This window comes from Dermacentor variabilis, chromosome 1, assembly GCF_050947875.1.
Source record: "Dermacentor variabilis isolate Ectoservices chromosome 1, ASM5094787v1, whole genome shotgun sequence".
Classification (NCBI taxonomy): Eukaryota; Metazoa; Arthropoda; class Arachnida; order Ixodida; family Ixodidae; genus Dermacentor; species Dermacentor variabilis.
This window is the reverse complement of record NC_134568.1, coordinates 36270907-36342995: the sequence shown is the minus strand read 5'-3', so window position 1 is coordinate 36342995 and position 72089 is coordinate 36270907. Positions and strand designations below refer to the sequence as shown.

Below are 72089 nucleotides of genomic sequence, written 5' to 3'. Positions count from 1 at the left end.
GGACGTCCCGCTGAAATAACAAAACTGCTAAAAAACCCTAGAGCGTTATTACCACAGTGATCAAATTTTCCGGAGATGTACCTTAACAGGTGTTTTCTTTAAATACCAATCAAATTTCAATTGATAAGCGTGGTTTTTTTCGAGATTATCTGTTTTTTTTTTTTTAACGGCGGTACCCGTTCAGCTATAGGCAGCGCCTAACAGACGCCCTCCTTCAGAGGGCGCTAAGTGTCCCGCGCACCTGTCTCGCATTTGGGGGCACGAGTTTCCAAAACCCGTTTCGAACTCCGAGCATGGTCCGCGGATATTATCAATGCACTGAAGTAATTCGCTTACGCACCGCCACGGATCGACAATATGAAACAGCGTCGACGCGTCGCCGCCTACTGGAAAAGTTACGGAAAATGATAGGAGAGTGCCCCCCCCCCCCCCAAAAAAAAAAGCCACTGGTTGGGAGTTTCATTTATTCGGTTTTGCTTAAACTGCGTTTACGGCTTTATACTGCTCAGAAACGTGGCGTTTTCCAAAGATGACGCGACAGTCGGGAGACTCCCACGCTGTTCACCACCACTGTTCACCAGCCAGCTGATTTGTGGCATAAATAACAGATGGCGCGGAAACTTGTTACCGGCTCTCATTACAAGCGCCCAGAGCTGCGTCGCCTGCAGCGGCCCAAGCGAGGCGTGGCCTGTGGTGAGACATCGTGTAGTTTTTGTTTGTTCACTAACTCGTTTGGTGTAGTGATATGCGCGCGCTTCCGCTGTTCGGAGCATGGCACTGTCTGTGTGTGTGCGCGCGCTAGCGAGTACCGCTTTCTCCCTTGCTGAAGTTCGCGGGATATCTCGTTGCTTGTCAGCCCATGAAAAATTACTGCTCGAGTGCCAGTGTCGTAGTAGCAGCTGTTAAGCATGTCGCTTTTTTTTTTTTACATTGACATGCTTTCACTGAAGTTACAGTCGCAATAAAAAAAATCAAAAGAGAAACAAGGTAAAACAAATGAAAAGCTGTAAACTGTTTCACATCTGTGTGCGTTCAGGATATCACTGAAACGGAATATAATGTACAGCTATGCTTACTTGAGCATATTTTAGTATCTTGTCCGTGTTCATGAACTTCAATTCCCGGCATTATTTCGGCCCGTGTCGTGACATGTTGCGGCGCTTCAGCCCGCAGGCTACACGCCATACTAGTTCTGCCACCAGGCTCACATCGCCAGATCCAATTAAAGGTTTCAGGCGTGTTTACTACACATTGCGCCACTTAATTTGGTGAGTGGTGGCAGCGCCGCCCGAAATTGATAAGGGCACTACTTTTAATGCCTTCTGGAACCTAAGCACACTTTTGTTTTATGCTGTAACTCTGCTTAAATGAAACGAAATGTTATTCACGTGACCGTCAACAATGTAATAAGGAGACTGGCGCACACGTGCACAAGGCATTTCATATTGTTTTCTTCTTAGATTAGCTTAGTGACCCCAAACACCATCACGAACCGATATCGCACAACTGCTGTAAGCTCAAACAGCGCGCTATTATTGCTTTATCACCGCTGTAGTACAACAGCGATGGGTAACTACAGCGACAAAATAATTTTTCGTTCTTGGAAACCAGCCGATCGTGTCTCTTTATTCGTAGCAGTCGCAATGAAAAAACGCGCCTTAAAGAGACACTGCTTAAAGCTGCGACCACAGTGAAAGCGTGCCATCCGGCTATTTAATATTTTGATAGCTGAAACAGTTCTCGACACGTTCGTTTCACCGCTTCAGCGCGCAACGGCGCGAATATTTGGTGATGCCTATAGGGTGCCTCGATGTCAGCGCCACCTCTAGCGCCAACAGCTACGGAGGGAAGAAAAGGGGGAGAGTGCCCTGCAAAGCCATGAAGAAGAGAGGAGGTGAGCGAAGGATGCAGAGAGCACAGTGACACAGTGGGCGCATGTTATCGCTGGTACATTAGTTGGCTACGCCAAATGCATTGCCAGATAGGCGAGTCGGCGCTCCTATATATTTTACTCTGTGGGCCAAACACTGTACAATCCACTGGTCTCAAAAGGTTAACAAAAAAGTTAAACGAAAAGAATAAAAAGAAAGCGGCGTCTTTGTTCCCTTCATTTCTTTCCTTCCTTTATCCGCTCAATAATAATAGTCTTCCGCACCAACAGGTATAACCACCAACCAAATAGCTACTTTCCATTCGAAAACATCGCAATCAGTAGTTTTCGGCTCGTTAAATATTTCTAGGTTATTTCTTTCCCCTGCTCAAAGTTGCAGCTCAAAATAAGAAAAAAGAAAATGCAATGCGTTTGAAAGTCCGCCGCGACAGCAGGAAAAAAAAAAGGAACAAAGTAACGAATGGGTGACTTCAATTTTCAAGGCATTATAGTGTCGCTGCTGATAAGAGCAATGACACATATTTTCGCAGTTCTAATCGAGCGGGCGCTGCAGTAGCTTACGGCGTCACGCGGCTGCTACCTCTAACGTCAGCCAATACTGATTAGGCTGCCAAGTCAGCCATATGTAGTAAATTGTTTGCAGGTAAATTGTTTGAATCCCTTTTGGAGAGCGCAGCTTTAGCACCCATGCTGGTGCGCGCGCTCATTGCACATTTATCTTTTCTTTTTCGTATTTCACACCCCAACTTTGAAACGCGTGAAAAATAAAAAAAATTCCTGGCTCGAAACTATTGAATATGATGTTTTCGAGTGGGAAGCACAATTTGGCATACAAATTTACTCTCCATTTGATCAGTGAGGCTGCCGTGATTCAGTCCTGGGATAAATTTTGACCACCTCGATTTCGTTATGTGCACATAATGCACGGTACACGGGCGTTTTTGCATTTCGCCCCCATCGAAATTCGGCGACCGCAGCCGGGCTTTGATACCGTGCCATCACGCTTAACCCCGCAACGTCCAAGACACTACACCACTACGGCGTGTGTTACACTAAAAGACAAATATAAAAAAATCACAGTTTAAAGTCGAAGCATCGATTGCGATTGCAATCAGCAGACAGCTATACGAAGTAAGGATAGTACTTCTATCGACCGTATATCAACTTGTAAACATTCGCTTGCTAACTAAATTATTAAGCATGGTGTCAGCGCGCATAGCAAACATGAACACATCACACACGATGACTGCGGACACTCGCTGTCAAAACGCTCGCGTGAGGAAACGCGGCAGCAGCAGCGAGTGAAGTGGCATTTATGCGGGCTATCGCTTCAACGCAAAGCGAGCGCCGAGGACACACAGGACGCAAAAAGCCACCACGAGAGGGAGAAGTGGTTCTTGAAAGGGTAAGGAAAGGTTAACGCTGTTTTCTGCAGCCCTTGCGGGAGCACGGCTCAGCGTCAACGGGGGTGGGGGGGTGGGGGGTAGTGGGAGCAACGGAGATAGGAGAGTAGAGGGTTAAAGTGTCGCCATGGCAGCGGCTGAGCAGTCCGGCAGGAAGGGCCCAGTGGGTCCGGTAGGAGTGGTGGTCTGGTGAAAGGCCAGGGGGCGGTGATCCAGCAGGAGCCAGATGATTGGGGCAGTTTGAGTAGCCTAGAGCGGTTTGGATAGCCGTGAGGCTATCCGTCTTCACGGCTATCCGTCTTTGCAGAAAATCCTAGAGTCTCGCCGAGAGCCCCGACAAGTCGAGGTACTCGACGACACTCAGGAGGGCTGGTAGGTCGCTACGACCAGGGAAGAGGATGTCTTCCTGTCGTGTAGAAGGAAGCCCCAGGCGTCGGAACTCCTGCAGGAGACGGTCACGCTGCTGCAGGTAGCTAGGCGCCACTACGAGCCGCCGACGTACCTAGACTGCTCCCAAGCAGACCGCTCTCAAGATACGGCCGCGCGACCGCGCGCAGCCGCCAGATGTGGATTTGTAGCCGGAGAGAACGCCGCGGCCCCCTCCCTCCCGTTCCCCGGCTCCTCGCAACGTTGGGTGCCTCGCACGCGAGAGAAGACGGCGCTTCCTCTTCGTATTCGTTCGCTTCGCGCGGGCGACATTGAGCCGCGAACGTCGGCTCCCTCGCACGCTTTCACTCGCACATACAGCGCACGGCGAAGGTGTTATCGCCCTTGTACTTTATATGGAGCCTCACGGCGACACCCACGCCGACGGTAGAAATGTGTCTGGAGTGTCCATATAATTTTTATCGCAATAAAAGCGTATTCGAAAAACAAGCAGCGGTTACTCTGGAACATTCGACGACTGATCTATAAATGCCGACGCGCTTGACCCGCTGATCAGATTTTGACGATCGCCGACTGTGTTCGCCGTTGTGGCCGTGTTTAAGTGCAGCCTGTTCATGTGGACACAGGTTCGCCCAATAAAAGTTAGTTTCGTCTTTCACAGTATTGCTATACTGTGTTCTTCGTACGTCACTCCACGTGACAATATGCCGACAACAGTTTGGCTGCATGGCTACCCACTGTAATCTAGACTTACCGAGGCGTCATTGAAAGAAGTCGAGCTGTCGGTCTTACGCGGCTAACATTAGTGCACGTTTACGTAGACTGCGTAGGGTTTCGTACGGCACTTTTGCACGATGCAGGGCAAGAAGTGCATGGGGCATAGAGCCGACTGTAGCAATAACGGCACGACTGCGTAAATTAAAAAAAAAAGCACTAGAAGGGCCCTCAATGGCAATGCTTCATTTCAGCAATGATTCTTAGTAAACATATCATTAGTGTCACGTGGCGAGAATGCTTCACAACTTTTCATGACTGCCTGTACTTGTGGGAGTAGATACGTTATTGCTCCGCGGTTTCGTCACTACACGAACGTTACTCGAATTTGTGTTTTATACGGTGCCTCGTGGTTTAGGGCACCGTATCTCCCCCTTCCACTCTGTTTCTCTTTTTATCCCTCTTAACCCTTCCCCCTGCGCAGGGTAGCCAACCGGAACTACCTCTGGTTAACCTCCCTGCCTTTCTCTGCATTATTTTCTCTTCTCTTTAGGGCGCATGGGCGTTTTCGCGACTTAAAATCATGCAGAACCCACGCACTGCTGGAATCGTTTTAAACGAAGCATTGGCGAATGCGCCGGCAAGACAAATGGCGCGTTTCTATAACAGCAGGCCCGCAGGAGACTCGACGAATGCGCCGCGAAACCGTCAGCCAAGGCTGCGGAAAAACGCGGCACGTCGCCACCATCGATCACGGAGAGAGAGAGAGAGAGCGGTGCTCTTCACTTATTTCTGAAGAATATGAACAATTAAATTCCTAATAATATGCGCTGTTTTTCGTTCCCATAAGCCTTGTATAACCCATAAAACCACGTTTGTCAGTTAACACTGAATATCCGATGATGTGCTGTAATGAATATTCATGCGGGAGCGCAGATCTATTTGTAAGAATAACAGTCTTTTTTTTTAATCTTGATTGCACGTATGTGCCAGTGAAATTTCTACATCCAGTCAGAGCTGTTTGGGAACCTCTAACAATTTAGTTGAGTCTATGAAAGTGTCTAAGTGTATACGTACGGTGTAAAACGGAAATTATACAGATTCAACGCACATCATGGAATCTATTTGAAGCGGTTGATCAGATGCCTTTAAATTTGCCCATTTGATTCCGGCTTGCTTGACCTAAAGGAAGCTGGCGCACGCGCATGCGCTCTCCGGCACCGGCGCTACGCAGTATGTGGCACTCGGGACGATCACTTCCAAGAACTAGTCAGCGCTGTCACGATATAAGTAAACATGTGATTGTGCCCTAATAGAGCACCATGCAGGCTGCTTGTACTGGGGGGCCGTTGTTCGGTGCTTCCTTTGGTGCATTTCCTTGTTGTTTTTTTTAAGTGGGCCCTATTTGAGAAAACAGCAGTAGCACCCAGCAGCGGCCACGGTCAAGAAAGTTCAGGAGGGTTCCTATATTACATATATATATATATATATATATATATATATATATATATATATATATATATACTACCACCTATGTCTCAAGCGCAGCCTCTAAATGTGGAATAAATGTGGATACGGAACACACTGGGCAACCTGCGCCACACGGCCTACTGGAAACAACACTAACGGAGGACAGAAACAAAAAAGAGACGCGAAACCAAGCACCCTCCATTCATCATGTTTCCAGCAACCTGCGTATAGCGCAGCTTACTCGGATATGCATCGAAGGCTGTAACTATAGCCCCCTGCGCATGCCTTGTACGAAACACTCGTTCCCGCAGGCAGGACGTGGCAGCCTCGTTCTGGTACTTCAACGGCACCGGCTGCACCAAGTGGACTTTCCCTCACGGGAGGTGCCCCGCCAGTCAGCCCGGCGTCTACAGGACCCTCGGCGAGTGCTCCCTCCAGTGCGTGGAGAACGGCGGGCCGTCGGAGGCCGACTCGCCCCGCTGCGGAGTTCCGGCGCCCGGAGAGTGCGGCCTGGAGCATCTGCGGTACCCGTACTTCGCGGACATGCAAGCCGAAGGCAGCGCCCGGTGCGTCAACGCGTCGCACGCGACGCTGCTCGACCGGCGTTGCCTCGTCGGAAACAACCAGTTCGAATCGGTGAAGGCCTGCCAGCGGGCGTGCCAGGGCTGAACGGCGTCCGTCGCAGCACCGCGCTGAACATTTCTCTTCCTTTTTTTTTTTTTCGGGAGGGGGTGGGGGAGGGGGCGCCGCTCAGTCTGCGCTGCAATTAAAAGGTGCTTGACAAACTGTGACCGGAGCCATGGAGTTGCCTTCAAATGGAGCAAAATTTAGCCGGACGAGGGGCCCGAATTCGCAACAATTGTTACTACGGAGCGCGAAAATGTTTTTATATTAGTAGCACGCAAAATTGACGGTCTCGGTCTACGTTAATTCCCGCCTCCGTGTTCATCTACGCGTGAGGTGCGAGACTGGCTAGACTGACTTTTCAGTTTTTACTTGATGCACCGCGTCTGAAGCCTGTGTCGCAACATGATTACTCGTCGTTGTCGCATTACGCGCAAAAATAGCGACACTGTCGAAGTGTTCGCGTTTAATTCTGACCACATATGGGATGCAAGCTGCAGTGCCAACACGTGCATCACGTCTAGCCTTTTTCTCCAGCCCGAAAAACGTGGTAAGAGGGCGGCGATTGCGACGGCGGCCAGGTTGTTGGCAGCAGTCACTATAGTTAACAGCTTCGCTGTGTGGTTGTGTTGGTAATGACAGACATCAAATTCCAAAGCCAAAGTCGACAACCCAACAAAATGAAAGCGGGTGCTTCAAATCCTAGCACTCGATAGATCCACTGAAACTACACTCTTGCAACGCAAGTTTTTTTTTTTTTTTTAATCCAGATCCGCTTGGTATTAAGTACGGAGCAGCTCATTCCATGTTGTCAGCATGCATACCTGAAAGCAACGAGAAAAGGCATAATAAACATTTTGTACAGGCACATTCTCTTGAACTGCCTAAGTATTTGTTTGAGCGTGTTCTTACAAGTCCGTCGCGAACAGCCCGCAGTTCCGTCGCTGAAAGTTTGGCGTAGGTCTTCTGAAGACATGAATAATAAACAACATATCGTCAATACCTATGTATAGGTATTGCCCTATACTTTGTCCCATCATCCCCATGTTTTTGTTGATTTGCGCTAACTGGCCATAGCTCCTATGGTCCGTAGTACACTATGTATACACTTGCTTGACGCAAGTGCCTGCTTAATTTAATGCAACCATGTTTATATTAAAAAATAAGAACTTATTATATAGGAACTCCGGAGAAACGGGTACGAAAAATGCATTCCTTACAGTAAAACCATTATCTATGTATGACATCTTCTATGGATGGCTGTAATTTCCTCTAGACACTGCGATATTGAAAGTGGTGATTCATGAAAGCGTTCACGGATGTCTATGAACGGACGTTACGCAGAAATCGGATACTTACCAGCATCTCCCTCTGTGTTTTCATCACGCAGTCGATGTACTGCGTTGAGAGAGAGAGAAAGTACAATCCCGTTCGCAGACGTAACTAACATGCACGACATGACAAGGCACAAATGTGTGACAGTCCATGTGCGCTTTAACTATAGTGACCTAATAATGTATTTGTCATAAAGGATAGCGTCTCTGTTCTTTTCCACGTTTTCCTTTCTCACTGTAAGGCCGAGAACACGGAGGTGACCGCCTATGACGTGAGGTATATTGCTAAGGGATGGATTGTACAACTTTCTTCAAATGTTGAGTGCGCATCAATAAAATGTTGCAAATTTGGCAGACTTAGAGACCGCTTCGACTTTGAACTAAAGTGTAGGCCTTTCGAAAGCAAGACAGTAGATATGTTGAACATGGTCGACACACAAAATCATGAGGCTGTAGAAATGTACAACGCGGAAGCACGCAGCCGAAAGTGAGCGGTTAGTTTGCGAGTGCCTCGCATTAATACGGAAATGCCAACATGCTAGAAAGTCGCTCTTGACACAACCTTAATTTTGGCGGATTTATGGCGTATGGCCCACGTGTAAAATCTGAAAATTGAAATTATTGGAGGCTGTACGAAGGACGTATAATTCGAGCAATTATGTGCTTTATAAAAGAGAGGGATTGTAGCAACACTTTCATTTTGGTAGCACCGATGACTGCATTAGAACACTTTTTCTACTTTCGTTTCATGTCAATCATGCAGAATCACGAATTACATTATGACTAACCGCCACGTAAGCGTGCACAATAAATTTGGCAAATGCACCCGGATGACTAGCTATTTCTAAAGCACACCCGCCGTCACCGTTCAGACTGCATGGCGACCCTGAAGTAAGATTGCGAACAGACACAGCAAAGCCTCTGCGCATCAAGCGAAATGAGCTGCTCTTGGTGACACTTGTCTTCCTGCTGTTTGCCATCACACGTTCATCGCGAAATGGGCTCTGCCAGAATTTGTTTCATAATCAGTGATTACTGAGATAACTTCGTGTTGGTAACACTGCGCCAACGCAAATATGTTGCCACGAAATACATTCTGTTTTATTCACTCATTCAGTGCACATTGCGACAGAATTTTTAAAAAGTACATTTTCTTCATGCCGGAAAGGTGCAATTTCTAATTACACATTTCAGGATGTGGTACGTGTAAACCAATGTTTATCACTGTCGATATAACGAATTCAATGCGGGCGCTTATTTTCTGTTTCAATTTTCAGGCCAGAACAGTTTTTTTTTTGATGGGCTGTAAGGGTGCTAGTTATACACGCACGTATTAACACCTTCACATGTGTGATTTGATTTGCGTTTCACCTCGAGGAGCGGACACGAGCGCCCTGCCCACAAGAATGCAGCATCCGGGCAACGCAGAGGTTCACAAGATCATGGAGACTCGAAGTTATATCAACAGTTAAAAGCGATGGCGAGCCGGGCAAGTTGGGTTATGTTCATAATAGACAGATCTCATATCAGTAAACGCGCAAAAAAACGAGAACGAGAAAGAGCAGAGAGCGTTCCTCCGTTTTCTTTATGTTTGTGTGTGTTGGTGCGCTTCAAACTCTGTTTATTATGATCAACAGCACGCAGTTAAGCAAGGGACGCCTGAACGCGCAGCCAAAGTTGCGACCTTCGTCCTGACGAAGAGAATTATGTGCTGTTGTCGAAACATTGGCTACAGCTTCAGACATCCCTTGTTCGACCAGTTGATCAGAACTGGGCGCGCGCGCGCGTGTCATTAGTGCATTCGAGTTTGAAATGAGTACGCACTGGTTGGAAGAGTCCCCGCTGCGCACAGAAGACGTCCCGGGGTCGTTGTTCGTTGGCCTCGGGCCCGGCAACTTGCTTCAGGCACTCGTTATTCCTGTGGTCGCTCAGGCTGGCAACCTCGTTTGCAGAAAAATAGAAGCGCGCATATACTGTAAACGCGATGACCTTGCTCTGCGCCGACCATCGGTAAATTGTCGGCATTGGTAGAGTGTGACAGAGGCGCCGACACGAAAAAAAAAAAAACGCTGTCACCGACAGTCGGCCGACCGAAATCGGTGTCGTGTTGACCTAGTGTGGGTGAGCCTTTAGGCCACCGCTTGGCATGCTCCGTTTATCGTCACGGGCACCTGTACCAGGATTATTTATTGCTTATATTTAGTGTAGCGATTTCGGCTTGTTGGTCTGACGTGTTCAGATTTGCACAGCGCAACTTAAGGCAAAGACGAGACACCGCACATTGACCTGTTTCGATATGCAATGTTAAACGTGTCTTTAGTTTTCCCCTTGCCAACTTCGGAATATCGCAGATGTTTTATGTTCGTATTGTTTAATCATATATTACACAGTGATCGAGTTCATGCGTACTGGCTACAGCTTTGCACTTTCTACGCACTGTCGTGCCATCTATATTGCCATAGCTACCAGGAAGCTGCTTGCGAGATGTATTCTCATGAACTTGTGCTTCGAGAACAAGTTCTATGATACTTGGCTTTCTGGTCCATTGCAGCACACGGCGTTAGCGTTGTACAAGCTCACACCAGATATGTTAACCAGGGGGCCTGAGTGGCGTTCCGTGTGGCTGCAACAGAAAGCCATAAATATGTCACACGTGGTTTCACTAGTCTCTCTCGATCATTAGTAGAAACGTATTTCGGCATGTACCGAAGAAGGCATATACAAAGAATATAGATGTATACAGAAGAAGTAAATTCATTACTAAATTTGGATTGTCAGAGTATAGGCTCGTAAAAGAAAGAAGAGCTCGCTGTTTCTTCTGAGAACAGAGACTCTGCATGCCGAAAACCAGACCTTAGGGAACAGAACTGCAGGCGGAGACGCCCGTCGCATTTCGCCATTAGTTGCGTCTGGCACACCGTATTTACTCGAATATAGGCCGGCTTCAATTCTTTGCCTCCCCCCCTCCCCCGCACCCCGGTTTTCAAAAGGTCTGAAAATTTAAGAAAATGAGTACGTATACCTCGAATTCTAGGTAACCTACATAAAGGTAAGCGACAACAACCACAAAAAGCAAATTACATTTATTACGAATATCCAGCGCTTGCCCCGCACTTGTCCCGGCACACTGTAGACAACGCTCCGCTGAACTTGGGTCCATATGCCAGTGCCTCACCAAGAGCTTATTTAAAAAAAAATGACTGTGCCCCCGACCAGGTTAATTATGCCATTTATTTCTTGACATACACGCTATGACATGCATGTGAGGGCCTTGATAGCATGGCATGGCATGGCATGTCATTCACATTATCTATGCATCTATGTCACGCCCCTCCCCCCCGCCCATGCCTATTTTGATTTATATGCACATGAACAAACGACCACGATAAAATACCATACCGGTAAAGGGACTTGTAACAGCTGAAATGTTCTGTGGCTGCCGATAGCAATGAATGTACAGTGATATTTTTCAGTGCTCGCGGTAAGGCCGTGTCATTTTTCAAGCTGCGACGGCTTTTAACGAAATCCTCGAATCTAAGCTCACCTAGGAGTTTTGTAAGTAAGTTTTAAAAAAAAAACTATTGGCCTAGATTCGGATAAAAGCTTTAATCTGTATGCGGCAAAGATTAACCGACTGTAGTTAGTCGTAGTTAAAAAGAAGAGTTACAATATACAAGAAAGTCGGTAACAACTCAACGTTGTAACACTTCTAAGGCTTTGTCGCAGCGCTATAAAGAAATGTCAATATATCTTGAAGCAGCCAGCAAATGCAGGTTGTCGCATTTTCTTCGTGTGCACTGCCACCTCAGTTTGCACTCGAAGAAGACTGAGAAACTCAAAATACTGTGGTAGAACTGCGATTGTCTCCACCAGTTACCTCGTCATTTGCTACCAAGCGGATGCTCAGAGAGTTCACCAAGGGCGATATACCATACTCTGTTAGCATAATTAGTTCTGTTAGATCTGTTAGCGTGATATTATACTCACTAGCCTCACTTCGCGTTAAACTACAGTACAAAAGAAGGCTAACCAACGATAGTGTTGCGTTACGTTTTTAGGGTTCCAAACATATGGTCTCGACTCGGCGCTCATAACTGACTCGGCCAAATGGTGCGTAGGCCATTTTTTAAAAATAATTTGCAAGTGTGCTTCTCTGCGGCCCACATTTGCCCAACTAATGATGGCGGGAACGGTCATTGTTCGAATAGAGACGAAGTCAAAAGACAAATCCCAGCCCATGCTGGGGTTTGTCTCCGACGCATGCTCTCATCAAGGGAGTCACATGTACATTTTCAATGAAAAAATACAAGCAATCTGTTCTTCTTGCACACGTTGTTTGCAAAAATGACAACGCAGCCAGTAGTTGAACAAAATGCCTCGCGGGTGAGCTGGTCGCTATATAACGCTTCTCAGCTATCTGACGAGTCTGTTTAGAAACACCCCGTAATTATACTATCACTGAATCCACACTCAACCCTTTACTGCACAATTTTTTGTTTCCTCAAAATATTATTCATGGAGTTGTAGGGAAGCATAATAGTATCTGTACTCCCATGGAAACTTACTTTAGCGAATGTCTGTGGTTTCAATTTGCAGAAAAAGGGTATGTTGCATATTTACAACAATGTGCAAATAAAGAAGTTGAAAGTAAAAGATTCATACTCAGATGCTTATTTGCACGAGACAATCATTGGTGCACCTATGATTTAGTGTGGAACAAAAAGAAGCACTTGTACATGCTTGTGCAGCACAGGTGGTTCCCACACTTCGTGCAGTGCGTCATGCAGATTCCCGTCCAGCCAGGAAACAATGCAGTGTTTTCGGGTTATTGTCAAAATGTAGAACATCGAAGCACAGACGTAAAGCTGTGCCCGTGACGACGTGACACGGCAACGTGCGGAGGCACAGCGTACTTTTGAAAAGAAAAAAGGAAATTCGACCAGAGAACATCTTGTCCACATATTGAATCGAAACGGACTTACACTCGTGGCTGTCGTGACTAATTGAATAGTCACTGCCTTCACTATCAGGAGGAATTGCTGGGCCATACCAGCGTTTCGGAGCCATTTCACTATTCCGAAGAAAATAAACCATGTACACGTTGTTGCATTTGTGCAACATAGCAACGTTCTGTCGCCAGGAAAAAACTATTCCGAAATTACAATGTTTTTTTGAGCCTACAGAGTCAGCAGGATGTGGGGCATAGCGTAACAATTTTTTTTTGCGCTTTGTCTTATGGAGAAATACATTTACAATTTGTAAAACTTACCTATATCACTGCTCGTGGGCGCGCGCAGCCTCCGCCACGTTTGTTTTGGTGGAAGATGCAAAGAATTAGCACAGATTGCAACACAAAGTGCCGCGTTTTACAGACCAATGTTGCGGATATGCAACAACGTGTACAGGAAGCTCCAAACTGACCTTGCTCCGGTTTTTAACGCCGTTCATTAGAATGTTGCGTAAATGCAACAAGGTGCAGTAAAGGGTTAAGGTGCCCGATTACTAAATTGTAGGTTGTATTGAGCGACTATTTCAGTCAACCGGCAGGTATGTGCTCTGCCTGATGGACTTGAGTAAGAACGCCGGGTTCACATACGTCTCAGGCTATTAGTACGCCAGGTAATGACCTTATAAAAAAAACATACAAAAAATTCACCGTCAACGCAAATTTCTTGAAATTCAACTACTAGCTCCCAGCCATGTCACAGCGACGGAGCCTGGCGATGTTGTGTATAGAATAATAAATAAGAATTACTTTTCATTCTAAAGCGAGTTTAAACATCAGCAGCTGTTGAAACAAATTTTTCTCAAGAAACAAGAGAAATTTACAAAATATCAGACAGTTTTAGAATAGCGTTTGTCGCCTTACGTACGTTAAACGTGAGCACCTTTGCGGAACGTTACGGTGCGTGTCCTTTCAAGTCTTTTAGTTTACCTTACGGAAACATAAACGTAAAGAAAACGTTATAAAATAGGGTGCCGTCTGGTGCCTCGTGCCAGACGCATCGAAGCCAAGACGATCCATTAGCTATCATTCTGCTGTTGCTATGTGGGCGCGACTCGTTAGGCGTACGGGCGCCAGAATCGCGAAACCAACTCATAAAATGGACGCACTATACACTCATAACTAACCTTTCGGGTGAGTTTAGAGGAAGTGAAAGCTCATTACAATAGTTACTGGCGACCAACGCGAGTGAGAGCGTAGCCATCACGAGAATTCACGCTGAAGCGGGAGCCATGTGTGCCGCCATGTTCGACAACGTTATTTCTTAGCGTCCCTAAACGTTACGGACGTTAAACTCGCCAAATAACGTACATTATCATAGCACATGTAAACCGCAGAAACCCAATAACGTTCCCAGCATGCGCAGTGAGGACGACGGTTTTTCGTCACGTACGTAATGCTTTTACGTTCGGTTGCAGACGCTAAGCTCAAACTGTCTGTTATGTCACGGAACACAGGACAAACTGCAGACGTAATTGTCACAGCGGTAAGAAATTTGGATGGAAAAGGGTTGTTGGCCTCGCTATATTTTCTCTGCTTTATTGAGTCATCTTTCACACATGCGCAGATATTAAATAACAAGACGGTCGTCCACATGAAAGTGGTTCGAAGTTGGAAAGTGAAGGGCATGGGTTTAGCAGAAAGAAAACTTTTCAGATAAAAAATTGACTGCGAAAGTGGATAGCCAGCGAAGCTGTTAGAAAACCACACAAATGCCGTCGATAGGGATATGAAATGTTTTCTTCTGCCTAGTCTTAGCACGACACCGTTGCTGAGCACTACGATTTTGCACTCTTCGACGCTCATCGCATTGACGCTGCTCTTCGGGAGTCTTTGTGTGGTCGACCTATAGCGGTCTTGCAATGAAATGAATGAGTTGCTAGGCAGGTCTCCCTTTAATATATGACGTTTCGTGACGTCACTCACCGACTCTTATGCTGCTGTTACCCCGACCCGCCGTGGTTGCTCAGTGACTATGGTGTTGGGCTGCTGAGCACGAGGTCGCGGGATCGAATCCCGGCCACGGCGGCTGCATTTCGATGGGGGCGAAATGCGAAAACACCCGTGTGCTTAGATTTAGGTGCACGTTAAAGAACCCCAGGTGGTCAAAATTTCCGGGGTCCTCCAGTACGGCGTGCCTCATAATCAGAAAGTGGTTTTGGCACGTAAAACCCCTAATATTAATTAACTGTTACCCCTTTCCCACCGAAGCAGCATATGCAGCCGTAATCTTTACCGGAAAACACACGTGGATAGACGGAAAGTGCCTCGCATTGTTCACAGGCACCTTATCACCTTATCATCCATCATGCGGTTTGGTCGCTTGCTTTGTGCTTTTCTTTATTGAAATGAATACTGAGCTGTGTGTTGTATCGCTGATTCCAAAGGAGATGCGCACTTTTCTTCATTCCTTTTTTTTTTTTTTTTTTTTTTGCTGACGGACACGGAAAACTCCGACCAACCAGTGGCTAAGTGCTTCGCTGTAAAAAAATGTTCCAAATACTGCACCATTGCCAGCACCATCCAACCCAGCACTATCGCCATGTCGTGGCAGTCGCTCTATGAAATGGACTAACCAGTACGCTTTGCACAAAATAAGGCGATAACTTATTTAGTGATAAGTATACAGGAGCGGGGACATTGAATAAGTAAACAAACTGTATGGAAATCCGCAAGGTCCACCTCGTCTGGGATTTCAGGAGAATTTATTTGCTCATTCAGATATGGAAATGGCTCAAAAAGCACATTTTCTACCAGTCTCTATATGTAGATTATATAGAGCATTTCCTTTTTCGTTTTTTTTTTCGTCTTTTTTTTTTTTTTTTTGAAGCACGTATAAAACAGGCCGTTCTGCGCCGTCACTCACCGATTGCGGAAACATTTCTTCGCATTTCTTAGTAGTGTTCCTCAGCTGATCGTTCACATCTGGGGGGAGGTCTGAAAAGAGAAACGCCTTCCTAGTGGTTGCTCATAATAGGCGTTCTTTGCACACACGACACATAGTACCACTTCAAAATAGTTCGTAAAAGTAATGTACAGTAAAGCTGTGCATCATTCCTTTAGGCGAGACTATAATAAAGGGAAAGAGAGGACTGAAGAAAAAAGTTACTTTGATTGTGCAGGAAAGTTGTTTATAGACAAACGTGTTGCCTCTGAGGGCGCAGTCGTCCTTCATTGCACGGGAGCAGCTAACAAGTCTGACTTCGAGAATACAAAGCGCTCCACATATCTACTGAATGGAGAGAGTAGACTCAGAATACTTGAATATGATGTGTCATTTCTATCTTCGTGACACGACTCGCCATTCTTGATCACACCTATTTCAAATCTGATCGCGGTACACACGTACGAGCAGAACACGTACAAAATTAGGAATTTGAGTTCTTTCCACGTGATACATCGGTTTCTCGAACATAGTACACATTTAATCTATAAAACTTAGAAGCTCTACATGGCCGGTCGTTCTCCAACCGTAACTCAAGTGGCCGGCTTTGCGCTTCACGAGCACTCTCGACGTACTAGCCCGAACAACAGAAGGAGCTATGCTACACTTGGAAGATGGGAGTGCTGATTAACCGTATCGAGGCCAAGGCTAAAAAAGGGCTCGAAAGACAGATCCTGTGTAGCGCCGTATCTTCTTGTCTCTCGCTGAGATTTATATACGGCTAAACGACACTAATTGGAGCGCTTCAAACTGACCGCAGATGACATCCAACGCAGTGCGCCCTGGCGCCACACTCGCACCGAGAGCGAGTTTTTTCGCCCGCGGGTCGAGGGACAGCAGCACGACGACGACCATCGCAGCACCGGACGGCAGCCACCGAGAAGACGACATGTCTGCGTCTCCCTCTTCGTTCCAGATGTACTGCGCTCCTGGAACGCTCTCGATCGCCGCAGCCCGACTCACACCGCTGCACGTGCAAGAAGTCGGGAGACGAGGAAAGCGCGCCCGCGGTGCGGTGCCGAAATTTTATACGAGCGGCCGCCTCGAAAGGAAGGACAAAGATCATTAGGCGTCTGTGTGAACAGCTGCAGCCGCGCTCGCGGGGGTTGAGCGATCCGTATATGGCACAACGCTGAGCGCACCAATGCGCCGAGCACCGCGGCAACTCACACACCGCATTCACATACAGATGCTCGATCCGCGTCGCGCGCGCGGACGCGGGAGAAAGTGGGACGATGCCGCGTCCGCAAACACTTCCTTTCTCCGCAGCCCGTTGATCGACTAGCTGTCTGCAGGAGCTGCTGGACAAAGTTTTCGTGCTCGATTCTATTTTTTTTTAAGTCGGAACAAAAACGAAACGCACAACAGGGTTCCGTCAGAAAGGGCAGTGATCTCGAGAACAGAGTTGCAAGCGGTCCGTGAAACGTAGGCCGACGGGTCGGCGCAGTGTTTCCCGCAGAACTGCTTACGATTGTACAGCAGCGCTGCTTTAGGAAGTGTTCTGCGCGCCGAGATCTTGGTCAACAGTTCCTGCTCTATATCTGCGCGCTACCAAAACGCCTTCGGAGGAAGCTCGCCCTAGTTTTCGCACAATCTTACATAGCCATTTTCACCTGGGCGCTTCGAGTCCGTCTGGCAACGCGGCAAGTTTTCGGATCATGAAGAAGTTCATGTACCGTTGTGCTTTTGCTAAATTTGGTATAGTTAGAAGTCCTGATACATCTATGACATCACGCTGGAACGCCTCGGCGACGTAAAAAAAAAAAGCAAGAACAGAATTCTCGTCGTCAGTGTAGTTCGAACCAACGACACCCGACTGTGGTATACATGACATTGAAGCAGCGCACTTCCATCTGTCACGTACACGCGCACAAGGAAAGGACATACATAGGCGCTGGACTGCAACTACTGCTTTATCGCTCAAAGTCCCGCCTTTTATAGTGTGCCTTGAGAAGCGCACGTGTTCTGACGGCAGTGGCGTGCACAAGACCCAGAGTAACACACACAAAAGAAATAAAGAATAAAAAACACAGGCCCTCTACAATTGCTCCACAGGCGGTTTCCTATTCATTGATACATCCGAAACATAAAACAGAGGATATCATAATCTGGAGAACAAAAATCTCGCTGCATACTCACTCAGACGTCAGGCAAACACGCCTGCGCGCACACATGAGTCCAACAATTGCATCCGGTATGGCGGCAGTTTAAAAAGCTCGAGCTTTAACAAAGGAGCTCGAGTCTTTGCAGAAACGTCTGGTATATATACTATGTTTGTTCGAAAATTTCCTTGCAGGCCTCGTATGAGGCATTGGGTGAGAGGGGCGTCTTTGCAAAAAATAAATGGGGACCGACCACTCCATAAAATACGTACATAACAAACATTCATATTAAATATACATGACAATAACGTACACGCATCATATTTTAGAAGCGTTAGAGCACATTGCAGAAGAAAAAGTAAAAAATGTTTGTATACTTATTAGACAAACGAATATAAAATGATACAGTTGATAACGCAAACAAAAATACAGCGCCAAAGTAGGCACTCTAGGGTCGGTGAAGAAAGGATGATAAAGATATAAGAATAAAGTCACCATTAGAATGAACTCGAAAATACAACAAAACAGCGTACTAAATGCCCAAAACTGAAAAAAGAAGTATCATCATGTTGTTTGTCGTCGTTAGGTAGGGATATGTGAACTTCTGAGCTGGTGGAATAGATCACTATTTGTTTCGGAGACCATGAAATCAAGAAGAGCGTTCCGTAATCGAATGGCATGTGAAAGCGCCGAGCAAATGGTTTCGACTCCACTTATGATCCTGTTTAACATATAGACCCTTGAGCTGTTGGGACTATTGCTCAACGCTTGCGTTGTTGCAAATTAGCACTGTTTCGCTGTGTTCTATGGGTGGTCTCCTATATTTTCCTGAAAAATAAAAGTTCCAGTGTTCGTTGCAGGTTTATTTTCAGGATATGATTGTTTTGGCTACGCGTAATTGTCTATTAAATGGTTCAAGATCTACAAGATTTTTGTGATTCTCTTTCTTGACATGTTGTACAAGTCCTCCAATGTAACTGATTTTAATTTCAACAGGTAAGTTCGCGTTCTTCAGCGCTAAAGTCCATAGAAATTTTCAGATTTATTATTAATTATAATTTGGAATATTCCTGACATTTCTTGGCCAATCCCCCACAGCCGGTCGGAACCACATGCTCGATAAGAAACAAAAACTAGAATCTTTATTCGATGTTGCTCACTCGGACATCGTTGCAGAGCGCGTGCTGCGAAAGACGCTCGCTGAGCGAGATGCGATAGAGGTGGAGATGCTGCAACTACGCGGCAAACACGCGGTCTGGCAACAATGAACAGTGGCGCACACAATCAGATCTGTTGCGTGAGCGAGTAGCCAAAGTCGAGAGAAGATGCGGTGAAAGGCGAGAAGAAGATTCCGCAGCAGTAGATGTCTTTGTAGACACCTGCTGCTGCTGTCATGCTGTGTTAGTTGATCTGCACGCAGCCGGCAGCAAATTCTGAAAGCAAAAGATAGATGTTTATTTTCGTTTTTTTTTTTCTTGCACATAGTGTTCTTAGGGTGGCACGTGCTCTCAACGCGCTGTATCCCAATTGCCCCCTTCAAGAATCCGACAAGCATGCGCCGCTGCAATGCGTCGTTGCTAGGGTGTTTCGGAGGGCCGTGTATGCTGGTTTCCTGGCCTTGGAGGTAACAGCTTTATTACATCCGGTCACTGCTCACGTGGTCGCTTCGCGCGACATTTAATTGCTGCGGGGGCCTTTTGTCTATGGCGTAACTAGTGAGAGGAAGTCGCCGCGGGACGTCGTCACCGCGCTGCTTCTAGTTCTGGAGAGGCTCTACTCCTAGCTACTGTCATTTCTGTCAGAGGAGTTTTCTTCCTTGGGGAAGAGGAGTTCCTTCGACAGTGGTCATGCCGTTTCCTGTAGGTGGCAGATGGACGAGTGGGGGTTAATTTTCAATAAACCTGGTTCTTGTAGCGAGGCCACCAAAAGTATGCATGGAATGTACATAGAATGTAGGTGCCCCTGGTTTCTGTGTGTGCGTGCTGTCGTATACATGATCACTTTTCAGTATACACATCTCATAGCATCACTACAAAATTATGTAAAGTGTCTCTGTCACATCTTCACTGTGCCTAACCATTGTGTACACTGTACCATCGTTTTATATAATGTGACAATTCGTTTATGTGTAACTGTGTGTTTCCATGGGTCTATATGGTTAGTGTTAGTGAGTGAGGACTCGGACACTTCGAAAACGTGCCGTGTATACAATGCTTCGTATTTTGTATATGTTATCACCCTGGTGGAATTGTGCCGTGATTGTGACTCAGCGTTCCTATCGTCTCTTGATGAAACAAACTTTTTCTGAACACCTCTTGCAGAACGCATGGGTCATACGGAGAGTAGTGTAGTCGCACGCCATCGTCCTCGTTCCATTGCCACTCCCGCTGGTTTCTGGCTGCAGTCTCGCACGATTTCCGCTACCAGATGACATAGATATTGCAAAAATCATCGGATAAAGTGAGAATCAAGGTGGGTGATTCACATAAGAAAGACTCCAGCACGCTGTAGTTGTCACCATGCCGTCGTCGTCATTTCATCGCCTTCATAACACTGTGATCATTCCTTCGTCTTCATGTCATCGTATACTTTCGCCGTCTTTACTCTGTCGCTGTCACCGCGTTGTGATGATGTCGTCACCACGGCGCCATTTTCAAGCCGTCGTCTTCCTACCACCATAGTCATTACGTCGTCATACACCCATCGTCATGCTGTCACCAGTCCACGGTCGTCACAGAGTCACCGTGATGCCGTCGTGGTCATCGTTCCATAGTCGTCATCTTTGCGTAGTGATCCATTGTCGTCATGCCTTTGTCATCATACAATCGTCGTCATTCCACTGTCGACCTGCTGTCTTCAGCACACCATAGTCTTCATAAAGTTGTTGTCACTGCCGATCCCCCATTCATCTCGTCACAATATCACAGTTACACCATCAGCATCATTCTAGCATGGTCATGACGTTGTCGTCCTCCCGTCTTCGCCATGCCACTGTCGTCACTCCCACATCGTCATCTCTTGGTAGTCATACCGTTGTCGCCACGCCATTGTCGTCATTGCATCGGATCACCGCGCAGTCATCGCCCTACTTTCATGGTCGTTGCAATGTCGTCATTCTGTCGTAGTGATTCGAGTGTCGTTATACTATTGTCATGCCGTCGTAGTCGAAAATACCCTGGGCGGGTTGCATCGACCAGAGTCGGCATCTCGTTGTTGTCATGACGTCGCTGTCACGCCGTCGTCGACATACATTTGTCTTCACTCTAGCGAAGTCACACCGTTCTCGTCACGGTGTCGTCGTCGTGCCGTCGTCGTGCCGTCGTCATGGTACCATTGACATCTTTGCTGACTGCCGGCTACAATCCTGCAGAACCGCCCAGTAGCCAAATTATGGCAATCAAACACTGGATATACGGCGAATCAACACGGCCTGCGGTGGCAGGTGATCCAGTTAAGGCTCACTCACACTAGGATCTCGGCGACAGCGTCTTTTAGCTTCGTGTCGGCGCCTCTGTCACACTGTACCGACGCCGAGCTTTCCGCCAACCGTCGGCAGATTGTCGGCGTCGGTACAGTGTGACAGAGGCGCCCACACGGAGGAAAAAACGCTGTTGCCGACAGTCGGCATACCGAAATCAGTATCGGGTCGGCCTAGTGTAAGTGACCCTTTAACCGCGGACGTAAGCTTCAACACCAACACGCCTTCGTTGTAATGCCCCCAGTTGTCATTATATCGCCTTCATACCCATCTTGATCATTCCTTCGTTCTCATGCCTTCTTGATCCTTCCACCGTCTTCCTTCTGTCCCTGCAGCGCGTCGTCATATCGTTGTCCTCACGCCACCATCGTCAAGCCGTCGTCGTCTACCGTCATTGTCATTTCATCGTCATTACACTGTCGAAGTCATGTCATTCTGATTTCGTTGTCGTCACAGACTGGCCATCATGGCATCGTCGTCATGTCATCGTCGTCATCACATGATATGATTCACCGTCGAAATTCCAATGGCGTTATGCCTTCGTTCTCATGCCGTCATCGTCATACAGCGTCGTCAGTCTAGAACTATCATCCCATTATCACACTGTCGTTTTCATGCTTTCGTCGTCATACCACCGGTTTCATTCTAGCATTGGCATCACGCTGACCTCACGCCGTTGTCGCCACGCTGTCGTTGTCACGCTGTCGTCATCACATCATCGTCTTCACTCCAGCGTACTCATCTCATGGTAGTTACATTGTCGTCGTCATGGCATTTTCGTCACTGTAACGTTGTCAAACAGTCGATGTCAGGCCGTCGTGGTCCTTCGATTGCCGTCATTCCTTCGTCGCCACACAGTTGTCGTGAAACGGTCATTTTCATGTCGTTGTGGTTGTTCCATCCTGGTCATGCGTGGCATGCATAGGCGTATCTGGCAAGCGGGGCACATGCCCCCTTCCCCGTCCCCGTACTATCGGAAGGGTGTGGGGCAAAGTAGGCCATCTGCCCAGCGCCCTCGTTTGAGAGCGCATGCTGTCGGCTGCGCACTGGCAAATCCAATAAAACAGCTGAAGCCAACGTTTTTATATTATTGCGAAAGCATTATATGCCCCGTTACGCGAAAATCCGGCGCTGTAGTCCGCGGCGTGAGCGAATGAGAGTACCAAAAATGGCCGAAGGCAAAAAGAAAGAGTAAATTAAACCACATGAAAAAATGCTTTTATTTTTTTTATAGTATAGCGCCCACGGGTGTGTGTGTGCGTGTGTGTGCGTGTGTGCGTGTGTGTGTGTGCGTGCGTGCGTACGTGCGTGCGTGCGTGTGCGTGCGTGTGCGTGCGTGCGTGCGTGCGTGCGCGCGGGTGCGGGTATTTTTTTTTTAGATATCACCCTCCCCCCCTTATTTGACAGCTAGGATTGCCTTTCGGGCCTCCGCACCAGGCGCTTTAGCAGATGACGTTCGGCTGGCCACCGTAAGCAACAAAGGTAAAAGGGCGAGACACGTGGTGCGGTTTTGCGTGCGATCCGTCGTACGACCACTCGCATCAACAGCCGCACTCAAGAGATTCTGAACACGTTGCGCCGAATTGGGCGTCGGATCGCATGCCGCGCGTGCGACCAACTTGCTGGATTTGGTCACTCGCCTGCCGCGTCGGTCGGGCGGCCACAGCCAATGATAGCACCGCTAGCGTCCAAGTCATGGCCACGTGGCAGACCCGGCGGGGTGCGGCCGGCGAACGAGTCAGCAAGCTTCTCGCTACTCCAATCGCCCCAGTGCATTTTTTTTCATGCTTGAAACGCTGGCTTCTTTCGGCCCTGGCGGCGGTAGAAGATATCGGCTATAATTTGTTTAATTCTGACACGAAATTACTTATCGAATAAAGTGACCTCGCACGTGTTCGACTCGGAAGGGCTCAGCGCCATATGCGTATTTACCGGGGGGCAGGGCTGCACGATGGAAACTACAAACCACAGCCGAAGCTAAGTTTTCTTTCTTAATAGAGCAGCCACGTAAAATGTGCTTTTATTTATTACGTGTCTCCTGCTTGAGCACCTTTATTCGTCTTGGGTGTTTCCTCTAGAGCCACAGTAGCGCACGACGCGCGGGATTTGGTACATAAACGGTCGCATTGCGAAGAAGGCGTGATGCTGGGCAGATCCCGCCCTAACAAATATCAGCTCGCGCTATTTGCATCATGCCCACTGTCGGAGCGCAGCTCTAAGGCGCCCGTTCCAGCGGCGAGTGTCTGCGTCGGTGGCGTAACAGAGCGAGCAAGCACAGGGAAAGATGAAAGATCGAACGCGGAGCAGGAGATGGAAAGACACGAGCCGCGAACGGTGGAGACCAATGAGAGCGGCCTCTTCTGTGACGTGCGCGCGGCAAACTGGTGTCATACGGGCCTGCCCGAGCACTCGATGCGTACTCCTCAGCCGGACTGCTCGTTTCGTACAATCGTCTGCTCGCGTCAGCTCTTACTCGCGCTTGTTTGGTTACCTTGGTTTGGTCTCGTTCGCGCTTGTTTCCATTGTCTTGTTTTCGATTGCCTCGTAATCTGACTGTATGCACGACGCGAATTGTGTAGTTCTTTCTGGAATCCACGCGGCATGAGCGATTACACTGGAATCTTCCACGAGTCATGTATGAAAGCCGACACGCTTCGCCTCCAAATCACATTTACGACGATCACCAACTCTGCTAAATGTCTCTCTCAAATTCTTTGCCTCAATATACCGCCGAATGAAAACACGTATAGAGCTGCGCTCAAATTTCGCATTAGGAAGTATCGAAATCGTCTTTGATTTTTTTCTTTTGAATTATTAAGAATCCGTCTACTTTGATCGTTTACCCGCGACTCAGTCAAGTTAGGCTTCAATTTTGTATGCACGACATCATAATGCGAACAGGTAAAGTTCTTAAGTGTTCATCTGTTCACTGATTATTCGGGACCGCTATATCCGCATTTGAAAACACCATCAGTTTGCTATATTTAACCTGCGGGCGAAGGCGAGGTCCATATAAAGGGATCAGCCGTGCCTAACAATTGGTGTGTTACGGCATGAGGTCGTTGGATCATCAAGTGCTGAAACTATTGAATCTTCGTCCAGAGATAGATTACAGAGCATTGCAGTCTCAGTATCTGCTCGCAACTTTTTTAATTTAAAAAAATTTAATCAAAGCTCTGACTGGTGTAACTGTAGAATTTCATTATGTAATGACGAGTTATCGTAGCTATGTTCGAGAAAATGACATTGGTCGAACTTGCAGAGCCATTTTAACACTGATAGAACATTGACTTGAATTCCGAATGATTCGGCATTTTTATGCCTACCCATCGATTAGCCCGTCCGTCCCTCCATCCATCCGTCCGTCCCGTTAGACGATCGCTTTCAAGACAGGCCCCACAGCAGAGAGCGAATTCACGTTAGCGCTGCCTCTCGTTTCAATGCGAACTAAGCGGCAAGAACGCAGCGTACACGAAGCTGTCAGCCCTTGGCGCACTCTGCCCTCTTTGCAGATCGCTTTCTTGATAGGGCCCGTGCGGCCACGCCATACGCAGCAGCCGCCGGAATAGGTTGATCACGGTTGATAATGGTTCGCATCGAGAGAAGGCAGCGTCATCGGCCATGTCTATGTACGAGGTCTACCAAAGGTGACACTGTTCAATTATATAACGTACTCGCTTATTGGCCGGTGCTCCTCTTCCACAAAACAGTGGCATCATCCAAACGCACCATCATCCAATTTGAAGATAAAGAAGAAACGCAACAAGATGAACCATACGATGTATATGTTTGCTTCTTTTGCAAAATAATTCTCGCCTTTTCATCCTGCGTTCATATCCTCTGGCAGTTATCTATGACATGAGTGAATATTGCTACTACTCACCTCTTCGTCATCGTAGCATTTCAGTGCAGCAAGCGCGCCTCTCCGTTTCAGGGCTCTTTCGCGGTGTTTAAAGCAATTATACGAGAGCTGAGCACGAGGTCGCGGGTCGAATCCCGGCCACGGCGGCCGCATTTCGATGGGGGCGAAATGCGAAAACACCCGTGTACTTAGATATAGGTGCACGTTAAAGAACCCCAGGTTGTCGAAATTTCCGGAGTCCTCCACTACGGCGTGCCTCATAATCAGAAAGTAGTTTTGGCACGCAAAACCCATTAATTAATTAATTATTAATTAATTAGACTTCTCGAAGGCTTTTGATAAGGTTACTCATGTGCTACTTATGCAGAAACTTTCCCCTTTAAACCTTGGCCATAATGTATTCACCTGGCTTGAATACTTCCTAATCAAACCCCGACAATATGTTTCTGTCAACGGTCATGATTCACCCTTAATTAACGTAGCATCACCAGTTCTGCAGAGCTCTGTTTTAGGTCCATCACTTTTTCTAATATACAATAACGACTTGCCCGATTGTGTGTCATCTTCAGTTCACCTATACGCCGATGACTGTGTACTGTATCGTGAGATCCGTTATGATAAGGACAAGGAAATTCTAAAGACTGATCTAAATAACATCGCCTCAGGGTGTAAAAACTGGCTCATGGAACTAATGCCCAAGAAATGCAAGCTGATGACTATTACGAGACGCGACGTGTGTAAGCCTGCATATATGCTTAACCACGTCCCGCTAGAACAAGTTTCATCCTATTCTTATGTAGGTGTAACCATATGATCTGACTTATCCTGGAAATGTCACATCGACTCCATAATCAATAACGCAAATCGTATGTAAGGCGACTTCCGGCGAAACTTTAGCAAATCCCCTTCATCAATGTAACTACTATTGTATAAAACACTAGTTCCATCTAAGTTGGAATACGCTGCTGCTATTTAGGACCCATACAATGCTACTCTTCTTAATTCGCTTGAAATGGTTCAGAATAATTCCACTCGTTTCATTCATTCAAACTACGATCGTACTTCTAGCGTAACTTTTGTGAAAAGCAATTTGTGTCTACCATCTTTGTCACTGCGCAGAAAGGCTTTTCTCTTATGCCTATTTCATAATGTATTTCATCATCATATCCTTAGCAGTAAGCTCATTCTAGCACCTACTTATCTGTCATCTCGAGTTGATCGCCGTCATAAAGTAAAAATCACTTTTCGTCACACAAACAGGTTTTCATACTTGTTTATTCCACATACAACGAACGACTGGAACCACCTTCCTGGTGATATCGTGTCAATCGAAGACAGCGCACTTTTCCGCCGAACCTTGTTTGCTTTTTTTCAACTGCGACCATGCTCGTGGCCACATGCGCTGTATTTGTGCACACGCTATCGCGCCGTATTTTCCTTTTCTCCACTTCAGATGTCGCTAGGTTTATATAATTTGAATGTCGTACTATTCTTGTTATTTGATTTCCTAATGATTACGTCCACAGCACATGTCGCTTGCATTATATAAACTCGTAATAATCGTTGTTATTGTTTTTCGCATGTACCCACTCCCCTATAATGCCTTGGCGCTTGAGGTTATGTGAAATAAATAAATAAATAAATAAATAAATAAATGTGTAAGCAAGATTGAAATACAGGGGTCTAGTTATGACATTTTCATTAAGTTACGTATGCAAACTATCCGAAGCTTTATGAGGGTGTTTTACGAACAAAACAGAATTTATGCCGCTGCCTGGGAGAACTGTAAACTCAACCGATATCAAATTTAGCGAAAATTATGCGTGCGTGTATGCGTGGGGAGGGGGGGGGGGCGGGGAGGGGGTCGAGGGAGGACACCATGATAAATGTTATGGCAAAGTAACATGTGTGCTGATCCTTTGCCGGCTTTTTCAACTTTCCCAACAGTGCTTTCAGGATTACATGCGGACAAGGTTTCAAACAAAATTATACGGCCTACTTTATAAAGTATGTTATGTAATAACGGGAAATTGAAACTTTTATTGGAACTGTTCGAAACAGACAGCTTCGCTGGAAATTGGGTTGTAATTCTCCATTGTCGCACATATTTGATGTCTCTTTTCCTTGTGAATGTTGCAAGTGATTTATGTTGATTTTATTTCGTTGTGCATCACCGCGACTATCCTATTGCCTAACCTAGCAATACATTTATGTTGTAGACTTAAGCACAACATACAACTCTTTCTTTAATTATTAAAATTGTTTGTACCAAATGTGCATTCTTTATGTGCGCGGTAGTGCTGCTACTGGGTGGGATCAGAAACCTTTGTCAGTAACTGATCGCTTTTTGTCCTTGGATCATCTTGAAATAATATACAGTTGCAATAAATAATCAGCCAAATAATCGTTTGGGCTGCAGGTTCCCAATCTGTGATTAATAAGTTATTCTATGTCAGTGAAATGTAAGAATAACTGACAGACGCATTTCCATGCAGGCGCTTTCCCTAATTCGAATAATAATTCGCATTTTATATATATATATATATATATATATATATATATATATATATATATATATATATATGTATATATATATATATATATATGTAGGAAGACAGAGAGAAATGCCAGATCGTTGATAGTTTGCTCCTTGAACCCCCCCCCCTCGCCTCCTTGCACCTCTCGAGCAACTGTTGGTACGCCACTGGTCAGCGCAGCAGCCGCAGCCATGGTCCATGCGAAGCGACTCGCCTGGCTAGCAAGTTTTCTCGTCGCCACCAATGGCATCGAGAAAACTAATTGTATTTTTAATTAAGAGCAACATAAATCGGCGGACGCTTAATGTGTTGACGAATATAAGCCTTTATTACTAGCTGGGGACCGATCGCAAGGGCGGTCGGTCCCGGATCCGACTCCAGCGAGCTAATCCCAGCGGTCACCAGCTCGTCTGGCTTGCTCGCTCGCTACCGTTGGCATCGATAAAATCAAACCTATGGCAATTAAAGCGTGATATAAGTGTGTACACGTTGTATTGCCAACACAGGCAGCTTATTGCGAGCTGCCTGTGGTCGTGTCGGAAGCGCCCAACGGCGGCCCAACGGCCTGCCAGCTCCTATATAGCAATCGGCGGCTGTCAACAGAGCCAACGCTGCGGACGCGGCCTGACTGAAACGCGTCCGTGCTGTCCGTGCGTCCGTCTAACATTCAGCTCGCTGATATGCAATGACGCAAAAGAAACACTTCGTCGTCAATACTGCGCCTACGTGTAGTCATGCAGTAAGACGAGAAATGAGGCTGTACAGCATTCTTAAGGCTAGTATGCGTTGCAAACAATCCCTATTTTTTAGCACTGACTAGCTATGCAAACTTTACCCGCAACTTCCCTCAGCTGCAAGGATGACAGGTCGTACCTGCTGTTCAACGGACGCCACAGACGCTGCTGTTGGTCCCAGCGTGTGCTCAACGTTGACTCATCCCTGAAGATGACCTCCCGCCACTCCTCTGCAGTCCATTGCTCGAACGCTCGGGCAAAATTCAGTCGCTCTTCCCTCTGCTTCGTCGTCAGGTGCGGCTTCTGAGCGGCAACGCAGTTCATGAGACCTGCCTCTCGCAGTCTGCTCCTGATAGTCTCGCTGCAGCAACTGAGGTCCAGTGCGTCGCGAATTTCCCTGGCGTTCAAAAAGGGGTCAACAACAGCGGCAGCAACTATCTGTTGGTCCTCTCCCAACGTTGTAAGCCTTGGCCGCCCACTGCGCTGAGCATCAGCAATTCTGCCGTATTCATCCCTATAGGCTTGAATAATGCGGTTCACCGATGTTCTGCTCCTCCTAGTGCGGCGGCAGATTTCACGCTGAGGGACACGTTCTATGCTAAGCCGCACGATGCGCCTTCTCTCCTCGATCGGCACCCGGGATGGCATTTTTGCGACGAAACGAATGCGACCGTTCTCGTTTTTAAACATTTCCTAGTCTTCCAGTGTCCAATGGCTGGACACAACCATATCTGGATAGCAGCGTGCACTACAAAGCGCGTCGCCGACACCGTTCCAGAGAATAAAAAGGAAATATTGAACGCCGGTGTCCTATTGGCCCCTTTGCTGTGGCACCGCGGATCAGCTGCATCATACCGCGAAAGAAGGGTGGGAAGCACTACGCGGACGTCCGGAGCTAGTGGCCGCGCTCTATGACTCGATGCCAAGGCGAGTAGGCCAAGTAATCGCGGACGACGGCGAATTTTCATCCCATTGAGGACCTCTTCAACGCATGGAACCCCAATTTTTATTTTCTTCCGTGAATAAACTTCCACGAGCGACTTGTCTTTCCGATTAGTCTTTCCAATCATCTCTTTCTGACGGTACTTTTGTAAAGAAAGTTTCATAACGGACTGTGTATTGTAGTAGCGAACTAAAGCAGTGTGAAGAGGCGCACTGCTATAGTTAATAAACCCACTGCTGGAGACAATGCCGGGAAAGTAATATCGACAGAGAACCCGCGCCGGCAGTAAAGCTTGGCAGCTGCAAGCGCGCGTCACCGTAGCCGCCGCTGCGGCTGCTTTCGTTGTGTTGTCTAAAATCGAGCAGCGGTGGACGCCAGCGAAATGCACTCATATGAGAGGTATGGTGACTATAAGCAAAACAACATTAAGAACGAGTCTTCGTTCCTTCTCAGTGGCGCGGTTTGACGCCCCGCGGCCGTCCACTACTGTTCGACAGCGCCATGTGCTAAACTACCGGCGTTGCACAGTCCCCTTCGTCGCGACCGTCAGCAGCAGAGCAACCGAACGGCGCACTAGAAATTTATCAAGCGTGACAAGGATCCGTAAGAGAGAGAGGGCGAAGTCTGGCGTCACTCGGGGCACTCTCGCCGTCAGCGCGCGGAGCTAGTGTTCCTATATACAGCATATACAGGAACACTACGCGGAGCGAGATAGCAGCGCCCCGGTGCGGCCCCGCAGCCGCTCCGGCCAGCGGTGCCGTGGTCCGTTTACTTTTTGGCCGATAGTACGTGTTTTGTAATGGCGTCCTTTGTGTAAGGCGAGACAGTTGCGCAAGGAAGTTTGTTTTCACTTTCTTCGCGAAGTTACACAGCATTCCGAGCGATCACGCAGGGTCGCAGGTTCTGGGCGAAGCTACGCGCCGCTCGTTCGTTCGCACCACGCGTTCCGAATCGTCGTACTTAAAGGCCGCCCCACATTCAACGTTTTTGCCGGCGTTTTCTTTCGCGTTGCGTCTCCCAGCGTGGTCGCATGAACGGCGCCAGAGAGAGCGTTTTCCCGGCGTCGGAATATGCGACGCGTCGCACGGCAGCTCACGCGCGCGAATTCGCCACCGTGTGTCTGCCGCTTCGCCGCGGTGCGAGTCGCCTGATGGACGCGCCTTCAGGCCTGCATTGCAGAGGAAGCCGTCGCCTGACAGTTCAAATTACGTTCAACTTTCCGGCGCTTACATCAACCGGTGGTTTTTGGGACCGTTTAACCTAATCAGCTTTTGAAAGCACAAAACCTGCTTTTACTTTTTTTTATTTGCTGCTCTGTAATCATCGTTGTTATTTTAGCTATCTTTTCACTAGATTTAGCGACTTTCTTGTTTATTTAGCGACAATATTTTCCATTTAGGCATCGGCGACTTTTTTTTAGTGACTTCAGTGAACAATTTACAAAATTTTAGTGCCTTCGAAGCTATGAAGATTGTTTCAAGAATGGCCTATTGAACGCACTTTGTTATTCAAATGCTACAAGTAAGCGGCTGAAACTTGCTGTACAATGAAGAGGCTCCGTGAACATGATAAAACAACGGTTCCCTTCACGTTGGTAGTCTTTACATTGTTATTGTGCTTCACAGAAGAGTGGTTCTCCCAGGCTTCACATTGTACCTGCAAACTTTGTTGTTGTTTTTTTTTTCAGTCTTAAAGAAACGACTTAATGAGTTTAAACGCTGTGCATTCTCCAGTTTCAACAAATGCATTCGATTGACGGACGTTCGTAAGCGTTGCAGCGAATTAAATTACCATAACCATCTGGAATAAATTTTATGGTCCGATTTAGAACACAATAGGTGAATAACGCAGGTCGACTGTACAAAGAGGCGTACCACTCACAAACCTGACATCCGCCGTTTAGGTTTGTGAACGGTGGCACTGGCTAACACTCCCGCGTTTAGTTCTACTAGGAAAGCACAAATGCCCAAGAAAGTTGGTGGGAAAACGGCGCCGCGGTAGCTCGATTGGTTAGAGCATCGCACGCGTAATGCGAAGAAGTGGGATCGTGTCCCACATGCCGCAAGTAGTTTTCTCATCCTCTTTCATTGCCATCAATTTATCATTTCTTTAATTCAATTAGTAAGCATAAGTAATTTTCCCTATGCTATCCTTGGTGCCTTTTGTTGGTTCTCATGACACGACGAATAGGTAACACAAAATTTTGAACAAAGGTACGAACACATTTATTGTCTCGATCGATGGTCATGGTGCTGAAAGGTGGGCACACACAGTTACTTTTACACATATCCGCGTTCATTCGTGTTCTACACTCGTAATAAACATTCGTGTTTTCATTTCGCGATCTGCTGAGGCAAAGAATTTCAGACTGAAATCAGCGCACCGACTGGCAGTGAACCAGTGCCGTCAGCGCCTTCGCAGAATGAGGGGCGGTCTGGGAACGCTGGCACGATGAGCGCCAACGAGCCAGCTGTGGTGGAAGACGGCGATGAACGCGCAAGCAGGGGTACGAGCCATTGCTGATGATGATAGGTTTTGCTCACACAGATTTGTTGGCGGACACGAAGAATGCACGGAACCCTAGCCATAAACGGGGTCGCTGTAAAATAAAAGGAAGGTCTCGCCGGAGACACGCCGTCAGTGGAGACGACCACGGGTATGCTACGGTTTCTTCCACTAGGATGCCTCCCAATCCTTGGCGAACCGCTCGTAGTGGGTTGTGCCACTTCACTTTCTGCCAGCCAACCCACCGCCGCTCGAGACTCCGCGTGAAATCAGCTCGCGTCTCGTAGCGTCCCCCTTCTAACGTTCCGTCGCGCACCCAAGCCTAAATGCGAGCTTCTTCGGACAGCAGCCTCTCGGACGAAGGTCCTTCGCGTTCGACGCGCGCTGCAGCGCAGGTCAGTGGCCGGCGCCCAAGGGGACCCGCGCCCTTTGACGAGCCTGCCTCGCGGGGCTCGCGTAGCGCTTCGCCTCCGACAGCGCCGCCGAACAGACCCCGCTTTCTCGGTGCGCACACCACGACGAGAGGTGGTCGAAACCGATTGTCCCCTCAAGAAGTCGCGTCGCAGGAGGAAGAACCGACGCACGGCAGGCGACTCCCTCCGGACGAGCCGGAGCCTCGGAGCAGACGTACCTTCGCGGACACCGTCGGCTTCCACGGTCAGCGATCGCTACTGCGCCGGAACGCCTCGCTCGAGAGCGTCAGGTGGCTGGACCTGCCGACATCCGACATCAGGGGACGATTCCAGGACAGACGCACCTGCCCGTGCGGTACGGGACGGCACCCCCAGCGCGTGAGGCGTCACTCGCTGTCGGGCCGGGAACGCCGGCAGGACTGCGGGCGCGTCCGGAACCGCGAACTCCGCCGCTTGTCGCCTAGACACGCGTCGCAGTCCAGCCGCAGACGCGTAAGTTTCCACGGCACGCGAAATAGATGAGCTCTAAAACGGTTAAGACTGACAAAGTGTTCTTTTGAAACTCTAATTTATTTAATTTCGCCATATGAGGTTGATTAACTAGTAAAAAAAATTAAGGCCGAACTTCCTTTCTTTTTAATTTCGTGCAGAAATTTCGGCGCCGGTACACGTCAGTGTGATGTCGGGGACATCAGAGCATTATATCTTATTTCAGTCGTTGCGGTGGCAGTGTATCAGTTCCCAAAAGCGCCAGTTCGGTCTTATAATAGGCGCCTTCAGGCTATAATCAAGTCCACGTATTGCCGAAAAAAGACGTGAACTAGGCCCGAACAGTTAAAGCCCAGGAACGTAATGGCGAGCTGATGCGGGAGTCTTCACCCGATTTTAGTTTTTGCGTCTTTTCTGGCTTGTCACGCCTACTCTCGCAGTACAGAGTAGCTTTATTGGTATGATATATTTTAGGCGCGTCATCTTTTAGTGTCCCTCTAAACCATGACGTAGCGCTGCTCAGCTCGAGGTCGCGGGTTCGACTCCGATCGACCCCGGCGGCCGCATGCTGAATAGGGGCGAAATGCAAAAAAAAGAAAGAAAACACTCGTCTACAGCATTGGGTGCACGTTATATAGCGACAGACTGTCAAACTTGAATCCGGAGCCCGTTGTACTACGGTGTGCCTCATCATCAGGTCGTGGTTTTGGGCCATAAAACTGCAGAATTTTGTACTCTAGCTGTTACGGACCAGATGGTTCATAGTGAACAAGTAACGTACTCCAGAAAATACAAGAAGGACGGAAGGAAAGATATAACCAGAACGCGGTGTGTTCTGTGCTCTATCCCATCTTTATCTGTCTCTGTCCTTTCAGGATAGCTTACATGATCAGAGAGGCGGATTTGTTTACATGGGCGAGTAGGGCCACTGATCGGCGTCCGCTTGAAGTACAGTGGAAACCGCGCAGCGCTTACATCAAATAATGGCGAAACGTTGCAGGACACACAATTTTGCGTAGATTAGCAACATCGCATCGTTCGCGCCGGTATATGAGGGTCCAGCTCCTTCGCTATACCAGTGTTATAGCATAGCGCATAAATCAGCTGGTTCTCAGTACATACTCTGCGTCATGAATGCGGTTTACGTCTTCGTACTACATGTATAGTGTTGTATGAACACTATATGTCCTCATTGTCGTTCATTTATGGAGCCTGTGGTTTTCTCGCGAAAATACTGATGCCAGTAAAAACTGAAACGGCGCGCTCTGGAAGCTGAGTATATAAGGTGGTCGTTTTCCCTGCTGCATCGAAAGGGCAATCCCTTTATTATTGGCTGTTCGGCATAAGAGGCAAACAGTGCATGAAAAAAACTAAATATTGTGTCAGCATATCAATACGTACAGACCGACCCCGGTATGTATTTACATCAAATTCATTTAAAGAAGCGCCGGTGAGTGCGAGGGGAAGCTAGCTTATGCGGAAATGGGATGTTGGCACCGTGCTGTGTCGTTGATTTCCGATTCTTTTGTGTGCACCATGCGAATTTGGGAAGAGTGTTTGTTTTCAAACCAATATGGTCTACAGGCTAATCGACTATAAGAACAGCTTTCCACCATCCTATACTTACTCAACCTTCAGTTCAGGAACGGAATCGACACCAGCTCGAAGTTTATGCGGGTGACTGGCGAGTGCTCGAGTTCGTGCCTTTCAACTTTCAAAGCGCGCTTCGATTCTAATTGAGCCCGACAAGGTATAAGTACAAGCCCAGGCATGGCGCCCATCGCATTTCGATGCGATGTTCTCGGCGGTCTATCGCACGGCTATTCGTTTTGCCACCGCAGCCGGCCCGAAAGCCTGCGACGACTCGCGGTTGTCAGTCGCGCCAGTGTTGTCGTCGGTGTGTCCTGCCCAGGAAGCGTCCATTGACGCAAAACAAAATTACCAAAACGGCTGACAAACACATAAACATTTCAGCTCGCACTTCATGCAACGTGCTTTCCGCATCGCGAATCCTCGATGCCGTAGATTTTGTTTCTTGCGGCGTACGCTAAGGTGTCTACACAGCGCGGTGCTAAAGACGGTAGACGAAGTTTAGGCAAATCCACGGGTACAGCCCATCGTTCCCATGTTTTCTTGACTGCCACACCTTCGGCGCGCGGAGACATTAATTCGGAGACATTATTCGTTGCACGAATACGATCACGGTGCTTACTCTGATACTAGTTGACGACTGTCCCTTGTCCTCTCGAAGAGTTGCACCACCGCCTCGGCGATATATGTAGGCCCCCAGAGAGTAGGCATGCCGCTTCCGCCAGTTCTTCCTGGAAACAAAGTGGTGACGTAGGTCGGGAAAACACTGTATGCAATGTCTCCTAATAGCAGGAGGACCTGAAAGCTACGAGTTGCGACGTCAAGCTAATTGAACAAAGCGACCAAAAGAAGTATTTTTGAAGCATGCATAGCAACGCCGTTACGACGTACGAGGCTGCACTCATCTGTAGTGTCAGCTTCTGCGCCTATATGAGCTTCCAAATAGCCTCGTTGCGAACTATATTGGCATTTTTCTGCTGCATTTGCTCTGGCTTTTCTTTTTTATTTGTTAGTGCGACAGTATGGTGTTGACTTCAATCCTCTTCGATGTCGAGCAGTTGTCCTCCCCGAGCATCCGTTCGTGGGTGCCGACGGTGATCCGCGTTGAGAAGCGCTCCGTGTCCAAGCTGACGCTGTACTCGGCCGTGTTCCTGTGCCTGGTCGTGTTCGCAGCCTTCGTGCTGGTGCTGGCGCGCAAGGTGCCCGCATACGCTGCTCGCAAGGAGCACGTCTGCTCGACGGGAGGCTGCCTCGAGCACGCGCGCCGTCTGCTGAGCACGCTGAACGCGTCTGTCGATCCGTGCCAGGATTTCTACACGTACGTGTGCGGCGGGGACGACCCTGCTTCCAGCCCCAACGATGCGCTGGACCGCTTCTACGGATCCAAGGTCAAAGCTCAGGCGACGACCCTTTACAATCTGCCTTCGGCGTCGCGGTATATACGTTGCACTTAAAGGTGTCACGGTATATCACACTCCATCCTTTTCTCTCACCGCGTTTTTCCATGCATAAAGTAGCCATTGTGACAAATACCAGCGAATTTCACGGTCTTGACATTCGTGGGGGATTCTTCTTTGTTTTTTTTTTTTTTTTTTTTCTTATTCGTGCAGGCCTTGCTAGTCTGAAAGCCATCGCGCATTAGCAGCTGCTGGCAAAGTATAGTTCAACTGTGACCCCACTGTTCGCGTCGTCTGCTGTTTGTTGTGGAGCTCAAGTTTATTTACCTACAGCCGCACTGAAGAGGCGACCACTACGTTCTTTTCTTCTTTTTTCTTTTTGCTTAAACTGAAACGCGAAGAACGCTTCGCTAAAAGTAAATAACGAGTTAACGCGTCACTACCACAAATCCAGTCGCCTGTTTAGACCGACCTAACTCGGCAACGGTGGCTGCTGACACCAGCCGACACAGCTGGCGCTGTGTGCGCTCCTAACGTAATGTGTGGGCTGTCCCAACTATCATGCACTAAGATATCAAAATATGCAAAAGCCACGTAGCTGGACAGAACCAAGGTAATGTTGTTTGCCATCGATCAGAGATAGACATTTTTTTGCATTCCGCTTAATTACATAATTAGTCTGAATTAATTTGTCAACTTCTCAAATGTTATAATTAGATTAAAAGTGTGAAGGAGAAAGTTGTAGAGCAACATGAAAAACTCCTGCTACCGCTTTTTGCTGCTCAATACGAGCTACGTAAAACATTTTTCCGAGAAAGAAAGAACCCCACGAATACACGCAAAGTGCCTCGATGGGCCAGTCACGCGGCAATTCTGCCTGTATTCGCAGCCTTCTTTCACACTCGGAAAAACAATTTTATGTAGCACGTATTGAGTAACAGGAAGCTCTGTCGAGAGTTTTCATGTTGATCCAGAATGTTGTCATTGACACTTTTTCATCTAATTATAATATTTGAGAAGTTCAATAATAAATTAAGACTAATGTAACTAGGCGGAACGCAAAAAAATAATAATCTGGGTTATCTACAAGCCACGGCAAACAACATCACCGTGGTTCTGTTCAGCTACGCGGTATTTATATATTTTTAAATCTCGGTGCATAATAGTTGGGACACCCCGCATAGTTTGAATTCAAACCGACATGGCCTCTGCTAAATAAAGTAAGAAGAACTTGAAGCTTTAGAGCGAAGCTCTTATGGCACGTTCACACTGAGGAATCCGGCGTCTAAAGCGAATGGAATTCTCCTGCCGCCGCAAATCGCGTCGCACCGTTCCTGCGGCGACAGTGGGCCTTCGGCGTAACCGAGCGAACGAGCACAGCGAAAGATAAGAGCGAACGCGGAGCGCAGCGGGGAGACGAAAGACGCCAAGAGGAGAGCGGAGGAGGGTATGGAGAAAAGGGTGAGGAGGAAAGCAGAGTACCGGCACGACCAGGCATGCGGCCAGCGCGGAAACAAAACGCTGGCGTGGGCTTCGGACCCAGTGCGCATGCGCTACTTCGCCTGCGGCGCCGCCGCCGCTAGCGAATGCGTTCCGCACGAGCCACGCGTTCCCGGGTTCACACTTTCTTTCTGGACATTGAGACACGCAATTTGTGGAAATGCATCGTCTGCAGCTGCTGCTAAACGAGCTGCCCAAACAGAGGCTCAGCGCCGCCGCCGAGAGCACCTTGTCCTTCAGGATCAAGTTCTTTCCCATAGTGTATCGCGAATTCAAAACAACTGCTGCCCTCGAAATTCGCACTAGCGTGTATTGTAATCGTCGGTGAGTATTTTTTAACTGCCTAATATTATCGCCGAAATTATATATTCTCGTACCGTGTGTGGGCGTGTAGTGTCCCCTTCGGAGAGATCTGTAAAGATGTGCGCGTTTGCGGCAGCCCGGCATGAGGTGCAGACTCATCTTTTGTTTTTAAATGCACAAGCATTTCTATGCTCACCCAACGAGTAAAGCCGTCCGTCCGTCACATAAGACGATCGCTTTCAAGATAGGGCCCGCAGCTGCGGGCAAGTCCACCTTCGGGCTGCCTCTCGCTTCAACGGGAACTAAGCGGCTAGGACAAAGCGAACACCAAGCTGACAGCACACGGCGCACTCTGCTCCCCTCGCAAATCGCTTACAAGATATGGCCTACGCAGCCGCGCCACACTCACCTACAGTGACTCAGCCACCACCAGAGCACCGTTGATCACGATTGATAATTTTAGTTTAGCGTTCGCAACCGAACGTAAAAGCATTACGTACGTAAAGAAATAGCGTCGTCCTCACTGCGCATGCTCGGAATGTTATTGGGTTTCTGCGGTTTACGCGCGCTATGATAACGTACGTTATTTTGCGAGTTTAACGTTCGTAATGTTTACAGACGCTAAGAAATAGCGTTGTCGAACATGGCGGCACCCATGGCTCCCGCTTCAACGTGCGTTCTCGGGATTGCTAAGCTCCTACTCGGATTGATCGCTAGTAACCATTGTAATAAGCTTTCGCTTTCTCTAAACTCGCCTGAAAGGTTAGCTATGAGCGCATAGCACGTCCATTGTCTGGGATCGTTCGGCGATTTTGGCGCATCCACATAGCAACAGCAGGGTGGTGGCTAATGGACCGTCTTGGCTTGGATACGTTTGGCGCGAGGCACCAGATGGCGCCCTGTTTTATAACGTTTTCCTTACGTTTGTGTTTCTGTAAGGTAAACTAAGACTTGAAAGGACACGCACCGTAGCGCCCCCCAAAGGTGCTTACTTTTAACGTACGTAAGGCGACAAACGCTATTCTAAAGCTGGCTAATGGCTCGACGCGGATGGGTAAGGCGCTCAAGAACGACAACGGCGTAATGATCGGAACGTCATCAGCGCGCCTTGCGCCGTCGCCTGCAATAATTTGCTTGCGTCATCAATTCACTTTGCACCGCCGTCCGCAGCAGTTCGTGTCGCCGCAGCGCTGTCGTTTATACTGATCTGATCAAGTTTCATAACATTGATAATGACACCGGGCCGCGTGGAGATGAGCAAGTGGCACAATGCGTACGCAAACTTAGACAACGCCCAGAGGAATTTCTGCCTGAATTTTGTTTCGAGTGCCAATAAATAGGGATATAACAGCTGGGTCTTGTTTATTGAGAAGTGTTCGGTCAATGACCAATATCCCCGGCCCTGATACGGGCACAACGGCAGAGTGGTCGGACAACGATAGCTACAGATTGTGTTTCTCGGTGTTGTCGGCAAGTTTGGAGATAAAAGCGGGCGTGGCAGCCCTCTGTGCCAAGCAAATGTAAAAACGCTGCTTAGATACGACTGGACTGGGTGCACCCAAGCGATGAAAGGATTGGAGTTAACTCGGTACAACTTCGCTGGGTATTTAGCTCAGCTCACAGTTCAGACATTGCACATGAACCAATCTGTGTAATGTTATGCTGAACTGCGTTTTACATCGAATCTGTTAGTATGACGAGAAGCGCTCGAAAACAATATGTTCTGTATTTGTTCCGTTTGAATAACTCTTTCTATCACCTGTGACAGACACCATCGTTCCACTTTTTTTAGGTATATTCACTTAAACATTCACCTATGTGCGCAACAAGTCGCATTGCCGACCTAGGTAATAGAAAAGATTAATGTTTTAATTATTTCCTTTAGGGCGAATATTGCAATTGCGTAATCAAAGCAGAGCCTCGTGGAAGTCACGTTTGTTTAGCAGAAATCGTGACTAGCACCGCTTTCAAGATATCCGGTGTTGAAGTGTGCTAGAAAATACAACAGCGTTCCAGCTGGCAGCTACCCAAAAGTGTGCGTCAAGGACTTCCGGTTAATTAAATTCCGGTTAACTAACTGTTGTTGTTGTTTCAATCGCAATCGCAGATACTAACCGCACAACCTGGCCGACCCCAATGCATAGCTGTGGGCCCGAACTTTCGTTATTTTGATCCTAAAATTGGCCTCCGCCAGATAATTGGAAATTGACCAGTCACCACGCACGTGCCTGACCCCCATGGTGACCCCAATAGCGACCCCTTAGCGGAGCTTATGGGGCAGCGAATGCGTTCAACGCACGCGATCTCCCGCCGAAAGAGCCGACTTCAGGCCTGCCCTAGAAATATTTTCCAGCAACAACCGTAGCTCACAATGTCTCATAACGGTATTTACCCGATTCTATCGCGCGTATGTTGTTGTTGCTTTCAAGAAAAATGGGCCGAAAAGTACCTACGTAGTGTAATCGAATACGACACCAAAATGACCTTCGTGGCGTTTGTATACTTTATTGCTTACACAGTTATACTGCTACGAAGATGACGTTCAAAAATTGTGCGGCGAAGCCGACTTGAAAAAAAAAAAAAATCTGGCCGCCATTGTGCAGCGCTTATTAGATCCTTGCCCATATCTTCGTCCTAAAAATTCGGGTGCACGTCAGATTCCTATTTTGTTTAAGAGCCTACTGTCATTTCTACGTTAGTTTTCTGGTTTGGACGTATAGAAAGTGGGCGCGCGTTTGATTCCGGAGTGTGTTAGAATAGGACAAATACTGCCAAATGAACCAGCCTTGTGTTCTGGCTTTTTTTTTTCTTCATCTGGTTTAATTCGACCCGCGGGATAATTTAATCAATTTTCTATGTCCCAACAGGGTCGAATTAGCGAAAGTCGGCTGTGTATAAGAGTAAATTCAATGCACTCTTTTAGCATATTTTGGGGACGGAGATCTCGAAATTGACGCTTATTATGTTTCTTTAGCAGACATCACTTCACTACTGGTCGGCTTCAATTTCACAATTGCAACTTATGCCCTAAAATGAATAATTAAAATGTTCATTTGCGATTTTTTTTTCATTTAGCTACGTGGACATTGTGATATGTCCCGCAAATAACGCTTGCCTTAACCCCCTGAACAGGCCGAAATGCGCCATATGCTCCATGCTATATATGAAAAATTTGTTCGAACTAATAATGATACATACTCGCTTTCGCGGTGTCCTAAAAGAACTAGATCATTGTGCAAGTTAATATTTAGAGGGAATTGGGGAAGCGCAATGGGTAATGTGCGGGCAAATGTTGAAGTGTTAATTAAGGTCCAAAATAAACTTCCAAAACTTTCGCTTTTTCTTAAACGCTTACAAGCTCTCCCCGTCGTCATGGACGATAAAATTCTGCCAGCAATTTAATATTTAAAGCTAATGGGAGTCATGCTATCTGGGTTACGTGCACCGAAAGTTTCTACGGTGCAGCTTAAAGGGACACTAAAGGCAAATATTAATCAAGCTAGAGAGATTCATATTATCGCGAACAGAGCCTTAATAATTGAGAAATTGAGGTAAATGCAGGACTTGATTAGTACTTGCCCGATGACAAAAGCACTCCTCAGTTAAATTCTGTCACTAGCACTCAAACACTCGTTGCAAAAAGAATCATTGTATTGTATTATACGACGAAATAAAATACTACTTGTCTAGTTCTATTTCACTTAAAAAAAAAGAACTAATTGAAATTACCCTTGACAACGACGCGGGCGGTCGAAAGGCTTCGTTTTTGCTCGACTCTGCGCAACCCACGCTTTCACGTTTCGGAAGTTTCGTTATCGCGTAGTGCTGCGCTGGTTTTGCTGGCTGGCGAAACTCGCACAAAATGCAAGTAGCAGATAATTCAACTTCCATGCGATGTCGCGGGATGCCCGAGCGGTCGACGCCACGTGACCAAAAAGCAGCTGCAGCGGCGAATCCTCCTCTCTGTTAGCTCCGTCTTACCGCCGTCTGTCGGACGCCGTTTTTCTCACTGACGGCAGCAAAGGGCGGTGATGGCGTATGCAACGTCACCACTCCCCCGGCTGGGTGGCGGGAGATTTGAATTTCAAAAAAGGTATTCGGACCTTTCAGACGCAATTTACTCGTAAAAGTAAGTCTTTTTCTTGGCGCGAAACAAGCCTTGTGAGGTTTCCAGAATGGTATTTAAACAGTCAACCTCGACTTAGTATTTGCCTTTAGTGTCCCTTTAAGCAATGAACTGAACGCGCTACAGAGTGACGGTTTCGAGAAAATAAGGGGCATTTTATTGCTGACGTGCGGATTCTACTCGATTCGATTTGTTACTGGCACTATTCATATTCGATTGCGTCTCAAAAAAAGTTACTGCTCACACAGCCCTAGCTAAAGCCGAGAGGCGTCAGTTAATTACGAGTTCTTGGGAAAAGAAAAGTATTGGGCAAGTACGGCCGTCATCGCAGATGTTTCCCTGTGTCCAGCTGGGAGAAGTATACATCACACCAAGCTCACACTCTGTTAAATAGAGGTACATGTCAAAGGTAATGTGGCGAAAGTTTAACATTTCTCGCAGAATTAGGAATTTTTGAAATAATTACTCAATACTCGTTGTGTTTCCTGTTTTAATGCGTAATACGAGGATCGTATAGTTTTCCCCTGTGTCCTCTGAGAAATGAAAGTACAGCACCGACTTCACGTTCGGTCTTAATAGGGGGCACGTTATGTCCTATGCGTGGGCAAAGTCTAATGTATGCGAAATAATTATTATTAATAAATATTAATTATAATTAATAATAAAATTAAGCGTTAATAAGCATGTCTTCCCGCTGTCCTAGTAAATCTGAACTCGGTATCAGATTTCCATATCGCAGCTGAGAGAATAAATGTGACACCAAATGTAAACTTAGACGAAATGATGGGTCCACATTGTGACTGATCAGTCGGTAAAGCAGGGGCGTGCGAATATTCGAAAGTTTTGAATCTTATCGAATATTGCAGTTTTAATATAGCCGTATTCGATTCGAAAACTATGTATTCGAAAATTCTGGAATATTCGGTTGGATGCGAGTATCCGAAACAAATCGAATACATTGGGGCCTATGCCAAATCAAACAAGGTTCTTAGTGTTTGTTTCTATCTAATCTAAGAATACGTGTCTGACTTTGTGCTGAATTTTGTGATAATTTCGTGCTCCTGGACGAAATTTTGCCTGTAAAGCGCGCTTAGTTGTTGAACAGTAAAGCATCGCAAAAAAGCCAGCCTTTCTAGTAGCAAGGGGCACGGGTTTCTGGACACGCAAGGCGCACTCTTTTGCAGCACCACCCCGAATCCCGAGCTTATTGCTTGACAACAAATGGGATAAGTGACGGCTGGCACAGGGTCAAATGCCTCTGCTTTATGGACATTTGAAATCGTATAATAAAGCACATGTTGGCGAGAAGAGGCAGCCAGTGGAATTATTCAATTTTCCAAGTTAACATGAGCCAAGTACACAATCATTTAGTCGAACGGCTTAATAGTCTAATTTTGTTTTACCATTGACAATGTAATTGCGATGTTCCAACATGTTAAAATAACCAAATTTGCTATCAAATGTGCTCACCATTATTCGATATTGAATTTGATATTCGAAGCTAAGTATTCGAAAATTTTGATATTCGCACACCCCAACGGTAAAGAGTTGTAAGCGTGGTTTAACTATGGGCGATTGGTTGTGGTGCTCCAAGGTCACCCGTCCTCCGTGTTTTTCTATAAGCGCTTATCGCATTGATGCGAGAGGCGTGCCATCGGCGTTGATGCGAAAGGAGAGACCCAACCGGCCGTTTCAACCGGATAATCTCACAATTATCTAACAATGGTGATCATATGAGCCGATTCGATGCAATAAGTTTGCATTTACCGGAATATGAGCTTGCGCCAATTTTCTTTTGTCCCCTTCACGCTACCTTAATTCATCTGTGCACCAATTAGCCGAATCACGTGTTTTATCCAGTATATCTCGTGACTCTCTCACTGCATGCATCTTCATGCTTGTTACAGTATGAAATAATCGTAACACCAGGTCATACAACTATATCAGCTCGTATGCTGATGCAGAGCATGCACATGATGCATAAATTACCGTTCTTGCAAAACAGGCATTAATGTAAGCGTGATGATTTACCGCGCGCGCAGTGGACTAAGCAGTGAGCAAATTCATGCACAGTTTGAAGCACAATGCGTAGGTAAAAGACGTGTGACGTCACTGAACCCACCACGGAGCCACATTGTGCCCGCTAGTTTTGCATATATCCGCATGCAGTAAAATGCAATGCTCTGAATTATAATAGCATGGTTTGACTTAGGGCCGCGGCTGCGCGAGTGAGGCCGAATCGAATACTGCCAGAAACATACCGAATCGAATGTCGAATATTTTTGTAATACCTCTCGAATAATGAGCAACCTTTACACCATTAAGCTAAAAGAAGGTTCACATCGTAGTATCTATCGCTACAATGCAGGTTACGAAGGACATTCTATCGAAAGCAAAAGTAAGAGTTCGTTTCTAAAAGAGGAGCAAATAAGGAGTCTGTTCGCTTTCTCACGAGGGTGCTCGAAGCGTATGTGGCCGTGCAATACCGTAGTAAAGTTTTGTCTTGTGAGCCCGTTAGGGGGGCACCTGCGTATATCTTCGAGACTAAAGACCAAACTACACGTGCGCTTTCCCGCGCGCGATAGCTCGCGCCCGTGTGCCTCGCGTTTGCCGCGCCTCGCGAGGAATAGAGATTTGAATCTACAAGACACGCGCCACCGCGCGCCCACTTGGCTCACTATTCTCGCCTTGGTAGACATCGTTCCGTATTTTTTTTTTGTGTGTGTGAGGCCGTGGCAGAGCACCGATATTTGTGCGGAGAAGGTATCTGCGCTCGCGCCGCGCTTCGACGCGCACCGTCTGTCCCGCACCATTGCGGGCGCGAGCTTTGGAGCGCCGGCAAGCGTACGCGTCGTATGGCCTTAAATCGTAAACATACGTTGGCTGTGGTCACTGACGAACCGCTAAAAAAAAAATACATTTCCTCCTCCTCCTCTCCTAGCAGCCTAAGCTTTTTCCTTTGATTGCGCGACGCCGTCTGCACTATGTATATATAGTGCAGATGGCGTCGCGCAATCATAGGAAAAAGCTTATATATATATATATATATATATATATATATATATATATATATATATATATATATATATATATATATATATATATATATATATATATTGTCACGTGGAGTGGCGTGTGAAGAACACAGTAGCAATACTGTCAAAGACGGAACTAACTTTTATTGGGCGAACCTGTGCCCACAAAAACAGGCTACACTTAAAAAACGGCGACAACGGCGAACACAGTCGGCGATCGTCAAAATCTGATCTGCGGGTGAAGCGCGTCGGCTTTTATACAGCAGTCGTCGAATGTTGCAGACTAATCGTCGGGACCCGCGTGCCTTCTACAAATTTCTACACTATACGCGTCAGGCGATGAAATCAGATAACACAACGTTCGGCGACAACAGACAGCGGATAGAAGCATCGATAACTTTCCAGAAACTTCGGATACATGCAGGCGCGTCCCGCGCTATGCGATAACATTTGTTGGGCGGCGAACGAAACGTGTCCCCCGATAAAGACAAGTACACGTGTAAATAATATATATATATATATATATATATATATATATATATATATATATATATATATATATATATATATATATATATGCGTGTGTGTGTGTGTGTGTGTGTGTGTGTGTGTGTGTGTGTCAGCGGAGGGTCCATGCGCGCTCCTCCCCTATCTCTTTGATCATACAATGGTTCGATCGAGTGAATCGGGGTGAGTGCGCAGGAGCGTACTGCTGCGAAGCACCGTGCCGGATAACGCTTTGAAACTCGACCATAGTTCCACGTCGGTGCAATGCTAACAATGTGCGCAGCGCGTGCGGTTGAAACTCCGCGCTTAAAATAGGAAGCGGTGCGTTCTTCGTTCAAGGTATGCAACGTGAACCACATAGTAGCCGCCTTTGTTCGATTGAAAGAATTTAAATATCGATCGAAAAACCAATAATAAACAGCATATCGCTGACAAAGCCTTCTCGAGACGTCCGCCCTCTTTTACTGGCGTTGGCAGCTTGTGCCTGACCTCACGTGTACTCGTTTAAGCCTCGGTAACGCTACATAGGCCGATATACGACACCGACAAGACGCAAACGATCGGTCGACTAGTCAACAGACCCTGTACCTGAGAGACAATTTTATCATGCTCTGCCGACAACAACGTATCCGACGACCGCAAGTAGTCGCAGTGTGACAGGCTTTGGTGCCACTAGCGCCGACGGAAAAAAGCAGTATTCTGACCGTCGTTTGGTGGGACCCCACGCGATTGGCCGCTGAGCGAACCGACAACGCGATAGCCGCAGTTCCTTCGCTTGTAGTCACACGCACAATGAGTCGTAACATGTTTTAGAAGTTGAAATGCACAAACATCGGCCCTCCCAAGCTGCCCGCATGAATTTTAAGCATACATACGTTCGTTGTAAGTGTTGGACTCGGGCATGAAATAAGTGGTAGCTGGCCCAAGCCGTCGTCCGATTCATCCACGCTGAGGACATTGTTGAAGTGAGGGACTTGTTGTCATCGAAAACGAGGAATAGAGGATTTATTTACAATATCTACATGAAGGGTGGAAAACGTTACATTTCATCAGTCTAACATGACTGAAAAAGAATGCACACCACACAGCCGACAACGGCTGCTTAAGAACACTCTGTCCTCCCTAGATCCCTAGGTGAGGGAAAACTGCAGTTCAACCTTCGACCAATGGGAGCCTCCAAATTCACCGTAGTCGACGCGTCATTGAGGAGGAGGGTTCACACACTCACTTCCGCACTTTGCTTTCATAGAACACACTGAGGTGAGTTGTGGCCTTGGAATTTGAAATCACCCCCTCTTCACTTCGTACTGTGCGCACGCAATCATCATCATCATCACCCTGTTTTATGTCCACTGCAGGACGAAGGCCTCTCCCTGCGATCTCCACTTACCCCTGTCCTGCGCCAACCGATTCCAACTAGCACCCGTGAATTTCCTAATTTCATCGCTCCTTCTAGTCTTCTGCCGTGCTCGACTGTGTTTCCCTTCTCTTGGTAACCATTCTGTAACCCTAATGGTCCTATAGTAAGCGGGAAATAAATTAAATTATGGGGTTTTACATGCCAAAACCACTTTCTGATTATGAGGCACGCCGTAGTGGTGGTTTGTGGAAATTGGGACCACCTGGGGTTCTTAACGTGCACCTAAGTCTAAGCACACGGGTGTTTTCGCATTTCGCCTCCACCAAAATGTGGCCGCCGTGGCCGGGATTTCATCTCGCGACCTCGTGCTTATTAGCGCAACACCATAGCCAGCCACTAAGCAACCACGGTGGGTGATAAGCGGGAAGCAGTGACACTGCGTGGTGCCAACATCGCTACGTCACTGTTCCCGAAGGCTGCCAGTGGCACTTATCGGTGCGTCCCCTAAATTAAGTTCCACTGCGTAGATGGGCTGCTGTGTAGGTGTTGTTATGCTTAGATTTCTTTTTAATTCGCGAGATGGAGACACCTTACATTAAAGTAGAAACAAGTGATTCTGCCTTCGGAGAGCAGCGTAAGGAACCGCCTCTCTCTGGCATCCACGTTTTTGCGCGAAAAGTCACGCTCTTTAAATAATCGGCGATTGTGCAAGCAATTTTCCTCACAATAATTTATAGGATGCGATAAATTTAACGAAAAGCGAGAACCAGCTATACCAAAATCGAGCAATAACAACCTGTGTCGATCATATACGATTCTCCAGGTCGCCGTTGTTAGATAGGGGCCCAGCAGTTCATATACCGACTCGTCTGAGATTGAAACGTCGCAAGTCACATGCGCGAATGTGCATGTTTTGCAATGTTGGGACATTATTTATGTCAGCGCTGCACTGTTACCACTGTATTTCTAGCAAGCGACTGCGGTGGCCATTCTGGCCGATGTAAACAAGTGCATCGCGCTACGGTAAATCGGTAATCAGACTCGGGAAGCTGCGCTCTAATATGCGAAATGTGGGGAGGATAAGTAAAATGATGTGTGTGGAGGATAAGTAAAATGATGTGTGTGGAGGATAAGTAAAAGGATGTGTGTGGAGGATAAGTAAAAGGACCTGCACGTGCAGAAATCAGCTACCACAAATTTACTAGCCGCGGTTGCGTAGTAGCCATAGTGTTGGGCTGCTAAGCACGCGGTCGAGGGATCGGATCCCGGCCACGGTGGCCGCACCTCGATGGGGGCGAAATGCGAAAACACCCGTGTATTTAAATTTAGGTGCATGTAAAAGAACCGCAGGTGGGTCCAAATTTCCCCAGTTCACCACTACGGCGTGCCTCATTATCATATCGTGGTTTTGGCACATAAAACTCGGTAATTTTCTTACCACAAATTTCACGACAGCCGCGTCGGCAGAAAGAAATCAGTGGGTTGGCAGCCAGTCGGCTAGCCCAAGAGCGTGCTTCTAAGAACAAAAAAGTCGCAGTTTCACCCGTAAGGCGAAGCACCCATTGTGATAGCAAATTAGCAGACAGCCATACGAAGTAAGGATAGTACTGTTATCGGCCGTATTAATCTAAACATTCGCTTGCTAACTAAATTCACAAGCATGGTGTCAGCGCGCACAGCAAACATGAACACATCGCACTCGATGAGCGCGTACACTCCTGTCAACTTGCTTGAAGAAGCGCGGCAGCAGCAGGGAGCGAAGTGACCTTCGTCCTGCCTATCACTCCAACATAAACTGAGCGCCGAGAACACACAACACGCGCAAAGTTACGAGCCGTTGACGCATCTAGACTCTGCCCACAATACAGGTGGCTCTTATGATACGGCTGCGCGACGGCGCGCAGCACCACATACGCAGTTGCAGCTAAGTTGCAGCCGGAGTAGAACGCCCGTCCCCTTCCCTCCCTCCGGTGCCTCGCAATGTTATAGGTCTGAGCGCGCGGCGAAGACGGCGCGCTTCCTTCCCGCTTTCCTCCGTTTCGCGAGGGCGTGTCGGCTCCTCTCGCACGCTTTCGCTCGCACATACAGCGTAGGGCGCGCGGCGATGGTGTTATCGCCCTTGGACTTTATACGGAACCTCACGGTGACGGCGTGCGCAGAAATGCGCCTGGAGTGTCCATATAATTGATATCGTAAAAATATGTTGCCCTGGGGAGGCCAATAATAATTAATCTTGATCCAGGAAACACTCAACCGGCACACACTCGACATTGGCGCACGCGCACAAATCACCAGGCGAAAGCCACCCCCCCCCCCCGGCACCCTTCCAACACGTTTCCAGCGGCGTGCGGCCGAGGGCAGCACCGGAAAACGAAAAAGGCGGGGTACAGCGAGTTCAGCAGTAACGTCTTGATTCTTTTTCTTCTCCTTCTCTTTTTTTTTCACTTTGCTATTATTACATATCATATTACATTTCGTTGCAATGCGAAAATCGGATATGTTGGTTAACCACGTCGTGTCACCTTTAAATAGCCACCAAAAGCAGTGTCTCCTGCTGGCAGAATGTCGAGCGGATTTGTGTATTCATCCAGATCAGCACTTATAATATGAGCACGCGCCAAGAAAAAAATTGGAGGACGCTTAAGCTTCGCCTTCAAGAGTGGAACGCGACAGCGTTCCCGTCGACCCGCCAAGGGGTGTAAGACAATGGGCTACGGCGCAGCGACTACGCGCCCCGCATCGGACGCGGTGAGCGTCGAGCAACGCAGCGTTCGGCGCGACAACGAAATGTGCGCCTGAGCAAGCGACGCACGCCTGAGCCTTAGAAACAGCTCGTTTCTAAGGCAACACCGCGTTCACTAGAGGCGCTTTTGTACCGCTTTGAAGCATTGAACTCGTGGCTCAGTGGTAACGTCTCCGTCTCACACTCCGGAGACCCTGGTTCGATTCCCACCGAGCCCATCTTGCAAGTTGTTTTTTATTCGGGAAGTGCATGCTGGGATTTATCGCTCACGGCCAACGCCGCGGACGCCGACACCGACACCGACGCCGACGACACCGGCTTTTCTGCGACACGAGCTCCTTAACGCTATCGCGTTAATATGTCGGAGTCGTCCATATATACCGTTGACAGCCGTGACTCTCTTATGCGCCCGCCGCGGAGCGACAATAATTATTTCGGTCGCATTACCAACCAGTTCCGGTAATTGACGCCAGAAATAGGTGTCGTTGGTTCTACCCCCACGGCATGCATGACGACAAAGACCAAATTAAGTTTGATTTTCCGGTTCACTTTTGATCGGTATACACTGCGTCTCTCTTTTTTTTTTTAGCTGCAAAAGAAATTTAAAAGTGCCCGTGGCAGATAGCACAATCTTAACTCTTGAGCTAAATTACTCGATAAGGCGGCCATTATTTCTACGAGAAATCAAAATGCTCTATTCGATAATTAACATAATTGCACTAAATAACCACTAAATAACTCTTTAAGTAATTACGTTACGGCACATATTTATTAATAATAATATTTGGGGTTTTACGTGCCAAAACCACTTTCTGATTATGAGGCACGCCGTAGTGGAGGACTCCGGAAATTTCGACCACCTGGGGTTCTTTAACGTGCACCTAAATCTAAGCACACGGGTGTTTTCGCATTTCGCCCCCATCGAAATGCGGCCGCCGTGGCCGGGATTCGATCCCGCGACCTCGTGCTCAGCAGCCCAACACCATAGCCACTGAGCAACCACGGCGGGTTACGGCACATATTTCACTCTACGAATTGTATCTAGTGAGTTTGCAAAGCATATCGACTTGAAACATATTCCTAGGATGGCACCGGTTACGGGATATGGGCCGTTAAACTTGCGATAAAAGTGCATTGTTGTTACACTATACTCTCTTATGAAAACGTTATTACTATGCATTCAAGCACAAAAATAACTGGGACGCCGATGTATTTCGTCGGGTACCTTACAAACCATGTCGAAACTGGTGTAGATCCTGAGATTCGTTCCAAGTGGATACGCCTTGCGAACTCATCGGCCATAATCCGTATATTTACATATGCACCATAAAGTAATTAGTTAAAAAGTCGTTTAGCGTAATTATGTTAATCGTTCAATTAAGCATGCTGATTTCTTGTAAAAGTAATGGCTGCCTCATCGTGTAATTTCGCTCAAAGGTTAAAATTGAGCTATGTGCCACAGGCAGTTTTTAAAAATTTGGTGCAGCTAAAAACAAAATTATGCAGGTCCCACTCTCGGTGGTAATTAAACTTATGGGAAGCATTTTGCAGGTAGCTTACTATGGCGCAGACCCTGCATTGGCACCTCTCGACCAGCTTCGTAGACTCTCTCGATGACTTCGAGCAGGCGCTCATCGCCGACCTCGGACATTCTGCGGGTCAGAAAAAACGTGGGCTTGCCTAGCTGTTCGACCATTGCGTGCGAACACGTTCCCCTTCCTCTGCGCCAAATAGTACCCCAGTAGGACGCCATCCTTGAGGTGCTCAAGTAAACCTCTGAGGAACTCTATGTCCGAGTAGGCACATTTCTCGACGAAGGTGCGCGGCCTTCCAAGAGCTTTTTTGTGAGCGTCAGGAGCCGATTGGCGTGCACGGGGTGGTAGACTTGCTTTTGAAGCGCTGTTCGTACCGAGGAAATCATCACCCGGTGATCCGCAGCCGACATGCTCGGAATTTCTTATGCGCGCCATCTGGCTCGGCGCGCGCAAGAATCAGAGGCGAGGGTAAGACGATGGAGCTCGAATGATGACGCCGCCGCGACCATGCCGGCAAAGCGAACATGAGCATATATAGCCAGCAGCTCAAGTTGGTAGGCACTGCCAGGCACACCGGCGTAGGAGGCTAGACAGACAGATACACACACTCGATACGCCCGAAGATTGCACAGAATGCTTCGCATTGAAACCCACGTGGTATAGTATATGTACTGAAGTTCAGGCTAGCAGATACGCCACGATGGCTCAGCGGCCATGTTGCTGCAGAGCGCCAAGTCGCGAGGTCATTCACCGACAGTGGCAGGTTCACTCCTGTCAGGGAATTCAAGACACGTGTATACTAAGATATCAGCGCACCTTGTATTAGATAGCCCCGGGAGGTCAGTTCTCCATTACTACGTCTCCCATAAGCCGGACTCTGATACATAAAATCGTGCTGCGGTCATTGCCAGCGCGCTATTTCCGCGGCGTGGTCTCCTACCTCCAAATTCTGTATATACTCGCTAAATGCCTATGACTACGCCTGACGCAGGTGTTACACGTGCTGCTCCGGCCAGGACTTGAAGGGAACTACACTGCGACGACCACCTTGAAGGCACTCATGGCCCTTGAAAAATGTGCCGACAGGTCGGGCGCCAGCGAAGCCATCGAAGACTTTGCAGAGTTCATGGTAGACCGCGGGATCTCCTGGCCGGCGCAGGCCCTCCGAGCAAAGCACGTGGGACTGCTTCAGTTCTTCGACGTTCTGCTAGACCTCTCCATCAATTGGAGAGTCGCCTTATGGTTCGACGTGAGCGCCGCCTACTCGGACATCGACGGCTCCTTTGTAGTCAGCTTCAGCGAGATGGGCGCGCTGGCGTGGCACAGAATGCGGCAGCTGTCTACACTGGATGACGACGCGTACGCGGCCTTCGTCCGCAACATGTCATCGCTGTTGACAAATGGCTCGCTCATGCTGGATGACGAAGAGATCGAGGAGCTGCGTCGCGACGAAACTGTCATTCGCAACACCGTCTTGTCCCTCGACGTAGCTGAGCAGCATGACCTGGTCGTGCCCCTCCACAAGGTCGGCGACGTGACGAGAGTGATTTCGTCAGCAGAATGGATGACGCTGCTGACGAAGCACCTTAGCACTGACTTCAACATTTCCTCACACACAGAAGTCCTGCTGTCGAACGAACCGTACCTCGCCCGAATATTCACGTTGTTGGGTACCATCACGGCAGACAGAGCGCTTAACGTGACGGGCTGGATGTTCGCTTACGTCTACGCGTGGACCGCGACGCCAGCCTTAGACGATTTCCCTAACATGGGTACCGAGGGAATGAGGACATACTCGCTCTGCTTCTTGACCGTGCAGGAGTGGCTCGGTCTCGCTCACTTGGCAGCCTCGTTCACGCGGGAGTTTCCCGCGCCCGAGCGCCACAAGATCTCCGACGTCCTGAACTGGACGTCTTTCGGGCTCGTGGACGCCATCGCGAACTCTCGCAGCGTGTCGAATTCCACCAAGAGCACGGCTGCAGCCAAGATTCAGACGACAACCGGACGGCACTTCTGGCCTCCGGAGCCTTTCTTCCACCTGGACACGCTCGACGTCATGTACGAGAGCTTTCCGGCGCAACAGAACAACTTTTTTGCGATCTGGATGAAGTCGAGAAAGGCACTGAGGAGGTCTCTCACCAACCGTTACTACGGAAGCCTCATGACCGCACGTTACCGCTGGCTTCTGAGCGACGTCCTCTACGTTTATGGCCTCAACTGGATGCGTATCAGTTTGTGGGCTGTGTACCCGCCGTCGTACTTGAAGGATGGCTCGCGCGCTATGGCGTACAGCGGACTGGGGTTCCAGCTGGCCAGAGCGTTGGTGAGAACCGTGGACGAGCACGGGAGACGCCTCAATTACAGGGGGCGCGAGAGCAACTGGTGGGACAAGGTGCAGAACTGTACGTGGGACCTGACTGAGTCGGAGCGCGAAAAGCGGGAAATAGTCGACTTGTTTGCGCTCGAGCTGGCACTGGACGCGCTCAGGAAGAGCTCCGGGAGGGACCGCCTGCCGCAGAAGATCCGCGGACTAGAGATACTCTCGGAGACGCAGACGTTCTTCGTGAGCTACTGCAGCCACTTCTGCGATGACCCGGACGGAAAGAGGCTGTGTAGCCTGGCAGCGAACGTCAGCGACTTTGCAGATGCTTTTTCTTGTCAGCAACATGAGAGGGGCATCTGTTTGTTCGTCTGAACGCGCACCAAGACGATTTGTCAAAGGCGCAGAATTTGACATGCGATGGCGCAGATTCAAGTGTGTGCGGGCTTTTTCTTTTAAATTTGATTCTGCTGCCTGGACATTTTCTCGCTGTCTTTTTCTTACGTGTTTACGACTGAAGGAGTTGTACAAGCTAAAATTGCGTATATCGCTTTCTGTTTGTTGTTTGTCTTGGAAAGCTTGTATACTCAAGGTCTCTGCATCTGTCCCCTGTCGCAGTATTGTGCAGTGTATGCGCGTTTCGCGCATGAAGTGCGAATTAATCGTATATGTATATAGTTTCGTTTTCACTGTGCTGTACGCAGTCTACCCCTAGTTAGTGCACATCACTTTAAAGAAAAAGAATATATGTATATATATGTATAGGCGCAAGCGATTATTTCAAAACCCTATTTTTGTTAATTTTACGGTAAGAGAACGTTTACTAGAGAAGTGTGTGTGTGTGTGTGTGTGTGTGTGTGTGTGTGTGTGTGTGTGTGTGTGTGTGTGTGTGTGTGTGTGTGTGTGTGTGTGTGTGTGTGTGTGTGAGAGAGAGAGAGAGACACGAGCAGATGCCATTATATTTACGACGTCACGGCCTGCTGCTGCGGTAATGCCGAGGCACGCCACACCATCTGTCTTTTGTGTGTACCTAGCTTATCGTGCCGACAAATACGACCTCCGACTTGGCGCAGTTGAAACAGCAATTTATGCCGCATAAATACGAATGATAACACATCTGGCGGTGTGCGCCTTGTTAAAGTTCGTGAGTTCTGAGCAGACTGCGCACCCTCTTGAATAAAACAGCGCCACGAAACAAAGCGTGTATAGGGAACTCAACTGACACTTTTCTGAAAACAGGCCAACATATACATCGTACTTATCACCGGCGCAGAAATATTTCAGCTCGTGAAGACAAACCAAAGCAGGAAAACGAATTTTCATTTTTGGGAAGGCTGATGCACAAGAGTTGCATGACATATTATGGTCGTATGTGTTTGTATTGCGCCTCCCGTGTTGGGCCTGAATAACCTGCAGCTGTCGATCATTTTACACCAACAAAGTTATCGTTCATACGTTGATCATTTGGCACAGCTTCTAGCCGCTGAGTATTCGTTCACTTAAGCAAAGTATGCGGCATATATCTATATACTTCAGGCGACATTTAACTGCAACGGCTATTCTAACGCTAGGATCGTCGTCACAGGCACTTTCTCGCTCTTTGATCGACAGGGCCTGATGACTCGTAAACGCAAGTCAGGTGGGGAGTAGATTATCAAGCACCTACAATGTGCATGCCGATAGAATGGCCCTGTGAATGGCGATAATAATATACAAGCATTTTATATTTCTACCCTAATCTTTCTCCCTCACCGCCCACTATTTTTAGACATGCAGGGTACCTGAAGCATGCATGTATTCATAGACTTCGCGCATATTCCGAGCTTTCAATGCATTTAGATTAGCTTTTTGTCAAATGCAGCAGCCGACGTACCGGATCAACGCTTTCCGGATCTCACTTTCGCCATGCCTTCATTCTGATACGGTATAGAAGGAAGGACTGTGAAAAAAAAAGAACAAGAACTGTTTTAATACAGCTCGATGGGTTTATACGGCCGTGAGGATCTTGAAGCTGTAACAGCACTTGGGCAAAAAATGGAAACACATTGAAACACGGCGTGTTGCAATAAGGTATATATATATATACTAGAAAACAACAAAAATGCAGCTAATACTAAGTTACAAATCTTTTTGAAATCGATACATTACAATCTGTGTAAGACAATATGAAACGAATGTATTTGGAAAATGGAAATTTCCATAATATACAAAGGCACTTAAATACAACAGCTCTGAATCACAACACTGCATAATAGAAATATAAACAAAATACGAAGCAACTAAATACAACATGCTAAACACAATTAATGAGACAACTAGGTACAAGACTACCGACTTGTCCTTGAACCACACTTCGGAGTAGAAGAAAAAAAAGCTATTAGGTATATTAATCCTCCGAAGTACACTTCACTGTAGATAAACCGCGGATATTCTGATATCAACATTCAATTAAACAAGTCCAAATTATTAAGTTCGTATTAACTTAAAAGCGAAGATGTAGTGTAAGATAAGCGTTTTTTTTTCGGAGTTTAAACGGCTGTGTCTACTTCCCAATTTTGCTATTACGCGTAGGATAAGTTAGATGTCTAATTCGTAAGTTTGCTAAGGTGTGCAGATCTGTTGTGTTCTTCCGAGTTTACAACTCAAATTTTCTGCTTAATGAGTAATTGTATGCCTGGTGTACCTTAACTATTCGTGCACTACAAAATAAAGGGCTAGTAAATGCTCAAAAAACGAGCATTGAAAATATGCCTAATACAGCTTTTTCTGAACCAAATACAATTGATTAAAATTAGTGAAATTTAAATAAGATTGGCAATAACTTAAACGAGAGCTAAAAAGCGAGTGATAGAGGTGCAACTTTATTGGTTTTGGATGCAACTATCGCAGCCGAACAATTGTACACCTGTTCATTTAGCTAATTTCTGTAGGACGTGGCGTACATGACAATTACAGCTCATAGAGGCAGAAAAAAAATGTGCCCAGGCATTTAAAACGTTGAAACGAATTCAATAGTGCGATCATTTAGCAATACATCTCTGGATTTGATGTTTTATTTTATTCTTTGGCCTGAGTATAACAGTTCTGTTATCGTTTATACGCATAGCATTTGCTGTTGACCAGGCTCTCCAGCGCTTTCATTGGGCGGCTACAGATTCTTACCACCACGTGAATGTCACTTCTTGAAAAAAATATACTGGTATCGTCAGTATACACGTGCACATTGAATTTGGCTGCGTAATTTGCGTTTACAACGTCATTTAGACAAATAATGAGTAACAGAGGACCTAAAATATTCTCGTTCGTGAGGTACTCCGCACAACGCAGATTTTACGTCAAAGTAAGAATTGCTTATCTGTATAACCTGTTGTCTATTGGACAAATAAGAGTCAATAAATGATAAGGCGCTTGTCTGCGAATGCCATATTAGCGGAATTTTTTGACAATTTTCTATTGTTAATTAAATCAAAGGCCTCAGAAAAATCGATAAAAATGTCGAGAATAACGAACGTCACATTTTCAAATTCTGTAATAATGTAAACATCTTGCACCAACAGCGCCAGTTCAGCTGATCTAGTTTGCGGAAACCAAACTAACAAGGGGTAAGTAAATTACATTTTTTGATTAAACTTCAAAATCTAATATGCAGAATTTTTTTCAAAGGCCTCGGATAACAGAGACAAATAGACACGGGACTATGATTTCCCCAATCATTTCGGTCACCGTTCTTTATAAAATATTTTCACCTTCGCTACTCGCATTTTTTTTACAGGAAAAACTGCATTAGTTAAACAGACGTTCAAGATATCTGCGAAAATTGGTGCAATAACATCAGCCACGCTCTTAACTGGACGTATTCGAATTCCATAAATACCACAATACATCTCGCTATTTCTTGAAGTTCTTAATCGTCGGCAAGACTTCGTAAGGAGTAACAGTGCGCAAATACAATGATTGCATGTTTTGAACACTTAGGTACTCGCATGCATCAGCCGGAGCCCTGGTTTTTATCATATGACTGAAAAGAAAAAATTCTAAATGTGCCAACCAACTCTGAACCATCCATACATTTGGCGTTTAGTTTTATTTTTGAAATGGGAGCATTAAAGTGACCGCGATGAAGGAGCGTGTTTAGTCTAGATCACAGCACGTCAGAACGATTCCCAGGAACTTCAAGATATATGTGGATTGATAGCGTGTTACTGCGGACCGCAAACACAGGAAGGTGTCCTAGTCCTCCGGTAGCCGCCCACCGCCGCAAGCCGCACCGCACGAGTGCGGTCGCGCGAAAAGATTCCACATATCGACCACTTGTGCACAAATTTCCGTTTCCACTGTGTACACCAGTGTAAACCGTACACACGGTAAACCGAAATTTGTGCACAAGTGTTCTACATGTGCAATTTTACGCGCGACCGCACGCGTGCGGTGCGGCTTGCGGCGGCGGGCGGCTCGAGCGTAAACAGGCCCTAAACGAGTATGCAGTTTGTCTTGTTTTCACTTCAGGACATGACTCGGAACTTATCCACGGCTGCTTTGCTTCACGGTAAGTCGATGCTCTTTTAGCAGAAACTGGAAATGATGTATACTTGTGAAAATCGCAACAAAGTTGCTGTAAGCATTATTTGCGTCTACACGCTTTCTTATGTCGCTCCTTGTCGCTTCTTACACGCTTTCTTATTGGAACTTACGTGTTTCGTGCTTTGTTGTACCTTGTGTCATGAGCTTCGCGCATAAGTATATTGGAAAATGGTTACTAATAGAAAAAGACAAGAGACCGGCCCTGATTCCGTTTGAGAGTAATTCGTAACAAAAATGTCGAGGACGCTGTCGCGTTTAAGTGTTACCAGAGTCCTTCCATGTTTTTTCTGGTCACGAAACTGCCGCCTCAGTTTCATATAGCGCCAGCGCCCGCCGCTAGAGGCGCAACCGTGCATGAGAGGGCATGCGAACGCCGCTACCGCTGTGGTTGTGTGTGGGGCAGCCTCGGTATTCTAGCTTTCTCAACTTCCTCAACGATCGCTTTAGTTTCACGTAACTATTTTTAACATTGAATATAATTAAATTACTGCCTGAGCGTGTCTTCTGCGATGATATGAGCGCACGGGACGAAAAAAAAGCCGCTCATAACATGGGGCTTGCGGCGGTCTCAGACCAAAAAGAAGAAAGATCTGGAATTTTAAGAGCCAGAACCGCGATACGATTATGAGGCACGCCGTAGTGGGGGACTCGGGATTAGTTTTGACCACCTGGGATCCTTTAAAATGCACCTAAATTTAAATAAACGGGTGTTTTGCATTTCGCCCCCGTCGAAGTGCGTCCGCTGTACACGGCCGGGCGGTCCCGGTCCGGATTTGTTCGTCATCGCCGTTCGCCTCAACGCTTCGGTGGGCTTCGCTTTTTAATATTTGCCTTAAATTAAACACCGCGCATTCGCAACAAAACGCCAGTGGTCCCACTTATCACCAGAGGAGTAAGCGTCAATTCTCCATTGCGCATAGCGCCAGATTGTTCGCCGAGCACAGCTGTTCAGTTTCTGTTAAACTGTGGCATAGAAGGACTCTGTGGGCAGTATCTTATAACGAGATCAAAAGAATGAAATTGCTATTGCAAAGGGCTGCTACCGTAGAATACTTAATGACAAAGAAAAGGGAACTGAGCTCCTCCATGCGCTTAAGATTTCTTGCAAAGCGATGTCATTTCTGAATAAGATTGAGGTAGAATTAATGCAAGACGAACTTCGCTACTAAATGTCTTCCTAGACAATCACATGTAAGAAGACAGGACAGACAGACAGACCTGTCCTGTCTTCTTAGATGTGATTGTCTAGAAAGCGCAACCAATGTTTCCTATTACAATGAACCAACTTGCCCAACAACGCATGCTGCTAAATGCCTTCGGTGCGGCTTTTAACAACGGATTAAGGCGAACCTGAAATGTTAGGACCTGCACAGTTGAAACTAGCTGTAATTAGGCAATTGCCTTAGCAAGCAGTCGTTTAGAAGCGTCAGTAAGCCCAGCACTTCACTGCTCGTGGTTTCGACGAAGAAACGACGAGACTAGGTATTTTGGTTCTTAATTCGCAACTATTTACAATATGTTAAAATGTTGCAATCACCGGTCCTGATATTCTTATCATGGTCGAAAAATGAAAAAAAAAACTTTATAATTCGATTAAGAAAATAAATAAAACGTGTTGGTGCAAAAACAAAATACAAGCACGATCATTTATTTATCATGTAAAATAAGCGGAGCGAAATACAGATAGCACGGAGGCGTCCGGTCACAAATGGTCCACCATTCACAATGCAAGAAGTTTGTTAAAAGCATGACACTGATATAATACGCATAAAGAAATAAGATCAAACGTGAGAGGTATGCATTGGGAGGCAGGAAACAAACACCAGCAAACGAATGGCAATAAGTACAGAATGCATAGTCGATTGTTTCTATAAACAAGAAAGTGTAAAGCATAAGCATTTCATAACACACGGCTAAAGAACTCTCAAACGAACACAAGTAGCCACATCACAAATACAGCAATTTTTTTTAAATGGCTTGTTAGAGATACCACCTTTCTACTTCTTCAGCTGTTACTTAAACATGCAGACAAAACTTGCTCAGCAAATCACAATACAAATGTAGCTAACAGTGTGCTAATAACCTTCTTACTCATAGCAGCTTATAGACTTAAAAGTACGTGCAATTGAAGAATTGTAGCCCATCATTAGGCAAGACTAAAGGACAATGGAAAATAAAACAATGCATATTATTCTATTTTAACACTTGCATTTAAAGGAATTCTAATGCTATACCTTTCATAGGTGGTCGGGGTAAGGGCGCTATTGCTGTGAACTACTCTATCCTGGTATAACACAAATTGAGGTTGCAACAAAGCATAAAGCAAATGTGTTCAGCGTCGGCTTCTCACGCTCCAGGGACACGTCGTCGCCGTTGATGTTGAAATTGTACGCCGTTACGATGTCCGAGGCGTCAAAGTGTTTCGCGCACACACGTGTATACTTCGATTCGAAATTAAAACCGCCACTTTCCTGCAGCGGTATGGCCCGCTTCCATTTCTCGCGCTGCTCCTTGTTATTAGGTAAACAGAACAACGACACCTTTTCGGTCGTGCCCTTGTAGCCGGAACGGCACCCAGGCACGCAACACGTGTTCGGCATCGTTGTCCCACCCCACCACTTCAACCAAACAGCCGAACACTCGAAAAATAGCACAGCACATGCACAGAACGTACCCGAAAGTCAGCTCGCCTCGCACTGCGCACGCATTACGGTACGCGAACGATGCCCTCTGTGGCACAGTGGCGCCGCGTCGCGGCACCTTTGGGCAGCATATGAACCTCTCCCATAGCGTGACGGCAGAGTTTCGTGACCAGAAAAACATGGAAGGACTCTGGTGTTACTCAAGTGGTACGTTAATCTTGTGTTGCTGCAACTGCTGGACAGTATGATACAATTAAAGTCACACCTAAAGGTACTGGTACCAAGAAAGTCGACGTTAAAGTCTTCCAGCAAACATTTTATATAATTATTATGGATAATAAACGCCAGGAACAGATCACAAAAGTTAAAGGGACACTAAAGGCAAATACTAAGTCAAGATAAAGTGATAGATTAGTGCTCGAGAATCTCTAAGGCGTCACTATTATCGCGAACAGAGCCATAATAACCGATAAATCGAGGTAAACGCAGGACATGATTAGAGACTCCGCCGGGACATTCAAGCACTTTCCCGATGACGAAAGCACTCCGCCGCTAAATTCTGTCACTAGTACTCAACTACTCGTAGTAAAAAAACATCCTCGTATTGTATTATAAGACGAAATAAAATGCTACTTGTCCCGTTCCATTTAATATTTAAAAAAAAATAACTCATTGAAATTACCAATGACAACGTCGCGGGTGGTCGAAAGGTTTCGTTTGCACTCGATCATGCGCCGCCCACGCTTTCGCGTTTCAATACTTCCCTGATCGCGTAGTGCTGCTCTGGTTTTGCTGACTCGCGACACTCGCACACACTGCAAGCAGCAGAGAATTCAACTTCCATGTGATGTCGCGGGTTGCCCGAACGGTCTACGCCATTTCACCAAAAAGCAGCTGCAGCGGCGTCTCCACCGCTCTGTCTTGGATCGGTGCCGCCGTCTGTTGGGCGCCATTTTACTCACCGACGGCAGCAAAGGGCGGTGATGGCGTATGCAACGTCACCACTTCTCCGGTTGGGTGGCGGGAGATTTGAATTTCGAAAAAGATATTCGGACCATACAGATGCAATATGCTCGAAAATGAAGTCTTTTCTTGGCCCGAAGCAAGCGTTGCGAGGTTTCTGGAAATGTATTTAAACAGTCCACGTCGACTTCGTATTTGTCTTTAGTGTCCCTTTAAGGAACGTTGCTGTATCACAGTGGGGGTCGATAGCAAACTGAAAATATGGTACCGCTTGCCAGCAAACAAAGCATTTCATAATCAGGGGCACCCTGGATATAGCAGTGAAAGAGCTGACATTCAGTATTTTCGCAAATTAACAAAGCAATGCCCCCACCAAGTCCACTCTGCCGATTTAAGGTTTCCTGTAATTGTACAGGCCGCGGACAGCCTAAAGATGCCGCATTCACTAGTGCTCCAAGTCTCAGTCGGCATTATGACAGAGTATTGGAATGAGAATTCAGAAAAAAAAACTTGTACCATGTCCTCACACGACGCGCCCTAAGCGGCTTGAAAACCCTCGTGTGGACCCCCGCTCACGCGGCTGTGCCCGGCAACGCGTGGGCTCACAGTTTGGCTCGAGATCTCGCGCGCCGAGCCTCGTCCGCGGAAGCGGACGGCGTGAATGAGGAGGAGAGACACGAGGAACCCTGCGAGACTTATCATGAAATAGCCCATAGGTATCGCTTGAGGCGTCGCGCGCTCTCACCACCGGCCAAGCAACTCGATAAAACGCAAGTGGTCGCGTTTCGGCGAGTTCAGACAAACACATACCCACACCCAAAGTACATTAACAAAATCACAGGGGGCAAGGAAAGCGACCAAAGTAGGCTCTGTTCAGAAACAGGAACACTCACACACATAATGTGGGAATGCACCTCGCTCCTGTTTTCTCATCCCCCCGTCAGCAGCGAGACTGACTGGACAGCCTGGCTCAACTCTGGGGACGTCGACCGACAGCTTGAACTGGTGGACTGGGCGGAGAAGGCCAAGCGGGCCCAGGGCCTTACTTGAGCCCAATCCCTCAGTCACGTCCCCCTTTGCCCTTCCCGCTTTCAACAAAGTTTATCACCACCACCATAGCTGGAGCGCTGCTCGATTTGACTGCTCGTCTTGTCTTTCGCTTGTGCCTGACCCGCGGCGAGAGTGCGCTCACGTGACATATCCGTTTCCCTCGTGGCTGCGGTCTCACGCGAGTCCAGAAAACACGTTGCGGTTTGCTTATATCGGCAAAGCGAAATGGCGGGCGACAGCTCGCGCGCCTTTCGGGTTTGGCCACAAAGCTGGCGCTTTATAAGGAAATGATAAATAGAAAGAGGAGAGCAAATGCAGGTTTGTGGCGTTTGTAAAGGTTGGACAATAAATAAATCTGCGAATCCGGTGGCATAATTGTTCATGTTCTTCATTTCCGATATTCTCTGACAGCGCGCGTCGAAGTGCTCTCGCAGGTTAATGTCTGGCTTCCTGTTTAGTCCACAATGCACTGAAGATCCAGTGTCAGTGCGTAAGAGCTGCGCATGTCCTGAGGAAGAAAGACGCGTGGATGCGATTCAAACCAAACTTTCAATGTCTAGTTACTGTTGAAAAGCGCTAAGTGGCATCTTGTCGGATAAGAAACTGGTTTTTAGGTAAGCAGAAAAAATCTGGCCATAGATGCAATGTACCGAAAGGTAGCATCTTATAGCTTATAACTGCACATAAGGTAACTCGACACCCCGTCGCATCTTGGTTACTTAAACAGCGGATTCCCGATCTTATTCACAGTGTCATGCTTGACACTTTGCGATGCGCGTATCCTATATGTTTATTTCACTAGTTTTCAAAAGGGCAAACTGCAGTTAATATTTTAAATGGCTGTTTGTTCTTATGGAAAAAGATTCGGCAGAGGCAGTCAAGACTGCTTACGTATTCGCAGGATTCGCAGATTTATTCCCACAACCTTCGCATGCGAAGGTTGTGGGTTCGGTTCCCACCTGCGGCAAGTTGTTTTTTTCATCCAATTTAATTTCCATTAATTTATCGTTTCTTTATTTCGTTTATTAAGCACAAGTAATTTCCCCTATGTTGTCCTTGGTGTCAGTGTTTGTTGGCTTCTCATGATATGACTCATAAAATCGGGCCCCTCGGTTAACCCCCTTTCGTCTCGTATATTACGTATACGTAATACATATATTAATAAGCTACGTAGTTTGTAACGACACAAGCCGTCGTAGCCCAGTGATCGAGCTCGAGGTGGCTGGTTCCATCACGACCGCGGCGGCCGCATTTCGCTGGGGGCGAAACGCATTAACGCCCGTGTTATTGCTGAAATTACAAACCCCAGGTGGTTTGTAGTTTCTGACAACGAGCCGTTGATGTGCGGGAGGAACGCAGATTGCCTTTCTGGCGAAGTACTTGTTCATAAGTTCACCCACGCCTCGTTTACACGATGACGAATGACGTCTCGGGGTGCCGGTGCGAAAGAGTTCGCGCCTTTTTTTTTCCCGGTATATTTTAGAGGCCGACAGCGATCCTTTGAACCGAAAAAAGCACTCGTGTGTATGTATGGTACGGTGGCGGAGCATGCAAATGAGTGCCGCCTCATTATGAGTAGCCCGACAAAATTGCGTCGCGTCGCACTTGGCGTTTTCGCTTTAGTTTTTCGCGTCTTTTTCTTTTAATTTCCGTCCACCTTTTGACGAGAAACAGCGCTCACGGGGCCTGAAAACTTTCGAGACGGCTGAGTGTCGTCGGTCTTCAAATAAAGCTCAGAAAGTACGGTCGGTAACTGCGGCTCGCCTGGAAGATTGACGCGTTACAGGGATGTGAATCGCCCAAGCGAATGTTTGAAAAGGCACGCAAATAGCGGAGCTTCCTCATTTAGTACACGATAATAGCTCTCGGTTCGTTTCGAGTGCATATGGAAAACGTCATTAAAATCGGTCAGAGGGAGAAGCTTCCTAAAGTGCATGCAACAAAAACATGCTATAGCATCATCTCTTACATCTTTGCAACCTTATTACCCGCGCGCCTTACTTTGGTGTGGTTATTTAGAAGAAAAAAAGCCATTCATGGCTTATGCAATGGTTGCGTTTGACAGCTCGACCATGCCATATAAGGGATAATTTATCATACTCAGCAGTAGTGATAAGGCCTACAAGTATGAAATTTGTACCAGAAGTTTCTCGCTTGCAGCGCGGTCCCGGGCGCCACCCGTAGGAGGGGGGCAGGGCCATTTCTTTACCCTGGTGTCGAAACATCCTCTGCAAAACAGAGGGACACACTATGAATAAAGAGCGAGCACGATTGCGAAATTAGACTGTACGACGCCCACTAGAGCTGTAACATAAGTTATAGTCAGGTGCAAATTTAGAAAAAAAAAAAAAAGGGCGTTTACCGCTCCAATGCGGATGCACACGAGCCTCTACCAATGGGCGCGCACTCTAGACTGACGTCATGAACCGAACGGCCGGTGACCCCGCCGATGGAGGAGATGGCCGCCCGCGCCTCAAACTGGGCCGAGTCGTATAAGTCGTGTGCGCCTGCCCCTCGTCAGAGTGAATTCCCGAACTGTTCGTGGTGGTCTACCATGTCGGAAATATTATTGCGAGCTTACGATACACCATTTGTGCCGCGTGCGTTTATTCTGACCAGTGATGGAAAGATTGCAGCGAGCATCGCTGACGCTGCGCTACGCTTCGTCTGAAAACAGGATCCCGCGGCGACACACCGCTACAAACATCCTGCGTGTTTGTTCCACGGTGTTTTGTTTTGCTCCAAAGTGAAGGTACGACGAGGAAAGTTTGACAAAGTCTGGTGCCGGTTGATAGCGGCGGCTATGTTCATGTACTGTGTTGCTCTAAAAAAAGTGAGAAGGAACGAAAGAAAAAAACTATCACATTCTTGAAAATAAGTTTATGAAAACAAAAAACAAAAGGAAATAAATCTTATGCTATTTACAGCCAAGAGTATTTATTTAAAACGACGAATGAAGCATTTTTTTTACCTTTCCTGCCTCTATCGTCTTCTCACCCAGCTTTGTGATGGTCTAGATAAATGCATAGTTCTTTAAAAAAGTACTTGTTAAGTAGCAACTGATTCATTTTAAGCTCAGAAAACAACCAGTAAATGTGCCGTGCACATGTAATCAGCGCAAAAATCATGCAGAGCTGCTCTTTCTACTTTTCTCCCTTGCAATGAAGCTAAAAAAGAAGACGTGCAGCGTTGTACAAGGCACGGGGTTATTTTTCTCTCGTGATCCGGCATGTGCTGTAGCATTCCGCTCACGAGAGTTCTACCAAACCAGTCATCAAAATACAAAAGTCTTTATTTGTACCGAGAATTACGCGTTTTAGAAGCACGGTTTCTTCAGCGGGGCTATTTCAGTCGCAGAGGCAATCGGCTGCCGCTCTGCTGTCATCTGGGCGGGGCCTCCCCTTTTTTCTGAAGTTGTATGGCATCTAAGCATTATCATGTATGGATAAATTTAACTTGTGCATTTAGTTACGTCCATGTATGTACCCTATAGCGCCCATAGACCCTCTGCCGCACGCATAAGGCGCTCCACGTACCCCACTGCGACTGCGTTCTTCATACAGCGTGTGCCCAATTTTGTTAACTGGAAACGATTCCACGAGTTCGCTCAAGAGCGGGTGCGGCAAGAACCGCAGCCGGCCGGTATAGCCGAATCATTGGGAAGAGTATTCGCTTGCATCAATCTTCCCCTGTGTAAACTGCAACAACTCTTGTCGTCCCTAAGTATACGAGTGGAACGAATATTCCACAACTTGGAATAGAGAATTCACAAATCAAATGCGAATCGAAGAGAAAGGACTATTATATTACTTGTATTCCATTTATCGAACATTCGCAAACCTCCGCAGTGACTTAGCCAGAACTATGTTTACGGGCTCGGGGGGGGGGGGGGGATGACGTGGGTGTGCACCTGCTCCTCGCCCCTCCCCTCCCCCCACATTCGCCGCCCCCGGTGAATACTTTGTTATCACTTATATACCTGCATCGATGTTGGGGCTACAACGAAAATCAAATATGAGGTTTCTTCGATTTATCTGCACTTGCTGAATTAGTTCTGATGGGGTGGTTGCAGTGAGAGTGCAGTGCCAGTTCAAGCGCAGTGCCAAGCCTAAAGCTCCCGTTTATATTCAAAATGAATAGACCAAGCTATAGCAACTGCACGTAACGTAACGTAACGATGCACGTAACGCTTAACATGCTGCACTGTACACCCGTTCGTAGCGCCACCCGTGATTTGTGCATTGCTTCCCTGGACTGGTTTACCTGATTCCGCTCAGCTGTGGCAAATGCTACATTGGGCAAACTGGGCGTTGCGTCAATGACCGAATGAGAGAGCACGCAAATATTTTTTTACGACTGCGAACCTGTCTGTGCATTGCAGGTCTTGTGCCGACTGCGAACCACTGTTTCTTAATGCCAGGATCCTTGGCAGAAGCCAAAACAAAACCGCACGTTAATTGTTAGAGGCCTTACACATCCATACCACTGATCTAGCTTGCGTGAGTCAAACTTCTGTTACACTTTATGATTCGGAATTCAGATTGCTAAGCATAGAAACATTTATAACAGTGCCTTCAGCTGACTGACGCCCTTTGCTTGTTTTATGCATTTGCGCATGTGTTTTCTTTTGTGTGTGTATATATATGGGATGCTGTGTTTTCCGGAATAAACAGTTGTAAGGGTAGCACTCGTCTATCCTTTCCTTTCGCCTCTCACTGTCTTCTTTTTTTTTTCGAGTTTTTTGCGCTAAAAAGCAACAAGTAAGCACCAACTCGGCCAAGAAGAAGTTATCCTCAAGTAAACATGTCCGCAATAGAGATTAGTAAGAGGCGATTGGAAAATTGGTGAAAGAAAAGTAGGGAAACGACAAAAAACGGAGGCGTACAAAAACAAAGTTCACAATAGGTGGTCAGAAATTTTGGTTATGGGACTTCATCGTGTGGTTTTCTTTTGTTTTGTTTTGTTTTTCCTTTTTAACCTACGTAGGATATTAGGCAATATAATAGCAAGAGCTTGGTGGCGCAAACCACCGCCCCGTTCCAAAGGGGACGCCCATAACATCCATACACCCATGAAGGGATTGATGGACATCTGCGGCAAAGAGGGAGATATGTAAGGTTTAAAGTTTAGTAACGAAAAATCGGCAGTCATGATTTTTAATGATAATCAGGGCGGCGAGCATAGGATATATGAGGTTACGCTGGAGGTAGTGGATAAGTACAAATATCTTGGCGTGTGGGTAAATAATGGTGCTGAGTACCAGTTGGAACACGAAACTGATGTAACGAATAAAGGTAGCAGAAATGCAGCTGTGATGAAAAATAGGGCATTGTGGAATTACAATAGGTACGAGGTGTTGAAGGGTCTGGAAAGGGGTGATGGTCCCTAGCCTGACTTTCGGCAATACGGTTCTGTGCATGAGATCAGAGATTAGAGGAAGGTTAGAAATTAAACAACGAGGGGTTGGTAGCCTTGCTTTAGGAACACGCGGAAATACACCAAATGAGGGGGTGCAGGGTGACATGTGATGGGCATCATTCAAGGGCAGGGAAGCTAGAAGCAAGATAGAATTTGAGAAGCGATTGAAAGAAATGGCGGGAAAGCGGTGGGCAAGGAAAGTTTTCAGTTACTTGTACAGGAGGAATGTTGACACAACATGGATAAAAGGAGCCGCACTCTTAAACAAATGCACACCCTTTGAGATTATCTTGCCACACAATGATAATCGTCATCTGTCTCGCTTGCGTTTTCTTTCTTGAAAACGCTGCGCTCGCTACTTTCCTGTCGAGAATGCTCTGTCATGCTGATAACGCGCATACCGTTCCTGACCTGGAAGTACCGCGCTCGCAGCGTTAATCAAAGGAAATGCGGACAAGACAGATAACAATCATTGTTGTGTGGCAAGATACGACCCAAAGGGTGTAATTTTGCTTAAGAGTGCCGAAAACTGTCACGCAAATATTTGGACAGCAGCAGGGAAGCAAGCCAAGAAACATCGGTTAAGAAAAATGTTAAAGAAACAGAATTGCCATTTGTTGCGGGTGTTGGTAAACTGAAAGCATATTTAGCGCCAGCAAACAAGGACGGAAGGGAGACGCATTAGCGCATTGTGTTGTCGTCTCCCTTCCGTCCTTGTTTGCTGGCGCTAAATATGCTTAAAGAAACAGAGATGAGTCCGTGGACAATTGGAATGGAGACGAAATCACCACTGGGAACATACAGAACTTTCAAGCAGGAAATTTCCAAAGAAAATATATTCGATAATTCTAGGGTAAACGCTTTGTTGTTTGACGCCAGGACAAGAGTATTTCGGACTAAGACGTACCAAGTCAAGTACGAAGGGATAGACGCGTTATGCAGTGCGTGTGGAGAGGAAGAGGAAACGGCTGGATACCTGATACTTTTCTACAAAGGGTTTCACCCTTTACAGAACGCGCGCCCCGTCGTTCGAAATGACGGGGCGGACTTTTTCAAAGCATTGGGCTTTAGGGACAATGGAGAAAAATAGACTTGAGGCGAGTAGAAATAACCAAACGGAGGTCATCTTATTTGTGGCTAAGATCAAAGCAAGAGTGAAATTTCGCCCTCCACTAAGTAAAAAAATATATTATACACGGCTAGCTGACGTGTGCCGCCGCCCCATTCAAAGGGTTCAGCCTTATCCATCCATACATCCTGTTACTAAGGGGCGGTTGGAAGTTTGGTGGCACAAAAGTAGGGAGATCACGAACAACCGAAGCTTACAAAAACAAAGTTCCCTGTAGTGGTTAAGAAAGCCTGATGCTCGGAATTCCGGTCTTTTTATTTTATTGTCTTTCTTCGTTGATTTTTTTAAAATATAGGCACGACATTCTGCAATATGGCGACAACAGCCTTGCGGCGCCACCCGCCGCCCCGTTTCACAGAGGACGCTCATGACATTCATCCATCCATCCATACGGCGCCAGCTGAGGCCGCGGTAGAAGGCCGACCGCGCGAGATCTTAACGTGGGCACTTGCTCTTTTTTAACGTTTTTCGGAGCATTTTTCAAAGTCAAGAGGGAAGGTGCAGCGCCCAGATCCTTCACAAACACGTGTGGGCGCTCGCTCGCGCACACATAGGAGTGTTAATTACGTACACGCCTGTAGCTCTAGTCCGGAGCCGTCGCTGCGCCGGCTACGCTCAGGCTAGGCGTACGGCCACTTCTTCAACGCCTACCCCCTCCCCCGTTATACCCGTGCTTTTTACTCTTTGCGCCTTCGCGACACGACGGAGAGGGTTTGCAAGGAAACGTGGGAAACCTCCCAGGCGAGCGCGAAGCAGTGCACGAAGCAGATCTGCTTCGTGCACTGCTTCGTGCACTGCTTCGCGCTCGCCTGGGAAATGGATTTATGAAAATGGATTTAGAGTTCCTTTAGAACTCCTAATGAGTTCCTATGGAGTCAAAAGGGACTCTATAGGAACTCGCGATCTATAGAGTCGTCTGCCTAGAATCTCTATAAGAAGTCTATAGAAACCTTTCTATAGAAACAAGTCATTTCACACACAATAGATGTGCAATAGAGGGTGTATTGACGTCCTATGTACTGAATTCTATAAAGTAATTTTTATAGAATGTCTTTAAAACTTCTAACGCGACCTGTCTATAGAATGGCTCTCCATTCGTTCTCTATAAATGTTCTATAGAGAGTGTATTGATATCATATGTACTAAATTCTATAAAATAATGTCTATAGAAAGTTTTTAACACTTCTAATGCGGCTTTTCTATAGACTGACTCTCCATTCACGCTCTATAAGCAGTCTATAGAGGGTTTATTGTCATCATATGTACAATATTCTATAAAATAATGTCTATAGAAAGTTTTTAACACTTCTAATGCGGCTTGTCTATAGACCGACTCTCCATTCACCCTCCATAAATGTTCTATAGAGGTCGTATTGACATTTTATGTACCAAATTCTATAGAAAATTTTTTATTGAACGTTTTCAGAAACGTTCTATAGAGGTCGTATTAACATCTTATGTGCCAAATTCTACAGAAAAAATGTTTATAGAACCTTTTCAGAACTTCTAATGCGGCCTGTCTATAGAATGGCTCTACATCCACCATAATAATTCTATAGAGGTCGTGTTGACATCTTATGCACCAAATTCTATAGAAAAATTTATAGAACGTTTTCGGAACTTCTAATGCGGCCTGTCTCTAGACTGGCTCTCCATTCCCGTTCTAAAAATGTGCCATCATATGGCATATGTACTGAGTTCTATAAAGGAACGTTTATAGGACATTAAAGAAGCTAAAGTGCGGCCTGTCTAAGAACGGCTCTATATTTTCACTCTATAAACAGTACCCAGTATCCAGTGCATCGCTGGATTATGGGTCCAGTGCCGCGCGCTGGATGCATGGGGCGCTGGGCAAGCGCGGCGTACTGGGAGGCGCTGGTTACTGATGCGAAAAACAGCTCTAGCGCGTTAAATACGCGGTGCCTAGACACCGTATGCATTTTTTGAATAGAGAAAGCAACAGAGAGCGTTTTAGTGCAATGAAAAACGAAAAAAAGAACATGTAAAAACAGAAGTGCTCTGACCAGGATTCGATCGTCGCACCTGCAGATCCCCAGCCTGGATCACTACCGCTACGCCACGCCAGCATACGATCACGGGCGGCTAATTTAGCATACCAAAATTGAGAAGCACTTTTAGTTTCACAGAGAGAAGTCTTGCACAGACGTGGTAGATGCGCTATCGCCCAGCAACTAAAACTCACGCCTGTACCACAAAGAAAAATTTGCTTTCCATATTCAATAGTGTGCTCGGAAGTGCCATAACATCGACTTTCACTTGCGATCGGTATTTTAACTTCGAAAAAAGTCCTAAATGAACCACCGACCCGGGACGCTGCATGAATGGGCTATTACTGCCGATTTCGATAGCCGTTTCTTGTTGTTCACGCGAGGGGTATGCTATGTTTTCTTAGTTCAGTGATGTATTTCAGTCTACACGTCTGTCTAGTCATATATCTTCGTCAGAGAAGCGCAGGCTAGTGCTGGGAGCCTTCGGCGACAGCACATATACCTGCGTTTATGACGCGTCACATCGGCGCTCCTCACTTCTTGTGCTGGCACTGTAGACATGAAAAAATTGTTTATTTGAAAGCACCGATGCGAAATCTGAAATATAAAGTAATTTATCCTTGTTAGACTCCTTGATTCTTGAGGTTAGACGCGCCGATAGCGTGCAGACGGACTCGGCGGATACGCTATGCCTAAGCTTCGGTGGGGACTGATCTCGGCGCGGGTAGCTGGCGAAAGCTAAAATGTGTGTATTTGAGCCTCAGAACTCTTTTTAGTACAATAGGGAAAGTGGAAGCGCACGAATCGCCTCAGCCTTGTTATCGGTGCGATAATATCAAGCAGCGGTAGGCTTCGAACTCGGGGTCTGTTCGAGCGCGTCTGAACGACTTCTGGATTTCATGTCCACTCCACAACACTGCGACAATGGCGATAACTCCCAATCATATGTTACGTGCGAACTACTAAAAAAGCGGCATCCTCTGCGTTTGCATGGTTTCGTTCAAGAATTTAGCTATCCGCTTTGTCAAAAGGCAAAATGCAAAAAA

General features: G+C 47.0%; 2 protein-coding genes and 1 pseudogene across 2 annotated transcripts; 2 read left to right on the top strand and 1 right to left on the bottom strand.

Moving 5' to 3' along the window:
* Nucleotides 1-7232: 7232 nt before the first annotated feature.
* On the bottom strand, nt 7233-16766 carry LOC142570849 (uncharacterized). Its single transcript, XM_075679164.1, has 6 exons — nt 16528-16766; nt 15695-15765; nt 9648-9764; nt 7849-7887; nt 7402-7455; nt 7233-7313 (listed from the first exon to the last, which is right to left on the bottom strand). The coding sequence occupies exons 1-6, from the start codon at nt 16661-16663 to the stop codon at nt 7272-7274; spliced, it is 459 nt and encodes a 152-aa protein (XP_075535279.1). The 5' UTR covers nt 16664-16766; the 3' UTR covers nt 7233-7271.
* Nucleotides 16767-32259: 15493 nt separating this feature from the next.
* LOC142572099 (neprilysin-2-like) lies at nt 32260-53626 on the top strand. Its single transcript, XM_075681003.1, has 3 exons — nt 32260-32838; nt 35484-35825; nt 51923-53626. Exons 1-3 carry the CDS (start codon nt 32260-32262, stop codon nt 53624-53626), a joined length of 2625 nt encoding a protein of 874 aa, XP_075537118.1.
* A 14010-nt stretch (nt 53627-67636) lies between these two features.
* Nucleotides 67637-69063, top strand: LOC142572036 (uncharacterized; annotated as a pseudogene).
* Nucleotides 69064-72089: the final 3026 nt, after the last annotated feature.

What these genes read in the sequence shown, in the direction of transcription:
- LOC142570849 (XM_075679164.1), bottom strand. Translation starts at nt 16,663, where the DNA reads ATGTCGTCTTCTCGGTGGCTGCCGTCCGGTGCTGCGATGGTCGTCGTC. An exon ending in AAGAAATGTTTCCGCAATCG is followed by an intron (nt 9,765 to 15,694) that starts GTGAGTGACGGC and finishes TCTGCAAACGAG; the next exon opens with GTTGCCAGCCTGAGCGACCA. An exon ending in AGCGGGGACTCTTCCAACCA is followed by an intron (nt 7,888 to 9,647) that starts GTGCGTACTCAT and finishes CTCTCAACGCAG; the next exon opens with TACATCGACTGCGTGATGAA.
- LOC142572099 (XM_075681003.1), top strand. Translation starts at nt 32,260, where the DNA reads ATGCGAGCTTCTTCGGACAGCAGCCTCTCGGACGAAGGTCCTTCGCGT. An exon ending in CGCAGTCCAGCCGCAGACGC is followed by an intron (nt 32,839 to 35,483) that starts GTAAGTTTCCAC and finishes GATGTCGAGCAG; the next exon opens with TTGTCCTCCCCGAGCATCCG. An exon ending in GATCCAAGGTCAAAGCTCAG is followed by an intron (nt 35,826 to 51,922) that starts GCGACGACCCTT and finishes CGCCTGACGCAG; the next exon opens with GTGTTACACGTGCTGCTCCG.